Below are 72,089 nucleotides of genomic sequence, written 5' to 3'. Positions count from 1 at the left end.
TACAGCTGTTGCATTTCGTGTAGGGCTACTGACAGAATGCTGTTTCCAGGTGGCACGATGGCCTCGACTGGAATAAACGCACACGACACCAAAGATTGACTACGCTTGAAAATATTTTATTTGTATTTTACAAGTACAACAAAAAGCACACGTCTACGCATCCACACAAACGCGGTTACATAGTCAAGAACATAGTCAAGAAATGGCTCATTAGTAAGGGTAGCACAAACGCACAAGAAAGAAGACCTAAGCTACAAAACGTATGGTTGGCTGCTAAGTATAATAATTTCCCTGTCACCGCGTGTCACTTTTATACAGCATCTTTACAGCACTACCAGGCCGGGTAGTTGGGCGCAAAGAACGCAACAGCTTACGGCCGTCAGCTGCCTCTTCCTTACGGGTGTCATAATTATCCTAATCTCCGCATCAACGTCGTGTAAGTTCGCATACAGGCATCTGTATCTGAACCATATGTCCCAGCTTAATACATGTGTAGTAAAATTATGATAACCACTGCGTCTTATCAAACGTATTGGTTTTGCAAATGCGCATTACAGCTGACGGAACGACATACTGTAAGTGAAGCACAAGGGAACAAGGACAAAAGGAGGATAGAACACTTGAAGAAATGAAGAATTAGTAGGCGTACAGCAAACAAGCGATGACGGAGAACACACAATGATGCATCGGGTGTTCTGTGACATCGGTTTGCGTACTTACGGTGTTATGGAGATCAACGGCATAAAAACGTACCTTCAAGCGTACACCCTCAACCTCCGCCGCATTCATTATGATAATCAACGCCTAAACAAAATGAGGCACTATGTTTTGCCAAGAGTAGACCTCTTTAGAGCAAGTCTATGTAATGACTCGCAGACGAAACCAGCATGCTTTCGAAAATGTTTTACCGCCGTAGTATTCGAACGCCAACGGCCAGGAAACACATCGATACCAATAGGCTGTCGGCGGTTAATCAAGTACAAAAACCTTGACGCTATGATTAAAAAGCAGCTTCAACAATCAAATCAAAAAAGATCAACTGCCTATTTGCCTGAGGTAACAAAACATCCTTAGACACCTCGATTGTTTATGTCAATGGTTTGTGTAAAGTAAAAAATTCAGCATGTTCAGCGCCCCTAGCAGAAAAAGCACAAATTAACGTATTCGACCAAATTACAGTAGCTCCACTTGCGCGCTTACGCTGAAACACGCCTCGATTGATTTTTCGCCCTCTGTGGCCATTTGTTGAACTTGAGAGTGTGCGGGGCCTGGTTGTATGTCCTTGTCTGCAGACTGCAGTGTACCTTGAAGTTCGGGTGGGTAAGTCCTAGAGGTAGCGGCCGTTGGGAACCTGGCACAGTCCCACATGATGGGCCATTGGTCCGCCGCAACCGCTGCACAAACACCGCGCAGCCCATTCTGGTTGAAGCACGTGCAGCATTGCGCGGGTGAGGAGTGACGTGGTCTGTATTTGTCATAGGATTACGGCCTCCTCCCGACTGAGTGCGAGGTAGGGAGGTGGCATTGTACACCGAGCTAAGTGGTAACACTTGGTTACTTAGGCATAACTGGTCAATCTGTCCTTGGTTTCGAACCCCCACACGGAACAGTCAATCTCGGGTGCGCGGAAGGTAAACGCTCGCGCCGCTGTTTTGGTTCGGTAAGGATGCACACTCGCCGACGGCACCGGGAGTACTTGATACGGATGGTGCTGCCGCGGTCTTGAGCTGGGAGCTTGCCGATGATGGCGGCTGCCGGCGCTCATATTCGCCCCTTGGCAAAGTTGCGCACGGCGTTCCTGGAGTCGCTCAGCATTGTGCGACACTCGGCCTCAGTGATCACCAGAGCGATGGCAACCTCCTCAGCGCCTACGGCGTTCGTGCACCGTACGCTCGCTGCCGCTGTCTTGGTGCCGCAACGACCACTGCCGCGAAGCCTTCCCGCTTGTATTCCGCTGCGTCCACGTACCGGGCGTGCTGGTCTTGGGTGTGTTGTTCGGTGAGGGCCTTGGCCCGCGCCTGCTGCCGTTCTTGGTTGTACTCTGGGTGCATGTTCTTCGGGATGGGGTCCACTTAAATGTGGGCCCGCGCCTGCTCTGTGATCTCGCACGGTTGCCGGCTGGGAGCTTGGGTGTACTTATGTTCGCTACAGGGGTACTTACATTTTTTTTTCTACTCGCAAGAACTCCAGAAGTGTTAGCCAGCGCAACCACTCACAAATCCTCATGGCAGATATATAAGTTCCTTTGTGACCACTGCAATTTTCCACATCGCCCACCGAGGTTTGTGAGGGCTGGCACTCGCTAACACTCCTGGGGTTATTGCTAGTAGAAAAACAAACACAAGTACCCCCGTAGCCGAAGGGAAGACGGCAATTGGTAAGAGCATCGCACGCGTTATGCGAAGACCTAGGTTCGTATTTCAATTTCGGCCAGTTGTTTTTTCATCAACGTACATTTCCATTATTTATCATTTCTTTATTTCAGAAAGTAAGTACAAGTAAATCGCATTATGTCGTCCTTGGTGTCTTTGTGGGTTGGCTTCTAATGATATTACTAATAAACATCAGGCCCCTCGGTTACCGTTGTTCTCGCTGAAGAAGTATTTCGAAAATTAGTCATAGAAAAGGCTCAGGGGACAGTAAGTTATTGTCGCAGTTTCAAAGGACTCACCACATACAACGACAGTGGAATCGCTTATATGCAGAAGATGCAGAGTCACCGAAAGAAATGGTCCCAACTGTACGCTGCGAAGGTGGTTAGGGAGCGAAGCCGTAGACGACACCAAGAACGAGTACCCATAGGTACATAGGTGGAAATTATTGACATGACGACATTCAGATGAACATTACCTAATCAATTGGCTAAGACATTGGGACACCCTCACACTTGGCTTGAGCTGCTGCTTCGTGCACCTAGGTAGAGTGGGGCAGAGAGAAGAGAAATTGACCACGCCTCGTGAGCACGCTTCTCTTCACTTGTCCTCACTATGCGTGACCATTCCATACACTGTCACAAGACAAATCAGTTGCTAGGCGTGTACTTCTTTTACGTTCGAAAGTGCGCTCATGTCCCTCCCTGTTTTGTATGCTACACTCAACCTGCCGTCGCCACGAGAGCTTGCGCCACAGCAATCTTTGCAACAAAACGTACACAGGGATCGCTACGTCCTTGACATTCCATGTAGGCGCAGGAGCCGCTTATCATCAATTATATGGTTCAGATACTTGTTTTGAGCTTCTTATTTGCTGAAACGCATGCTATTCTGTAGGTTGTATGTGGGATTTCAAACAGCGTATACGCCCTTGCTTCATTTTGCTGAGTGCATGTGGCCTGTGCCTTATGGGGTATGAGCCGTAGATAATGATAGTTTTTTCTCGGCGTCACGCCACCAAGAAATCCCGGTATCCTAGGCATAGAGAGCTTCGCTGTTAAATAGAGTGTTCACATTGTAATCAAAGATACAAAGAACACCAATTGGCGAGAAATAACAATGGTTTGTGGTCGTGCGTAAGTCACTTTCTGAGTGCGTAGATTCGAGGGCAGTTTTTCGCATTCACTAAAGTCAGGAGTTCGAAAGTTCCTAATTATACTAAGAAATGTCAGAACGAACGTCCTAGATGGCATTGGCTGCAGTTCATTAGATGTGCACTCATAATTAATTTCGCCCAGATCAATAAACTCCCGCAGAGAACGAATAGGACGGCTCACGGATAATAGCGAACTTTTCTTTCACGATCTATTATTAAGGGCATTCGCACCAGCTTATTTCCAAACGCTGTCTGATATAGTTTAGTGAAGCCATCTTTAACGCTCTTCATCAGGCGCAAAGATACTGACACACATGAATGGTTTGTATTGTTTTTTCCGGTGATCGTTTATTACCACCTAACAGCTGTAAAATAGTTATTCCTCAGTGCCAGACAAGCTCAGCCAGTAAAGCGTTAACTTCTCAATTGCCCCCTTAGTCGATGTTTTACTTTTCATCGTCACAACATGTCACTATGCAGCAGATCGGATTGCATTTTCTTCTTTGCAAACCATGCACCCAGCAGAAACAGTTATACCAATAAACACATATAACTGGTAATCCGACAGGAAAGGTCACACCTGTTCACGTATCCAATTCCTAAGACAAGCAAATGCAGCATTGAGGCTGCGCAATAAATGAAGCAGGTGAGGCTGGTTGGTTTACTTCGCACAGGCTGCATACATTCAATGCTTTCACTTTTACGGAAGCGTATTACAATTATCGAAACAAAATATTTTAGCATTGACAAAATTGTAACCCTGGGTAACATTAAATGTAGAATTCAAAAATATCGGTTACTTACTCTCAGGATTTAGGATAAACATGCAAAGTACCAAATTGATGAACGATAATAGAACTCTGCTCGTCCTAGCGTCCTGTCTCGTAGCTTAAGTGCGGTGGCTTTCGACGGCTGCGCCAGTTCATAAATGGCTTTACCGGGTCGGAACATCATCGCATAGGGGCCGACGAAATGTCTTCTGTCGTTTCTCAAATGTTTGCTGGAAAGCACGCAAGGCTGATCTGACACTAATCTAAAGGAGATATGAAACCAGCGGCCAGCAAGTGCGCTACCACAGCCAAGAGTACAGAGCCGCGACCGCACTTCTGGGTTACGTGGCGCGGCTTCGGCTCCAGGAGCGCTGCTTTGCACTCGCTGCAGTCTCAAAGTTTCCGTTGCGGGTGCTCTGACTGGCGAAATTCATCCTGCCACAGTTCGGCGGGCAGTCGCAGTCTTCCCAATCTGAAAGTGGATTTGTCTTTAACGTAGAGGTTGCTTAAGACCCACAATTAGGACGAGTCCGCTAAAGGGAAGGTTTACTAATAATTATTGTACTTTGTTAATTAGAGACTGATTACTACGTATGACCTGTAACCTCATTCTCTCCGCAAATGACGGCATTTGTTCCAATTACCCTTCACATTACGTCAAAAATCCTATAGTTAAACATTGCTTAGCGTCTTCATAAGAACACCCGGTATTATCCTGTGCTTTATGTGACGTCACTTTCACAACCACAGATCAACATTTTTTTTACCCCAAACGCACTAAAATGATGCGCTCCATATAGCTTCTCTTCCGTTAACTGCCGCGACAATGACAGCATGAAAATTGAACACAACTTTCTTTTAAATCTCAGCCCAGGTCTCTGTAGCCGTATGAGCGACACTTTATTATCAGGTGATTTCTCCACTACCTGTCGTGCAAATCGTCCACCCTCGACTGCACCGCTGCATTTTACTTTTGTATGACTTCGGAAGCCACTTGTTGAATATCAGAGTATTACTGCTAGCATAAAAGAGCAGTAACCTTTCTCTGTATATTTGCGGATATCGCTTTGATACAATTAAACTGTTCATCAGTAAATTTTTGGTTGACTGTCGCAACATTAAGAGTTGAGAGTCGCTCTGTGAGACGTGTTTAAATTTTAACACCGTGAGCGGTAATGACAACGATAACCTTGCTGGTAATACAAATTGGATCAAGCATAGCAATGCCATGCTTAAGCTGAACGTGACTGGGCATTATAAGGAATTTTGCAACAAGTCCGCAATCAGTAAATCAACGCTACAGATCATCTGGACAATGCACGAGCAGCCAGCAGCGATTCCTTGAACGCTTGCGCTAAACGAACTGCAAATTACCGACCAAGGTGGAAAAAGAAAAATGCTCTCAGAAAAGACTGCACCACCGCTGCACTCCCATGCCCACTGACAAGTGTCGCGGTCATCGGCATTTTCCTGTAAGCTCCGTTCAATGACACATGGGTTCATGTTGCTTGGAAAGCCGCGCGCCATGACTCTGCTGAAGAACATCGATCACAGAACGTCTAGGCCACGACTGTTAAAGCAAGCAAGACAAACCAACTTTGCAGGCATGACGATTAGATTACACACAGACGAAGAAAGCAAAACGCACCAGATGCATCTGCTCGACGCGAAGGCAATGTATCGAAGGCCAACTGCAACACAATTTAACGTTGGCTAAATTGACTAATCATGCCTAGCGTACACTCCTAAAGTAATCGTGGCAAAGCGGCAGGGTTGCTAATCACCTCATTTTCTTATTAGCAGCCATTAACTAGCGCGTATGCAGACGGCGCATGCACCTGGCGACAAAGCGATAGCGATTCGGATATGGCGCATATTGAAGAACCGTACGCAACTCTTCATTTGCCATTTGCGCCTAGGCAGTCAGGCGCATTGCTCGCCCTCATTTGCGAGTTGATGGGCGTCCCTTTCGGCGTACGTTGGCCCTATGCCACTCGTGATCTCACCTGTTGCAAGAATGTCGATGCGTTGCGTGGTCATCGGGTGGACGAATAAGTACTCGAGTACGAGCAATGGCTATGCTCTACACAAAGCTCAGTACAGGAAGGCCGAACATATCTTTCTTGTCACAGCTTTCCGAGCACAAGCGTGAGCCGCGGCGCGGCAGGCAAGTGCGACGCATACATGCCAACGCGCACAAAGCATGTAAACGGCACTGGACGAAGCTGCACTGCGAACGCTGCAAATTATTTCTCTAGTTGATTATATGCCGCAAATGTGCACACAAACCAAAGATAACGTTCAAATGTGGTTCTAAGCTAAGTTGTAATCAAGTGCGATATTCCCGAGCAATTAATTGCGCTAGTGCATCCTCTTCAAGATGTTTCCTGCGTCTCTACATTGGAAGCGTCGAAGTAGACAAAGGAAATCGTTTTTGACACCACGCCAAGAAACGAGCAGGAATCACTTGCTGCATATCTTATGAAGAAGAATGCGACGCGGCGGCCCTGGTGTAGGTGCAAGGTCAAGGCATGCAGGAATGCAATGCCGCCATAGCAGAATTGGAGAATCTTAATCACATCCACGAGCCTCTGTAGCGCGGCCGTCCCAAGTCTCAGCTACGTATCATCCTTAACTACAGATGGCGGTAGTTTTGTGATTGATCTAAAACCCCTTGTTAATTGAGACTAGCCACACTCTCCTGCCCCCGACGCTTTCCTCCTCGGTTCTGCTCGCCCGTCAGCCGGGCCCACTGCTCACGGCAAGCTTTTTCTCCCGAGCTCTGTCGGACGGGCCACAGCATTCCATGTGGCGCGTAAGTTTGTGCCAGTTACGCGCTCAGTGGTGTTAAATATTCTTAGAAGGGCTGATAACAGCATAGATAATGCTGCAGACGACGTTTATGAGGAGGTTGGTTTTTTTTTTCTTAAAGCCCTATGAACGGGGTATGCACATGTAAAAGGAGCTTTAACCGAGTTCTGTACTCCTGACCACTTTTCTGCCACATGATGAGATGCTTCACTTTGCTCATGTGAGCTTGTATTGCTTGTGGCACATTCCTCTGCGCGTGTCTTAGGTATCTGTTTCAAGGTTCGTTGTGCGGTATATAATAGTCAGGTGAACCAATGAAGGCCGCAAGCGAACCAAAGCATGTCCAGCCATGTATGGGAGATGATTACTGATTAGCAGGGTTATTTATGATTGATTAGTGATTGTAGTACGATGGATTAAGGTGTAGTAAGAATAACATGTAATAAGGGTGATTAGAATGGATTACGATGCATCAAGGAGGATTAGGCTGTACTAGGGTGCAATAAGGTGGATTAAGGAGGAGTAAGGTCGATGACCGAGGATGAATGTGGATTAGGGTGGCCTATATTGAAGTGCTAAACATTATTGCCATCAGAATATTCTCTGCATTACTATATCATGATCACAATTATGATTGATTTCATCAACTCTCCTAATCAAAGCGAATTGACCGAATGATTTTGGTTCGTGGCAATTCAATCGAAAATGTTTCCCAAGGAACAGAACCGCCGAAAAGGAGTTTCAAAATATTCGCTATTAAAGTGAAGATTCGGGACCTTCGCCTAGATATCGATAACAAAAGCAAACAGGCACGATAATGTGAACAGCCGCTGCACATTGCCTGTATCTGTGAAAAATCCAAATAATCCTCATCCATTCATGTGTCCATGGAAATGCATTCAGAGCAAATTCCAAAAATCAAAGGTGTCTTTAAGTACCGCCTGAGACGCGAACGTGAATGCATTCTAATGCCTATTGCAATTCACATTATTTCACCTCTATCAACCCTACTCTACGTTATTGTACCATAATCCACTTTATTCCACCCTAATCAGTCTTAATACTCCTTGATCAACCCCCATTCACCGTAAGCCACTCTAATCGACCTTAATCGTCCTGTATCAACCTTAATCCACCGTAATCCTCCTTAAGACGCCCTAGTCCTTGTTCAAGCACCTCAATCGTCACTTACGCCCTCATGCACGTTAATCACCTTAATCCACCCTAATCTGTCTTAATACCACTTCATTACGGTTAATTCGCCTAATCCATCCTATACATTAATATTCCTTCATGCACCTTAATCCGACCTTATCCTCCTCTATTCACCTTAATCCTTGTTCATGCACCCTAATCGGTTGTAATCCTCCTTCGTAACCCAATCCAATTATTACAACCTAATCAATCTTAATCCTCCCTAACCCACTTTAAATCAATCACAAATGAATTATTAACGTGGCTAATCATTAATCTCTAATACACGGCTGGACATGTTTTGGGTCTCTTCTTGTGTTCCCGGGTCACGTGATATTTTCTGTTCACAAGGCGACCTTTACACAGGGATCTAAAACCTCTTGTCTTAAGCAAAAAAACGCAATGTGGACTAGCTGGCGCTCATCACTTGTAATACGACGGGTATCATCATCATCATCAGCCTCGTTACGCCCACCACTGCAGGGCAAAGGCCTCTCCCATACTTGTCCAACTACCCCAGTCATGTACAAATTGTGATCGTTTATTACCCGCTACCACCTGTATAACAGTTATCCCTCAGTGTCAGACAAACTCAGCCAATAAAGCATTAACTTCTCAATTCACCCCTTGGTCGGTGCCTTACTTTTCATCGTCCCAACATGACACTATGAAGCAGATCGCATTGCATTTTCTCATTTGCAAACCATGCACCAATCAAACAGTTATACCCACAAGCACATATACTTGGTAATCCGAGAGGAAAGGTCGCACATATTCACTCATGCACTTTCTAATAGACGCAAAGGCAACATTGAGGCTGGGCAATAAATGAAGCAGGTGAGGCTAGTTGGCTTACTTTGCACAAGCTGCGTACATTCAATGCTTTCGCTTCTACAGAAGCGTATTACAATTATCGAAACAAAATTTTTTAACATTAAGAAAATCGTAAGTATGGGTGGCATTAACATTAGAAGCCAAAAATTTAGGTTGCTTACACTGAGAGTTTAGGTTAAACATGCACAGCAACAAATTGATGAAAGATCATAGTACTCAGCTTTTCCTAGTCTCCCATCCCGTAAGTTAAGTGTGGTAGCGTACCACAGCTGCGCCAGTTTATAAAATGCATTGAGCGGGTCGCAAGATGGTAGCATAGGCGACAATGAAATGTCTTCTGTCGTTTCTCAAATGTTTGCTGGAATGTACGCAATGCTGACGGCGCATCAATAGACAGGAGTTACTCTTGAAACTAGCGAACAGTAAGCACGCTACGACAGCGTGAAGCCGAGAGCCGCAGTCGCGCTTCTGGGTCACGTAGGCGGAACTTCGGCTCCAGTAGCGCGGCTTTGTACTCGCTACAGCCTCCCAGTGTGCGTTTGGAGTGCTCTGACTGGAGAAATTCGTCCTGCCACAGTTTCGCGGGCAATCGCGTTCTTCCAGATCTGAAAGACTTGTGTTGAACGTACAGGTTGCTTCAGACCCCCCAAAACAACGATTCCGCTATAGTAAAGTTTAGTACTTATAATGTATTATTGTCAATTACCGACTGATTGCTACGTATCACCCATTACGTCATGGTCGCCACTACTGACGGCGCGTCTTCCAATTACCCTTGAATTTACTTCAAAACAGCTATACTTAAATATTGCTGAAGATCTTTATAAAATGACCCCATATCATACTTTGCTTTATGTGACGTCAGTTTCACAACCACGGGTCAGCATTTGTCTACCCAAGCACACCAAAATAATGCACTCCATTGAGCTCCCTTTCAGGTAAATGCCGCGACGACTGCATAGAATTGAACACAACTTTCTTTTCAATCTCAGCCCAAGTTTCTGTACTTACTTCTGTACTTCTGTACTTTCTGTACACTCGATATTCAAATCATCTCTCCGCTACCTGTACTCGATGTCGTCCAACGTGGACTGCACCGGTGCATTTCAATATTTTATGACATGGGTAACCTCTTGTTTAATATTAAAGTAATACTGCTGGCATAAAAGAGCAATAACTTTTTACTCTAGACTTGCGAATCTCGCTTTGATACTATTAAATGTTCATCAACCAGTTTTGGGTTGACTGTGGAATCAATGAGAGTTGAGAGTACCTCTGGGTGAGGTGTTTTCATTTTAACACCATGGGCGGTAATGACAAAGACAACTTTGCTGGTAGTACAAATTGGATCAAGCACAGGAATGCCACACTGAAGCTGAACGTGACTGGGCAACGTGAGGAACTTTGCATGTTGACCATAATCAGTAAATAAATACCATAGAACATCTGGACACTGCACCAGCAGCCAGCAGTGGTTACTGGAGCGCTTACGGTAAACGAAAATCCAATGACAGACCAAGGTGGAAAAGCAAAAAGCTCTCTGAAAAGACTGCACCACTGCTGCACTCCCATGCCCACCGACAAATGTCGCGGTCATCGGCATTTTTTCTGTAAGCTCACTAAGCGACACATGGATTGATGCTGTTCGAAAAGCCACGCACTCTGATTTCTCTGAAGAACATCGATCACAGAACGTCTAGGCCACGTTCGTCAAAGGAATCAAGGTAAACCAACTTTGCAGCCGTGTCGACTACAGTACACGCCGACGAAGAAAACAAAAGGGCCCAGAAGCAGCTGCTTGATGGGAAGGCAGTGTATTGAAGGCCAACTACAACGAAATTTCACTTGGGCTAAATAGGCTAGGGAAAGAAGATTGATGGGTGTAACTTTAAGGGGGATAAGAAGAGAGCAGATTGGCTGAGGGAACAAACGCGAGTAAATGAGATTTTAGTTGAAATCTTCGTTGAATTTCTTATTTCCACTAATACATGCTAATTATACAAAGAAATCTGGACATTTCGCAGCGTTATCTACTTGGAACAGCCTCACACTAGATGTCAAGCGCTCTTCGTCTTTTGGTTTCTTCAAGGAAACATTGTTAACTTTTCTACTATGTAGCCAAAATAATCCACATATCTAAGCTATTCACTTCACTCCTTCTCATTTCCTTTCCGTTTTTCCTTCTTTCCTTACTTTATTTTTTCTCAGTTGTTACCTTTATAAATATTTTTTGTTATGTTCCGAATGCCCTAAACTACTGTTTTAATTCTACGACTAGCTATTGCCTTTGTACTATATTGCACTTTGTACTAGATGTACTTTGTATAATCTTCCACTTGCTGACTACTGTATGGTTGATTTGTGCTGTTTATTTGCTCTAATGTATATATGTGCTGACAGGTCTCCTTCCAGCCACATGCTCGGGGACCTTCTTTTGTATAGTTATGTAAGCCTGTATATCTACTTATAAAAGCAATCAACTGAAACTGAAACTGATATGGCCATGAGCAGGGCATGTAAAAAGGAGGAAAGGTAACTGATAACTAAGGGTTACGGACTGGATTTGATTGCTACGTATCACCCGTTACATCATGCTCGCCACTACTCACGGCGTGTCTTCCAATAACCTTCACTTTACTTCAAGACAACTATGTTTAAAAATAGCTGAAGATATTTATAAAAGGACCCCGTATCATACTTTGCTTTATGTGACGTCAGTATCACAACCACGGCTCAGCATTTCTCTACCCAAAGCCAACCAAAATGATGCACCCCAATCAGATAACTGATAACTAAGGGTTACGGACTGGATTTCAAAAGAAGGAAAGTGTAGCAGGGGCGGCCAGAAGTTAGGTGGGCGGATGAGATTAAGAAGTTTGCAGGGTCAACATGGCCACAGATAGCACACCACTGGCGTAGCAGAAGTATGGGAGATGCCTTTGCCCTGCAGAGGGCGCAGCTAGCCTGATGATACGGAAATTTACTATAAATACCTAGCCTATACTCTCAAAGTAATCTTGTCAAAGCCGCAGGGCTGGTGATTGCCCAATTCTGTATTTGCCGCTATTAAATAGCGTCTATGCAGACGACGCATGTACCTGGCGGCAGAGCGGTAGCGCTGCGGATATGGCGCATATTAAAGAACCGTGCGCCACTGTTAATCTGTCTGTTGCCCCTAGGCAGCCAGGCACATTTCTCGCTCCTCATCGTTCGTCAACGGGCGTCTCTCTCGGCGTGCGTTGTCCATGTGGCGCTCGTGATTTGACCTGTTGCACGAATGTCGATGCGTTGCGTGGCCATTGGGTGCTCGAATACGTAGTCGAGCACGAGCAATGGCTATGCAGTACACAACGCGCAGTAGAGAAAAGCCGAAAATATCTTTCCTGTCCCAGCTTTCCGAGCGCCAGCTTACAGCGTAGCGCAGCAGGTAAGTGCAACGCGGACCAGCCAATGCTCACAAAGCATGTAAACTGCAGTAGAGGAAGCTGCACTTCAACAGAACGGTCACTCACCCATGAAAATCTACTTGGCAAACACTTTCGCGAGTTGATTATATGCAGCGATGGCGCACGAGAACCAAAGGTTACATTCGAAGGTGGTTAAAAGGTAAATTGTATTGAAGGGTGATATTCCCGAGCGATTAATTGCGGTAGTGCATCATCTTCAATATGTTTCGCGCGTCTCTGCATCGGACGCGTCGAAGTAAACGAAGGAAATCATTTCTATGACGGCGCTAAGAAACAAGCAGGAACTGCACGGTGCATTTGTCACGAAGAAGAATTCGACGTGGCGGCCGTGGTGTAGGTGCAGCGTCAAGCCATGGAGGATTGCAATGCCGCCACAGCGAAATGGGCGAATGCTTATCCCGGCCGTGAGTTTATACACACTTCTTACAAAGGCCCTCTAGCCGGGCCATGCCAAGTCTCAGCAACCTATCACCCTTCACTACAGATGGCGGTGTATTGTGGTTGGTTTAAAACCCCTAGCTTTCCTTCCCGATTATCATCGCCAACTGGCAGGGCGCGCTGCGCACGGTACGCTTTTTCTCCGGGGTTCTGCCGGACGGGCCGCAGCATTCTATAGAGGCGCGTTATCTTGTGCCAGTTACGCGCCCCAGTGTGTTGAAAAGTTTGAGAAATGCTGATAAGAGTATCAATAATGCTGCAGGCAACGTTTATGAGGAGGTTGGTTTTTTTTTCTTAAAGCCGTATGAACGGGGCATACCCATGTAATGGGAGCATTGAGGCGAGTTCTGTACTCCAGAAAACTTTTCTGCCACATGATCAGATGCTTCGCTTTTTGCGTGTTATGTAGTATTGCTTGTGGCAAATCCCTCTGCGTGTGGCTTATTAAGTGAAAGCCTTAGATGTCTGTTACAAAGCCACGTTTTAAGGTATATAAAAATCACGTGAACCAAGGAAGGCCGGAAGCGAACCAAATATGTCCAGCCACGTACAACAAATGATTAGCAAGGTAAATAAGGATTGAATTAAGGTCGATGAAGGTGGAATAACGTACACTAAGGAACATTATGGTGGGTGAGGATGGATTAAGGTGGATGAAGGAAGATTATGGTGGATTAAGGAGGATCAACGTGGATGAAGGAGGGAGAAGGTGAATTAGGGTGAAATACATTGAAGTGTTAAGCATCATTGCCTTCAGCATATTCTCTGCATTACTACATCATGACCACAATCATGATTGATTCATTAACCTTCGTAATCCAACGGAATTGATGGAATTATTCTGACTCGTGGTAATCAATGAAAAAAGTGTCGCTACAAAACAAATTGTAAAATTGCACAGCACAAGAAACTCTTTCCATGGCTTTATATATAGAAAAAGGGCATTTGGATTGATTAGGTATACATAGAGTCATAAACGTTGTACATCATAGAGCACAAGCAGCACAATACCCTGTGAAATATCGAGACTATGCAGCTATATCAATTCGCTACTAGCAAAGTGGAATAGCAATCAAGGAAGGGGTCAGGCAAAGAAAGATCACCCAGGTGCTATTCACTGCATAGTTACAAGTATGCGAACTATTACACTTACGCGAACATAGTGTGAGCATTGGAAGGTTGAATAATATGGAAAAGATAAAGGTAACCTTCACTAACTTGGTGAGATAACATTATTTCATGAGTGACAATCAGCCCGCAGAATCTATGTAAGAGTATCTTTATCGAGGTTAAACATCAATAGCAGGTACTGATGTAAAGAAGGTAACTTATAAAAGAACTTCATGGGTTGAACAGCGCATGGAAGGCATTGCCAAATCGTGATCGCCACGTTACTGATAGCCTTGAAAGAAGTTTAGAATCACAGCGTTCTACCGCTTATGCAATATGGGACATAATCCTGGAGGTTAACAAAGAAACTTGAGATGTCGAGGACTGTGCTGAAAGCAAAGTAACAAAAATTGTTGGAGATAGCATTAAGGCAGCAAGACAGTGGCGTTATAAACCGTGACTACTGATCTGCTAGTTGAGATTAAGGAAAATATGGAGTCGGCGGGTAGACCATGCACGTCTTCAATCACTTGTTTCCAATTCATCACAGCTCATTACATAAGCGTGACAGAATTTATGTCAAGGAGAGAGAAATGCAGCCGGGGATGGCAGAAAATTGCGTAATGGAACAAACATATGACGTTTGTAGGCATAGAATGCAATCAGCTCGCATAAGACGGGATTGTTGGGATATGCATTTGTTGTGCAGCTCACAAAAATAGGTTTGTGATACTTACAGTAGAGACTCATGAAGGTACGGGGACACCTCAGCTACTCGCACACTAATCAACGTGACAATTGGTTCTGAAAAATACAACCCCAATTATGAAAAATAAAACAACGTTGTCCCGACACATTATTTTATTATGCATACTGCACTAAAGGCTTCCACAGTTCAGGGCGCTTAGTACCGATAGTGCAACGAGCATTTTTCTTTGTAAATAATGGTTCATATTTGGTTGATTAATTCCAACAATCCACTTTTTTTTTGCAGAAGAACATTCTGCTGCTGCACCCGACCACCTGGTGGCAGTAAGCGAGCGCCAGGCGCGTGTTCTTGAGAATGTGGCAGAGGTCCACAAGGCTGCTCTGCATCAGCAGCATCGGTGCCCTCACTGCGCTCCACTCGAGCACCCCGAAGACACCTTATAAAGGAGCCTTCAGTTTATTATTGTGCTGTGCATATTAGGACAATTGTAACACGCACTTTATGTCTCTTCAAAATGGGCAGAAACTAAGACAACCTGTGCCACTCTTGGACCAAGTAAATGCAAAATGCACTAATGCAGCATACACGTCACTATGTTGTTTACTCTTTCTATGTGCAAGAATACAGTGCATGTTGATTAGCCGCAAGATGAACGGTGTGTGTGTGTAATCCACAATGAAAAGGCAGGAAACACAGAAGGAGCTTAATGATGCTCTTTCCCTTATGGACTGTGCTTGTGAATGCAACACTCCGCGATTCAAACGTGCCATTACATGCATGTTCGATACCACATATTCTTTAACAATTTCATATATTTGCATGTACTAATCGTCACACATCTTAAGCCCTTGAATAGCTCACTTGTGATGTATCCGTTTCATAGGCCAAATAATTGTACATTTTCTCCTTTTGTATTGTACGAAAAGCGGCGTCCTCTATAGTCTGATACAACTTCAGAAGACAGGAGAGGCCCCGCTCAGATGACCACCGCAGCTGATTGCCTCCAGGTCTAAAGAAATAGTCCATTTCCAACGAGCGGGTATGGTAAATCCGGCACCAAGACGTCAGTCTAGAGTGGGTGCCCATTGCTACAGGCTTGTGTTCACCTGCCTTTGAAGTGAAGATTCCGCTGCCTCCTAAAGTTGTATCCGAATATAGAATCACGTAATGACTTCCGCCGGTTGCATATACTTTAGCAACTTGATAGTACACAATGATCTTGAACAGAAATCTATAAAGGCATCCAAGCAAAGCTGGCTGGCCACACTTCTATTATCAGGGGCTGTAAAAAGGTCTCGCCAAATATTCCCATTACTTCCTTGAAGAATAGGTGGTATTTGGCACTTCTTTAGAATAAAAAAAAACAGATTACGGTTACTTGTGTACCACATAAAAACAAACTGAACTTGGTTTCTGCACAGCATGTTGTGGAAGCTTGTGCTTCACATAGGAAACAAAGTGCTCTGTCCAGTACAATTGTTGAGGCCAGTGTGGCGCCTATTATGCTAACAGTGTCAATATACGAATTGCACTTTTCAAAGGCCATTCATTTTACTACTATTTTTGTATGAAGGTTTTTTCCAATCAGTGCTTGTATTACATGAGCAGCGCACAATGGCGTTCATCTTTGAAATCCCCCAACACAAATTAGCTCTCCAAAAAATCACCACAAGCGTAAAATTTTGCAGCACAGGTGTATGCACGTGCCATATTCTTTACTACTAAGCTCACAGGAATCAAAGGGGCAAGAATTAACCAGCCTTACTGATGCCACTACCATCCCCAATGACACGAATGGAAAGACAGGGCCACGTTTTAGTAAATGGGGTGCCGTAGGGAAAGGCCTGACAGCGAGGCTTACCATAAAAATAGTAGTTACAAGACATGGTCAATGCCAGAATACGCTGCATGATGCTCATCCTACATTGGCATTGCGGTAAGCTTTTACACGTTTGAGCATATTATGTCTTGTGTAATGATTGCTCTAAAGCTGTACAAAAGGTCTACGCCCTCTGCAATTTTTATTTTTATCATGGCAGGTTAAATACCCACTCTTCATTGGCATCTGCACCACACTTCTGCCGATATGTAATTTTGCCTTGCTGGTTCATGACACCTTCACGCACACCGAGTTCTGCAGGGCAGCATTGGATCTGCGATGTTCTACTGCTTAAGAATTAGAGTTCCATTATGAGACGAAAATATATTATTTGTCCGTCCAAAATAACGCTGCCCCCCCCAAAAAAAGTACACTGAACCTATGGCACATGCATCAACAGTGAGCAGAGAAAACACCCTGAAGTAATTTCTTCATGCAAGCCAGCACACTAAGATTCTCAATGCATTTTCATTTCGCTACAAATGGATAGGCACAACCGGCTTGGCGCAACATCCGCATCTCGTGCTGCAACGAGTTGTGCAATGCCTCGATGTTTCATAGTGCGGCCGGTAGATGACGCATGACCAAAATTCAGCATTATGCATACTAAGGAACTTTACCAATGAAGAACCACAAGTTCTTTATGTGATTAGCATTCATAGGGTACCTCAGACAACATGTGATATCCATTTATCTATATATACCTAAATAACCTCTTTCCCAAGAAATTGAGCCACTTAGACGGCACCCTGGCAGACAAGTAAAACAATCGGCAAAAATTCAGCAACCAGCGAAAAAGTCAGTTTCATAGGCCACCGCACGTGAGATGTCGGTACCACAAAATTTAATTCGGCTACACAGATGTGCCAAATTGGGCAATACGGCGTGTCTAGACATTGCTTCGATGAGAACCACAGTAATGCTGACATTGAAGGTGCCTTAATTCCTACGTACGTTTAGTCGACCCACCCGACTACGTTCGTAATGTTCCCGCGAAGTAGGAAGCGTTCTTTTATATATGCCCGCTCTACCGCAGCCTTCGGGGAAGCCAGTCAGCGCTTACGAACTGCCGCGTCGATAAGCGCGTCAGGCGCATCTCTGGCACAGCGGCTCGCATTAGTTTGATGTCGTCCAATGTACCGCTCGGCGCCGACGTTTCCCTGAAAATTCCCAGTCCCGTAGAAACGGAGGACGCAGAGGACTTGCTCTTCGACGGTGAGCGAATGAAGCCAGTTACACTTTCTGCCCAGACGAGAGTCTTCGCCTAGCTGTGTCACCCAGCCAGCGCACTGACGTCTTCGACAGGCGAAAATGACGATGAAACTCCACGTTGGTCATGTACGTGAACGGGTCCAGACGATCATAGTGACGCTTGCTGCCGTTGGACGCAATGACACAGGCTGCTGCGGCCGCCACCATGTTCCCGAGTTGAACTCGGAGGAGGTTTCGCGATGTACTAGTTTAGCACGAGTTCGCCTGTCAATCAAAACCAGAGGTCACGCCCCGCGCGAGGCATGTAACTCTTGAGCGCGCACCAACCAAGCTTGGGCCACGCCCAACTTATTTTTCGGCAAGAGCGACGCGGTGCCGAGCTGAGGGATCAACAATCTTGACCGAAGACATAAAACACGCACAACGCACTGTCATCAGTAATGTACTGAACAACACTATCAAAAACAAAGCGTTGACTGTCGCTGGCTAATGCATATATCTTACGGGCTGAGATGGCCCCACAACACTGTTTCATTGCCTGCATTGTGGCGACGTAGCGCACGGTAAATAATTATCGGCACGTCACTCTAGCTGCTTGCAAGGCGTCGACGTGCCAGGGTGGACGACGATGCTGAGGACTGCGTATCGCGGCAGTCGTTTGAGATGGCTGCTCTTTCATCGGTGGTGTGTCGGAACCACAGCGTCGCAAATACGATCAGCGTCCGAGAATCACTCGCTTTTCTAGACCCAATGCAATTCATTTCTTCATCCCAATCACTGCGCACTCTACATTCCCAAAACCTTGCTCCGTTCGAAGTCTCATTTCATAACTACACACAAGAGACCTCCCCTGCCAAAATGCGATTGCTACGGTGTCCTTAGTATATCCATCTGCGATCGCTGCTGGCACCTGCAGAGGTAATCCGCCAGCACATTGGAGTGCACAACACATTCAACACACTGCGTACATTCGCTCAGAGGCACCTTCACTGGTCAAGTCATGACAAGCGATGACTTGTATCACTGGGAAGCTCGCACGTCTTCGCAATGCATAACAGAGCAAAGATAAACTGCTACATTTTCACTGGACTGCGTCACTACGGGCCCTAAAATAACGTACCGCCATTATGCTGCAACAGCCGTTGCTCCCGTATCTATAGCGGCGTTTACATGAATACGACGGAAGCGCGTCGTATCAACTTTCAAGCGTATCGCATCTCATGTAAACGAGGTGATTCGCCAGGAAGGCTTATCGCAGCCAATACGCCAAACAAGGGTAGTTTGAGATGGAGAATGCGCATTTCAGCGGCGCATGGAAACAGAAGCGTATCGCATCAGGAATTATGGGAAAGCATTCCTTGGGAGTTACAATCTGCCAACCGACCAGTGGCGCGGCCGTATGGCAGCGGAAGCATGTTTAGCGGAAGTAGGGTGCTAATTTTAAAATGTGACACCAGATGCCGCTACCTTGCCAGCCAGTGACATTCGCATACATGTAAACGGGGGTGCATCAGCGGAATGCGATACGGCAAGATAATACGATACGCTCCTACCCTACTCATGTAAAGGCGGCTTATGACTAGTGTGTCGTTTTTATTTGGTAAAGCGGGGGCATTAATAGCCTAGTGAAGCGCCTGCGATGAACAGCTGTACCGTGGCGCTGCGTTTTCATTCCCCTATTAGAGAAGGAATGGTCATGACTGACTTTATGGAGAATAGCACTGCAGCGGCCCTAGGTGACTGCTCACCGTATGAACTCCCTCGTGCGTGCGACCCTCTTCAATGTATCCGCTTCTAAGCTTTCACCTCCCTGTCGCCACTCGCGGCAAGAAGTGAAGATTTAATAATTGGCTCGATCTCTGTTTGTCATCAGAAATTTCTAGCATTAAAAACAACAAACAGATACCTAAAGAAATAAAAATGTTTGTTATTTTATTTCTTGTATCTTTACGAATTCGATTGAGCGAAAGTGTAGGTGCAAGAATGCGCCGTATGTATACCCTATTCAGACTGGATGGAGGATAGAAAGATAGTGCTCGAAGGAGGAGGCACGCCCTTGACACGCCCGAGAAAGGCTTGGCAAGCGGCTCACGTCAAGTCTGCAGATAGACAGTGGGACAGTCACGGTATTGCTAAGTTGTGATAATCCGTTGATTAGAATACGCGGCGCTAGCGCGTTTCGTTGTGCAGCCTTCTGCGCTTGAAACGTTGAAGCAGCGTGCCGCGCAGGATGCGCTCATGTTGTCATACGCGGCTTTATGTCTATATTTTTTTCTACCTGTAGCTTTTACGCGTTTCACGCTATCTCGTTCACTGACTGCCGGCGAGCAAACTCGGGTAAAACTCGGGTGAACGAGAAAGTCCGCGCAGCTTGCATAGCACCCCAGGTGTGGAGGAACCCGTACGTTGTTTATTGAAATCATTTAGGTCGAACTCAGGAAGTGCAGGTGTGAGAGGTGATAGAACGTAGACCCTTCAATGAGCGAAGCCAGTTGAATTGATCAGGAAAGTGTGTTCAGATCAGCTGACGTGACAGCGCGCAGACAGTGTTATGATAAAGCAACGTATTCCAAGCTAATGGCGAACACCAATTTTAACCGAGTGAAAAATGCAAGTCCTCCGCGCCGAAATCTTCCATCCAAAGCAGGCAATTACTTTAACCTTTACGTATTCTATTCGATCCCCTACATCGCAAATGCATAGTTCAACCACAACGTGTGAACGAAAGTCAGACCGCAAGTCATATCTGTTTATCCCTAAATTACGTCATCTATCTTATGAACAGTCTTATTCACAAGACAATATAGAGATGAGCCCTCATATTAGAGCTCAAAGCAAACTGGATATACAATACCCTCGTCTTGCGGAAAATCAAAATCCAAAAAGCACCATTCGAGTAAAACTCGTAAAAACAGCGCACTGTAGACGGCAAATGAGAACGCGTTAAGTTCCTTAAAATAGAGACGTTGTGAGTGCTCCAGTGCAACTATCTATCGTTACTCTTTGCTGCAACAAAGTTTGATTGCCGAGCTACTCAACGAAATAGGAAGCTAGTTGAGGCGCGTTCTCGTAATCGTCGTCAGCGTTCGCGCCAGCATGGTCAGGTTCTTTTGATATCGACGGCACTTGTGCGCGCCACTCGTCGACGTTTATGTGGCCCGAGACGCATGGAGTGCGTTTCTAACAAAACACACTAAGAAGGTAAACAAGAGCACTGACACGCTATTTTCAGTCATCTCTTCTACGTCAAGGGCAGCGTTCTGGCTTCCGCTGCTGGTGTGTACGCTGCGCATAAAAAGGTCATCGTTGCTTTGGATAAGCTGTGTGCGTGACTCACCACCATGGATACGCTAGTTTGAGCGGAAGAGGTTTATAATGTCGATACAAATCTATCATAAATTTTCACTTGGTGCGGCGAACGCCCAAGTTTTCCGCATGAACCATATCGTGCGCCATCGCGGTGCAATATCTAAACCACCACCTGGGGCTCTTTAACGTCACGCCACAAATATGACTGTCGCGCCGTTATGGCTACGCGGCAGCAGCTGTCTCACTTGCCGTGTTATGCCATGTCGTCCCTTCTTATTGTTAGAACACGGAGGGGAAGCTCCAGCATACACTAAACACCGTTTTGAATAATTCACATTCTGACGTAACCGCCTTTTATGGGCGTATACACCCCGCCTAGTGCAGGAGCCGGCACAGTACATGGTTAGGCTCATGCAACATTTAATGCAGCACAAGTAAGCGAAGCTTCGCCCTCCACTGGTAACCCAATCACCGTGATACCTCTTTTATTCGGAGCTTGACCTCTAAAGGGCCACATCATACCGTAGTTGGCACGAGGCGATGATATTGTTTGGAATAGCTGGTCGGTCTCTGGCCTGCTATCGTCGGCACCATACAACCAATGCTTCATCCACGAAACAGCACCCCTTTCGTCATAACGTCAGCGTTGCATTATCATCGAGTGACGCTGATTCCTGTGACCACTTCACAGCCTTTGAGACTACCTGCTGCACCGATTCACAGCAGTGGGCACGGCAGCAACGGAAAAGGCAACATGCTCAGTAACCCAATTGGCCTTGCGATACAGATTATTAGGCACTTTCCTGCTTCGTGTTATTGTAATGATTACGGTTTGTTACTGCTGATGCCTCGGCCATTTTATTTTAAACTTCTTGTTGCTTGTATCGCACACATCCCTGCTGATCTCTTGGCTTGCGGTGATGTTGAAGCTAATCCTGATCCTCTTACGGATGAAGAACTGCTATCCGAGTAACTTGCAGGCCAAAAGACAATTAAAACAGATATTAAGGATGTACGGGGCAATCAGAGAGGCATTGTAGAGAAAATCAGCATGGTAACCGAATGTGTTAATGCCATTGAGCATCACATGAATAAATTGAGCCTGCTGCCTAACTGAGCAAAAGAAATAGAGGAGGTGATGACTCAAATGCAATCCTCATTAGCATTCCTGGATGAAAAGGTAGATTAGTTTGAAAATCTTAGCCGCAGAAATAACTTGATCACTTACGGCTTGAAAGAGCCAAACAAGGAAACTCTTCATTAGCTCCCCAAAACTCTCAAAGAAATTCTAGAAAGTAAATTGGGAATTACAACGACCGCTGCTGAAAGATGTCACAGGCTTGGTCGGTTAAATGAAAACAAACACGAACCCTTTATCCTTGAGTTTATTGATTATCGTGAAAAGATGTCTATCTTAAAGGTTTCCTACAAGCTAAATGGCTCTGCATTGTCTATATCTGAGGATTTTTCATTTATTGTCTGTGAAACGCAAAAGAAGGTTTGGAGAAGTTCTAATAAAGATGCAGAGAATGGTGCTAAAGTAAAACTTCTTTACAATCGACTGAGAGTGGAGGCCAACTTGTTTCGTTTGAATGTAAGGAACAATGCATCTGTTAAACTAAAGAAGAATGAAAAATGACGAATCAAGTGCACCCCTCAATTGCTCAAAGTTTTAAGTGTTAACTGTCGGAGTGAGATTAATAAAACTGCTGAATTAGAAGGGACCTTCTTAGCCTATAATCCTCACATTACTGCCCTAAAATAAACTTGTTTGGATGATGAAATACATTACAATGAGTTTGTACCATGGGGCTACCGTGTGTACAGGAATGACCGTGGTAGTCGAGGTGGTGGAGCAGCTATTTTCTTAAGACAATCGCTACAAATAATAGAAATGCTGGACTCACCTTACGTTGAAAGTATATTTTGTAAAGCTTATCCTGCATCTACTCCGCCAAAAACTGCGTGATTTGCACTGCCACGCGCCGTATCTTGAAAGCAATCTACAGACGGCTCGTACCTTTATGCGTGCTGTGCTGCCGCCGCTCAGTATGCGTTACGCAATAGACAGCACGAGGGTTATTTAGCTCGATGCTTATGCCGCGGTCGCTCACGCTAGCGTTTTAAGAGCGAGTGTTCGCGCTCATTGAGTGGGATTTGATTATGCTTGCTTGTGCGCGCTAACATCATGCTTGCTAATTCAGTTAGCGAATGCTTCCAAGTTTATACAGACGATAAATCTATTATCCTTACTTCATATAGCTGTTAACTAATTTGCTATCGCCATCGATGCTTCGCATTTTGGGTAAAGCTGTGACATTTATCTTCAGAAATTGTCTATAGCTGTAGTGAGTTTACATTTGTATTAACGCCGTAAGCACATCTTTATGTAGCACCAATAAAATAAATACGTGTCGTTCCATATTTCGTAGTGCAACACTGCTGGCTCTGTTTTTCTTGGGTAAAATGATTTACTAATGTGAACACGACGATGTTAAACTAAAGAACGTCCTAGATGCCGTTAGACGCAAGCCTGCGCTCAATACGACATGAACACGTCAACCTTATTTTTTTTCTCCATGGCGGCAAATGTCGTTGCTCACACTGAACCGGGGACTAAACAACAACTCTGTTTCAATAATAGTGCAACATACACATTTCACGTATTCGAAATACGTGTTTCAAATAGAACTGACATTTCATTCTATATAAATATTGATAACGTTATCGCGATAGGGCACATTGTGCACGTGCTACTACGAGCACGTGAACCGCTATTATTAAAAATGGTGCATGTAGCGCTTTCCCCCTTAATTTCATCATACTTGTGTTTTCGCGATATCAGAAACAGTAGATAATAACGCACTGAAACCTATTTATTCTAATGTATAGGCAAGATTTCGCACACAGAGCGTTGCCTTTAATACTGGTAAAAAATAAATTCTGTAGTTTTACGTGCCGAAACGACGATATGATGAAGAGGCCCGGCCGCAGTGGAGGGCTCCGGGTTCATCTTCATCACCAGCGCTTATTTAGCATGTACTCAAAGTATGGTGCACACTTTTCGCATTGTGCTCCCATGGAATTGCGGCCACCGTGGCCGGTGTGCGATCCCGTGTCTTCGGGCTTAGCAGCACAACGCCAAAGCCACTACTCCACCGCTCTGTGTAGTGTCCCCCCCAAATGTTGAAATCAAAAGAATAAATGCAGGGCTATAGGGACAATACTGAAATCCGTGCAGTTGCTTTAAATGCAGGCTCCTAGGCGGTGACCATGAAAGAAGCAACCCGAACACTGTAGAGCTACACTGACACGCGAAATATTATTTTTTTAAGTACTAGTCACCGAATCAGAGATTAGCTCTTCCGTTTTTGGTGTCTCGGTGTCGCAGTGCACTCTCAGGGCTCCTTCAACCATGTTTCAGCGAACGTTTAAGGTGACTGTATTACATTTTATTTCGATTTTTCTCGACAGTCCCTTTTTAAAGTACTGTTAAAAAGTTACAAAGTAGTTACAAAGTAGACGCGCATGCATGCATACGAACTTCCCAGAATTGTGCCGCAGATATCATTCCGAAAGAGTAGGCATGTAAGAAAAGTGATTTTTGAGAAAGAATCGCCTATGAACCAAACCATTCCACAAGCGAATCGAGTCCAATCGGTTATATAATACCGTTTGAAATGTTTTTGAATATGAACAGACAGTGATACAATTACTCTAAAACGAGGTTCACATTCCAGTGTTCTTAATGTTAGCAAGTTTCTGAAATTAGATAAAACTTGATGAAATCTTTACTATAAGCACAAATGCAGCATTCGGAGCAAACCAGTAGTTTCATCGCATGCACAAAATTTTTCAGAGAGCGTGAATGATCACTGTACAGACCGTAAAGTATAGCTGCTTAAGTGACGTAGCCTCCTTCACTACCCAAGCTCTTATCTTTTATGTCTATACTGTGCCCATGGGGATGAAAATTTACCATAATTTCGCTTCGAATTAATGTTTACTTGTAGGCAGTCCACTTTTAGAACCATTCGAGAAGTATTAGAAAAATGCTGACATTTGACAATGAATAATTGCATTCTTGGGTTTTACATGCCGAAACCACGATTTGATTATAAGGCGCACCGTACTGGGAGACTACGGATTAATTCTGACCGCCTTGGGATCTGTAATGTGTCTCCAATGTACAGGACATGAACGTTTTGCATTTGTCCGGCATCGGAATGCCGCTGCGGCGGGCTGGTTTTGATCCCGCGACCTCATTCCTAGCGAAGTAACAAATTCTTTTGTCATATCTGCCAGCACACACGAAACAAAATCCTGGTCAATTTTCAAGTTTTGTCTGAACGAAAATGCAGCACGTTTATACTGTCACGTTGAATTGACAGTATAAACAGGACAGTGCAGCGTGACAGTATTCCCACGTTGTAGTGACCTGTGCAGCGGTAGCGTAGAGGTAGAGCATCCGCCTCGCATGCAAGAGAACCGTGGTCCGAATTCCGGTGCCGCGCAATTTTCCACCGGATTAAAAATAAAATAAGCGTGTTGATAAAATTGCATAAATAGCCCTGGAGTGCGGCCTGATCCGGGTGACCAGAACCGGTAACGCACTCCCTCACCAGAGCAGGATTGGCCACCCTAGTGAAGTACTTGGCCACAACTTTCTATATGATTACAACAATCAACCCTCGGCCCTCAGTCCCTAGCAGCTGCGAAGAAACTGTCCACGGCGGGGGTCAGACCTGTGACCCAGCAGAGGGTGCTAAGAATACCTGGGTCCGGACAGTCCATTGGAATCTGAACATGGCAAGGTTTAACGCTAGAACGTTATCTAGTGAGACGAGTGTAGCAGTGCTATTGTCAGACCTAAAGGGTAGTAAATGGGATATAATAGGGCTCAGTGAAGTTAGGAGGAAAAAAGAAGCATATACAGTGCTAAAAAGCGGGCATGTCCTGCGCTACCGGGGCTGAGACGAGAACTAGGAGTCGGATTCTTGATTAATAAGGATGTAGCTGGCAACATGCAGGAATTCCATAGCAGTACCGAGAGGGTGGCAGGTCTTGTTGTGAAGCTTAATAAGAGCTATAAATTGAAGGTCGTACAGGTCTATGCCCCTATATCCAGTCATGACGACTAGGAAGTCGAAAGCTTATAAGAAGACGTGGAATCGGCGATGGGTAAAGCCAAAACAAAACACACTATACTGATGGGCGACTTCAATGCCAGGGTAGGCAAGAAGCAGGCTGCAGAGAAGACAGTGCGGTAATATGGCATAGGCTCTAGGAATAGCAGGAGAGAGTTATTAGTAGAGTGTACAGAACAGAATAATATGCGGATAATGAATACCTTCTTCCGCAAGCTGGATAGCTGAACGTGGACGCGGAGGAGCCCGAATGGCGTGACTGCCAATGAAATACACCTCATACTCTGCGCTAACCCTGGCATCATACAAGATGCGCACGTGCTCGGCACGGTGCGCTGCAGTGGTCACGGGATGGCAAGAACTAGAATTCGCCTAGATTTGAGGAGTGAACGGAACAAACTGGTATATAAGAAGCAATCAATGAGTTAGCAGTAAGACCGAAAATAGAGGAATTCCGGATAAAGCTTTTGAACAGGCATTCGGCCTTAACTCAGTGAGATGACCTTAGCGTTGAAGCAATAAACGACAATCTTATGGGCACCATTAAGGAGCGCGCAATAGAAGTCGGTGGTACCTTCGTTAGACAGGTTACCGGTGAGCTATCACAGGAGACAAAATATCGGATCTAGAAATGCCAATGTACGAAAGCCTGTCACCCTACAACTAGAATAGAACTGGCACAACTTTCGAAGTTATTCAACGAGCGCAAGAAAGCTGACGTAAGGAAGTATAGTATTGGTAGAATAGAAGATGTTCTCAGGAACAGAGGAAGCCAAAAAGCAGTGAAGAAGAAACTAGGAATAGGCAAAAATTAGATGTGTGCGTTGAGAAAAAAAGCCGGCGATATCCTTTCTCATATGGATGAGATAGTTCAAGTGGCTGAGGAGTTCTATAGAGATTTATACAGTACCATTGGCACCCACGCCAATAATGGAAGAGAGAACAGTCTAGAGGAATTTCAAATCCCTTAAGTAACGCCGGGAGAAGCAAGGAAAGCCTTCGGAGCTATGCAAAGGGGGAAAGCACTGGGGAGGATCAGGTAACAGCAGGTTTGTTGAAGGGTGGCGGGCAGATTGTTGCAGAAAAACTGGCCACCCTGAATACGGAATGCCTCATAACCTCGCGCGTACCATAATCTTGAAAGAACGCTAACATGATCCTAATTCATAAGGATGGGGACGCCAAAGACTTGCAAAATTATGGAGCGATCAGCTTACTGTCCATTGCCTACAAAGCATCTACTAAGGTAATCGCAAATAGAATCCGGAAGACCTTAGAATTCTGTCAACCAAAGGGCGAGGCAGGATTCCGTAAAGGCTACTCAACAATAGACCATATTCACACTATCAATCAGGTGATAGAGAAATATGTGGAGTACAACCAACCCTTATATATAGCTTTCATTGATTACGAGAAAGCGTTTGATTCAGTTGAAGCCTCAGCCGTCATGGAGGCATTGCGGAATCAGGGTGTAGACGAACCGCGTGTAAAATTAGTGAAAGATATCTATTGCGGCTCCACAATCACCGTAGTTCTCCATAAAGAAAGCAACAAAATCCCAAGAAAGAGAGGCGTCAGGCAGGGAGATACGATCTCTCCGATGCTATTCACAGCGTGTTTGCAGGAGGCATTAAGACATCTGGATTGGGAATAATTGGTCATAAGGGTTAACGCAGAATACCTCAGTAACTTGCGATTCGCTGACGATATTGCCTTGCTTATTAACTCAGGGGACCAATTCCAGTGCATGTTCACAGACCTGGAGAGGTAAAGAAGAAGAGTGGGTCTAAAAATAAATCTACAGAAAAATAATGTAATGTTTCACAGTCTCAGAAGAGAGGAGCAGTTTACGATAGGTATCTTGGCGCTGGAAGTGGTAAGGGATTACGTATACTTAGGAGAGGTAGTTACCGTGGATCCTGATCATGAGACTGAAATAATCAGTAGAATAAGAATGTGCTCCGGTGCGTTTGGCAGGCATTCTCAGATCATGAACACCAGGTTGCCATTATCCCTCAAGAGAAAAATGTATAACAGCTTGTCTTAACAGCACTCCCGTACAGGGCAGAAACCTGAAGGCTTACGGAAAGGCTTCTACTTAAATTGGGGAAGACGCAACGGGTTGTGGAAAGAAGAATGATGGGTGTAACGTTAGGGGATAAGAAAAGAGCAGATTGGGTGAGGGAACAAACGCGAGTTACCGACACCTTAGTTGAAATCAAGAGAAAGAAATGAGCATGTGCAGGACATGTCATCAGGAGGGAAGATAACCGATGGTCATTAAGGGTTACGGACTGGATTCTAAGGGAAGGAAAGCGTACCAGGGGGCGGCCGAAAGTTAGGTGGGCGGATGAGATTACGAAGTTTGCAGGGACAACATGGCCGCAATTGATACATGGCTGTGGTAGTTGGAGAAGTATGGGAGAGGCCTTTGCCCTGTAGTTGGCGTAACCAGGCTGCTGCTGCTGCTCATGATGATGATGATGATGATGATGTAGTGATGTGAAGAACAAGGAAAGTTCATTCGCCGGTGATTGCGCGTGATCAATAATGTAACATTGGACGGCCACTTTGCCACACGCTTTCTGTTGTAACTCATACTTAGCGCGACAGTGTGCTAGTGTTCTCTTCACGCGTGCAATCGGTTTAGATAATGCTATTTTGATATTCAATCAGTGACAACATTCTGGAAGGTTGAAATTTATGCAGGCGGGTCTTGACGCAAGCGATAGCTATGCAACTGCGCTTAGATGTTAAAGAAAGCTCTCCCATAAAAACAAAACATAAATTTACAGTCGGAGCATTAAATGTGATCTGAAATCTGGTGCGCATGATACACATGCCCCCAGAGACTGCACAGCGGCGCCTACATAATAAAAATTCAAACACTAAACACTTCGGGATTAGTGGTGTTTGAATTAGCCAGTATTTCGTGTGTCCATGTCGTCGTGATGTCTAGGGGCCGCTTTCACCATGGGTACTGTGTCGGAGCAGAAATCTCATGTGACTGTACGTGTGTCAACATCAGTCTTAACAAAATGACAGTATTTTCTTCTTGGGGTCTTAACATTATCTCGATTGAAAATGGCAGCATTGCCCATCATTAATTTTATGCTGGGCATGATGGAAAATGTGCTGGGCATGGTGGAAGGCAAACGGGTATGACGGAACTCATCGTGGCAATACTGGCAGGTGTAGATGGTGGATCGTATTGGTCGGATATATACTGGTTGGTTTGTCTCAATGCTGGGAGTGCCGAGTTAATGGTGAGTGTCATGGGCTACATATTGGGCGACCTGGGTAAAGGTTGGGTGAACGAAGGTGGGGTGCATTCTAGGTGACTTATGTAAATGGTGGGTGAATAGTGTGCCCGCTCGGTGAATGGTAGTTCTGCTGGGTGGATGGTGGAATACATAGTGGGATGACAATGGGTAAATGTATGCGAGAACGAGAAAGTAATAGGTTTCTTAAGCAAGGGTAACGACACAGTGATGATAGTTGGTTCATGATGTGATGTGATTCATTCATTGCTCAAATTGTATCAGTGTCGTCCTATTTTTACGTATGTAAACGTATGTGCACATCTAATTTTGAATTGCATCTTTTTAGATTACGCTAAAGGCTTGGACGCTGTAACACACGAACTCCGCCTCTTAAAAATGAGCAAGCTCAATATTCATCCTAATATCCCAGACTGGATTCAGTGCTTTTGACTAAACGCTTACAGTGCGTTCACCGCAATGATAATGACCCTACTTTTCTTGTTAAATCAGGTGTACCACAAGAATCGGTTTTGGGCCTCTCACTTTTCCTCAGTTATGTTAATGACTTACCTGTTGGTAAGACATCGTTGGCTAATGAAGCACAGGCTGTCCTTTAGTGTTTTATGGTCATACCCAGTTTAATTTTGATGCACACATATTCGCAATATTTGGCGAATATATTTTTTCGATATCGGCGTTCAACAAAATGTGTATTCATAATGTGCCTTCATTTACCATTTCCACTGATCTTAACCTGATCCATCTTGATACAAAATTTATTTATCTTAATTCTTCGTTGCTTTGTGCCTAATATGCAGACACTTTATAATAATTCCTATTTTGACTTCCAAGAAGACTAGGTCTACTAGATTAATGATTGCTCACATGTGTACATCATCTTCTGTTTTGGTCACCCCTACTCTTTCCAAGAACTGATAGCTGTGCGCCCACCCCGCTCAATCACGATCACCACAGCTAAGCACACACTTCCTATTTTATCTTAACACTTCGGCATCTTTCAACCTTCTTTATGAACCAGCTTCTCCTCCCCCAAAGAGGGTAGGGGCCAGTGAGGTATGCACAAAAAGACGCTGCCAAGGAAAAAAAATTTGCTTCACTGATGACAAGCACCTTTGTTGAAATATTGGCTACAGCAACTTCCCTTTTTCCAACAATGTTGGTCTATGTACACGTTTTACTAACACAAAAGTTACCGCTTTGGTGAGTTCTGTGATTATCCTTTTTAGCCGCTTTTTTAGGATGGAAATTCAAGAAAACCATTTCTTTCTCCTAACAGCAACAAGTTTGTCCTTAAAAGGAGTTTGGGGTCAAGAACTTTCACCAGGAAAGAGTGCAAGACCAGTGATTGTAGAAAATAAAGCTGCTTATGTGATCCAAAGAACTTGTGGAGTGAACTTTTGCACCCTTTGTACTATGCAATGCATTCATAACACAAAGTACAAAGCTTTTTATCGTTTCCGCAATGTGAATGGGTTCGCAAGACATTTTTTGTACGGTGACCTTCTGTTCCAGCTATGCGCTGCCTTCATGACATTTGCATTAAGGGATATGTACTATCCTGGACAAAAGTACTCTTGAAGTGCGAGCTTCGATCGAATTGCATCTCTGCGTTCAAGACCGCTGGAAACGTGGGTCAAGTATGCACGTCCCGAACGCAAATGTTAGCGCAGCTAATCCCAGCAGGTGGCGTACCAATAAAATTCGATGGACGTTCGCACTTCCTCGCCAATTTTGTCCCCGATAGTACATTCTCCAAAGAGTGGATATGCTCTGTAAGGCAAAATGCGGGAAGCGCCTGTACTTTGAGGGATATAGTACAGATTCAGCATACAGTCTTTCGTTTTCTGGATACGGGAAGCATAAGTACTTTAACCGTTATAGTACAGATACAGCATAGAGTGTGTTCAGTTCTCTTAATACCAGAAACACCTGTAATTTATTAGTTACAAAACAGATTCAGCATACAGAGTCTTCCGTTTTCTAGATACGGAAGCACTGGTATTTTGTATTACAGTCTCTCTTTCAGAGCTGTCCGTTTTACGAAATGACCGTTATTTATTTGTGGAAAATCATTCGGTCACACATTGCCAGCAGATTTGCCATTAAACCAGCGAAATTTTCTTACAGTATACCGCGGCACCAAATTCCCATCCACTTTCTTAGGTGTTTATGTCTTACTACGAGAACTAACCATGGAAGTCTTGGCCAGTACAACAACCTCACAAACCTTGGCGACGGATGTGGAACATCCTTTCTGCAGCAGGCGTCACTAGCACGTGATCTTTCTGGGTGAAGGCAACTGGTCAATAATCCCCACGTGCTACCTGAAGGCATCAATGTTGCCGTACTCGAGACCGTCGTTATTTAATGAACGAGAAGAAAACAGGTTAACTGCTGAACCCAATTTTTATTATACATATTAAGAAAAGTGAAGAAACAGACTCCAAGTACAACATATGGGAAAACATGCACAGACTTACTGACTTAAAGAAATGATAAAGGGGTTAGAGCATCGCACGCGTAATGCAATGACGTGGGATCGTTCCCCACCTACTGCAAGTGGTCTTTTTTCATCCGTTTTCATTAGCATTTGTTTATCATTTCTTTAGTTCAAAAAGTCAGTACATTTAATTTCTCGTTTGTTGCCTTTGATGTCTTTGCTTATTGGCTACTCATGTTATTTCTTCAAATGTACCATTTATCGAAGTGCCCTCTAGACATTTATAAACAGTCGATGCATTTTAGCTAATAAATATAGTGAAGCTCACGTTATATGCGGCAACGTATGTCCAACTCGCCTAGCAATTCACTGGCAAAAACGCCATGTTCACAGCTCTCGTTACCTATTGATCAGAAATCTAGTGTTTAGAAAGAAAAACACCCTATATATACCCTTCCATTGAATCCCGGTTCATTCATTATAGTAAGTTCTGTGATTTGCCTACATCACATGTATAACTTTCCACGCGCGTTTTCATTGACCATTCATTCCTTTTTTTGGACCTGTTATAGGTCTAATCTTAAGTGCTCCTAGATGCGGCACTGGAGGTCTGGTTCATTACTTGGTCTTTTCATGGAAAGCTGCTAGTGGATTTAAATAAATTATGGGGTTGGACGGGCCAGAACCACGATCTAACTAAGAGGCACGCCGTAATGGGGGACTCCGGAAGTTTGGTCTACCCGGGGTTCGGTAACATCCACCTAAATCTCAGTAGACGGATGTTTCCGCATTTCGCCACCATCGAAATACGGCACCTGTGGCCAAGATCTGATCCCACGACCTTGTGCCTAGCAGCCCAACATCATAGCCACTAAGCAACCGCCGCGGGTTGCTTGTACATTTCATGGTAAAACTAATATTGCTATCTCATTTTCTAGCAAGTAATTAAAGTTGCAAGCGAAACGACATACTTTGGTCACCAAAAATATAACGCAGGAGCACTACTGCGCATTCACTATATCACGTTTATTTCGAGTATTGCAGTTATTGACATTCTTTAATGTCGATTAGGACAGAGACAGGCCTATCACAATAATTCTCAAAAATGAAATCACATTCCGTGTTTGCAGCTCCGACCCGGCTTTGTTTTACCAAATACACACATTCTGTACGCTCTGAAAAATAAAGGTGGTTACTGCATCAAACATATTGAAAGAACTCTTCTAGTTCAGATTTATGTGTTTCTTCAGTAGAGTAATAAAAATGAATTGTTTAGTAGAGGTAATCTAAACAATTGATTTCTAATTTTCAATCTGCAATAAAGATGGAAACTTGATGAACTAAATGGAAACGAAGGCTATTACTTGATCACGGAAATGCAAAAGAACAGTTTCCTTATATTTAATTTCTTTTCAAGATTCTGTCAGTCCCTGTTGAGATTGTAACAGAGGTGGGTATACTAGCATGCTAGTACAGAGTTTGGACCAATGAAATATACCATGAGACAGAGTGGCATAATCAACTGCTAAAAATAACTACAGTGCAAGTCCAAGGATAGGTACACAAAAGTATGCAAGCAGTGGAATTCTTATCGTGTATCAATGTACGTACATAGCACAAGTGGTACAACAAGCTGCCTAATATACATCCGCAACAAAATGTAACAGTAAATATTGGACAAAAAGGCATCAATACAAGAATGACCTCATATCAGGAAAAATATTCGTTGTGAGTTGGGCCAGAGAAGTGCTTCTTTTACTAGCTGCGCAAATATTTCAGGCGAGCTCTGTGGAGTAATTACCGGATAGAGTTTGTTGCACTCGCGTATTGCGAGTGAAAAAAACGAATACAAAAAACGTATTGTTGCATGAAAAGTCCCGAAGTGTGAAAGCATGTTTGTTACGTTTATGTCTGGAACGGTTGATACTAATAAAGGCTGAGAGATCAACCTCAAGTCAATTTGTTGAGCTGTAAGAATAAAACATTGAAGCGATGCACCTTTGCTCGTTTGTTCAGCGTTGGTAGGCATGCGCGATGCAGTAGTACCGTTGGTGAATCGGTTCGACGGTGCGTTTTGAAGGTAAACCGGACGGCCTTGCGCTGTAAGCTTTCTAAATGGCTGCTTCCTTTTTGACGAGCGGAAACCAGGCTGTATGGGCGTATTCAAGAACTGTACGAATGACGGTTACGTATACGACCTGCTTTGTGCTTGAGGTAGACTAACGGGGTGCCCGTTAAAGAAAAAACACTTATTTTAGCTTTTCTGGTGATATTTCGAACGGGCGTCGACCAGCTATGATCTGAAGTTATTGATAGGCTCAAGTACCGATTCTGACGCACGTTACGCAGGGTTACGTTATCAATACGATATTCACAATTTAGTAGCGGCTTTTTTTTTAGGAATTGTCAAGCAAACAGTGTTGTCTGTGTTCATAACAATCTGCCATTTATCGTTCAAATACGCGACGCAGTTGAGGGCACTGTTGAGGTTTAGTTGATCACTGGGGCTTTTGTTTCACAATAAATGACCGACACATATGAGAATAGACCAACATTAGCATTTATATCATTCGTGATGTCATTAATGTACACTAGAAATAATAGCGGAGCTAGTACGGGGACCTACGCAACACCGGATAAAACACGAACTGTGTCCGAATTACAGTCACCAAGCTATGCAAATTGATAATGCTCTTTGAGGTAATCTCTAATCCAATAAAGTATCGTACCGTACTGGTAACTTAGCAGTATTCCATTTTAAGAAGTTCGAAATGTTCCTCTTTTATGGTTCCCTTTGGCACTTCTGGCAATTAAATGCTTCTGGGGCATATCCGGCGATACCTTTTTGCTTTGTGCTTTACCTTTTTTAGTACTGGGGTAGCCGCCATATTTTTTGCCTACGCACACAAACAGCAAGAGCCTAGCGTATAAAATCTCCGTTGTAAAATATTAGAAAATGCCAACCAAATGTCTACGTGTCTTTGCTTCCTATAGTAGCAAGGGGATTTACTTGTGTTTCGCTTGCTTGTTGCTATGTTGCGCAGGCATGCGCGCATAGATAGAAACTCCAACGCGCGATAACGCTCTGTGATCTGCTTGAGTCTGCTTTCGTGTTCGTGCATTAATGACTTATAGCTAGTCAGGTGTTCCAGTGCAGAGCGCGCCTAAACGTGCTCTGTGCGAAACAAGACAAACGCAAACCATGCGCGCGAGACCATCAGCGGAAGTTCGGCGTGCAGAAGAAAGCAAGAGAAGAGAAAAAAAATCAATACCCAAACATTTCGTACAGGTACTTAACCAGCGAAGCTGAAACGTGGGGTTCTGGTGTTTATCACTGAGTTAGTTCCGATGGTTCATTAAATGACTGCTTGGTAGCCTATCAGATCCTCGGTAGGTAGTTGCTGCTTGCGTTTGGCTGAATGAGCCTGTTCTTGTGGCCGGGCTGCAGAATCAGTACGGTGGGCACGCGCTCATTCCCGGTTCCACTCGCGGCGCTGTTCACCGAAAGCTGCCTGATGCTCGGAAGCATGTATGACGGCTGGCCAACCAATTTCGGAACCGGAGAGAAACGATTGCGACGGAGAGCAACTACGCCACTGCTGGGGTAGCCAATTGCGCGCCTCTGTCTCTTCTTTTTTGCGCATAGCATGGGGTAGTGCCTGAGAAGTTTTCAGTGTACAGGTGACCGACAGACTGACGTATCGGCTAACCATACATACCTTCAAAGCAAAAATATAATTGATTCGTCTTTCATACGAATCTGTAGAACACGAAAATGAAACGTTTGTTCACAGAAGCTGTTTGTTTGCTTCGTGTACACACAGTCTGCTGCAGGGACAGGCGCACGATTTGCGGACCGCCAACCACATTTCAGGCTGTCTTTGCGCGCTGCGGCCTCTTGGGGAGCAGCGTCATATTGCCGAGTCCCTTGGGCAAAGCTACCAGCATTTTGGCCCTGTTCTGTAGTGCTTTGGCCAGCCATTCGATTTACGACGCGCTCAGCTTTAGGAATGCGAGTGCCAGAGTGTGGAATGCGCGATGGCGTTCTGCTCCACACTGGCGTGTCTCTCGCCATAGCAAAGCGAGATTCGCCTATTGACATCGTTACCTTTCTGCACCGTTTAGTGAAGCAGTAGGCGGCGTGTAAGCATTGCTGATTTCATGTTGAAGGTGACTCCGTAGAAGACGAGGCGTCACAGGCTAATCGGATGCGAAAGACAAACCATGTGCCTCAACTGCGCCTTTACGTCAGCAGAAAGCCTACACCCAACCACACCACGTTGGAGCTTCCGGTGCGCTGATATTGCCAAAGCGCTTACTCTCGGCGCTCGTTAATGCTTTGACGCAGTACTTAGCTTGACCATTCGTAGATGGCAGTGCCATCTCTGTCTAAGGAGCCTAGTTTATGCGCTCAAATGACGCCAGGTTCGTTAGAGTGAGCTGATGGTGGTTTTCGGGATAAAACACTATCATGTTAAAAGAAGGCGAGCCCTGTAACGTATGTGTCACGCAGTCCTTGAGCGCCGGCATGGGAGAATGCCGGGAAGAAATTTACCTTGGGGAGGGTAGATGGGGGGCAAGTGGAAAGAGTGTATATGCTTGCCTCGTCAAATTATGGGTAGATGGCACTGAACTGTTTCTATGTGGGATATTATTGAACAAATTTAAGAAAAATTGTTAGGGTAAAACATGCTTTCCAGGCCGGCGACCTTGTAACAGGCTTGGTTGGTGCGCTGCGTCTTGTTAGCGAGTGGCGTTATATTGCCGAGTCCCTTTGGCGAAGAGACGAGCATTATGGTCCGATTACGCAGTGCCTTGGCCAGCCAAGTTGCTAAAGCGTTTCGCTGCAGTTGCAAACTGTAAGCAGTCGCAAGAAAGTTGCTAAAGGGCACGTAATAACTTGCAACGTATATCCCAAATTCTCTATGTGCCTGGTGAGGGGCCCTCTAAACGCCATAAAAGCACTTCTTTTAGTTTTGTATTCTTTTTACTGCACAAATTGACAAAGATTCAACGTCGCGTGGTAGAATAGGATGAAGATGTTGTCTTGGTTTTTCGGTTCAACTCACGATAATAAATATGCAGATGACGTGATGTTTTTGTCATCTGTGACAATACAATATAAACAAAGTGGTTCATAACTGTTTTAATTTTCGCAGAACCTGGCGGCAAGAATGAGCCGCAGCCACTATCATACAGTTTCGTGTAGATTTGACTATACATCCGGCATCTACATATTGCGTAGTTACTCAAAAATTATAACTTCAAAAGGTTCAAAAGCAATTTATCTGATAGGCCTCAAGGGCCTGAGGAGGGACTACGCATTTAATAGAGTTTTCACCAGCGCAAGTCGCAAATAATCTTGAATAGTGCATTGTTTCTGACTGGCATTTTTGTTACGTTGGCCAATGTATGGCGTTGTCACACATCTACACTAAATCGTAGCAGTCCGCATGTACGTCTTTTACATAACATTGAATTGAATTCTTTCTAATTTTACCCCTATATGCGCAACGTACCATCTTGCGTCAATCACTTCCGCTTGACATCGTTCTGACTATGAGTACAATTTACCTACTACGATAATGAAATAATTGTGGCCTCGAGTAATCTATTGCGTTTAACGAATTGGTTGGCAAGCATTTCAATCACTTGTGCACTGCAGCACGGTATTTCCACAAGTAGATATACTTGTTACGTACTTCATATTTTATTTCACACAAATGATATAATAAACGCGGGTGTGTTACTATATTCACCAAGATTTACAATTTTCCAACTCGACATGAATTTTAGCATAAAGCGTGTAGAGATACCTAGCCCGAAGACAGTTGTGGGCCTTCAATTGTTGTGGACAGTTGTGGGATTTCAATAAAATTTTATCAAATTTTATTTACACTTGAAAGATTGCGACCCATTTCAATATATTAGGTGCTTACCTGCGCTGGATTGAGACGTGATAATTATAACGCATTGGGCATCCACGTGCAAAATAGTATACTCGTGTTTAATATCCAGATTACTGCTTGAAACATCTGCAACGTTTTAGTGCATATTTCAAAATACTGTCTCGGCAAACTGACCGCAATGAAAATACTGTGGCCGAAAAATCTTCAAATTCCTTCAGTGCAACTAGAGCATCCTTCACGCCCAACATATTTATACAATGTGCTTGATACGCTATATTTGGCCTTATTGACGCCGGCTTTACGTTAACTTCTGTTCTGTCGGTGTTCCCTAAAATTGTATATAAAATGACCGAAATGTACTGCGCACGCAAACCATCATTCGTAATATAAACGCTGGACTACAATCAGAAAGATTACCTCCCCCCCCCCACCACCCGACATCCTTGCTTACTAATAGTGTTGGCCTCTACAATGGGTTGTGGTCTAGCCGTCTCCAATTGCATAAAGTAACAGAAAATTCACACATACCGTGGAGAAAGATCTATCACCTTTGTAAATATGCATGCAACTCAGAATTACGCTCTAAGAGAAACTTACCTTTGAACTAGCGCCAGTATTGTGAAAGTTGTCATTATGGAGTTTCAGAAAACTTTCACGCTTACGAGGAGCGTTAAAGAAATAGACGATTATGACGGTCATAGATGAATCTTTCGTAATTAAAGAGTACAACATTAGGTTGCTGTCACCACAATACAAAATCAAGAAAGGAGCTGACAGATGGAGTAGCACATTGTGGTATAAAGCATGTCAACAGGGATAAGCTGCCTCAAAAAGGCTGGCCAACGTTTCGATAGGAGGACCTATCTTCGTCAAAGGCGGCCTCATCATCCTCGGCATGTTAGTTTTAAAGGGTGAGTGCAGTGACGTCACGTGCGGTTGTTCTCGGTGGCGCTTGGTTATAATGAGAGAGACTTCAAAGATAAGGAGCACTGCCACCTGTTGTCTGTGAGCGTGGTTCCCAAGGCTAGGTAACAAGAGCGGGAGAGTGACGGGAAGGCGGGGGAAAAGGTAAGAAAGAAAAGGAGAGAATAAAATGGGAGGAGACACCAAGAGGGAAACAAAAGAACAAGCAAAAAAAGAAAGGGTGCATGGGAGGGCGTCGGGGAAGCGAGACGTTAGGCAGCATTCAGGAATGTCATTGGCGGCATGCTTTTGTGGCTTTAGAAGAGCCGGTCAGGCGGCCATTGCTCGAGTAACAAAAAACCCCCAAAAACATGACTTGAAAGAGTGACTTTAGTAGCATGACAGCAATGCGTCGAATAATTTTGAAGGGTTTAAGATGGCGACAAAGAGTCTGGGGTGCAATGCATGGGGTAAGTGGAAGGCAGCGGCATGGTCTTTCAAGGGACGTTAGCGCCAGTAGCTCAACGTAGGTGTCGTTATGGCGGTATACAGAAATGGCGGTACCCTGTTTGGCTGAGGCGCCGAAAAAGGTATACTGACGTCTGGGACTTCGGAATGTGTTCGTGATGGTGTTTCAAAAAATATATTAGAAAAACAGACAGAAAAAAGAAAAGCGAAGGGGGAACCGAAACCATAATAACAAATAGGAGGATGACGTGCGCAGAAGTGGGTGGGGGCAGGTGTACGTGGGAAACGGGGGTCGTATAGTTAATAAAGCTTAAGAACGTGTAAGGGTATAATAAATGGAGAAGTAGGCTAGAAAAAAATTTTCGAAATGAAGGAAGAGGTGAGGTTAAGAATTAAGGTAAGCTTATGGCATAATATGTTTTGTGCCTTAGTTCATGATATGGCAATTTTAGATTTAAGTTAGCGCTTTTAAGGATTCCAAGTTACCGCGTGCGAAATTAATTCCCGTTGGGTGTAGGCAATTAAACTTGTGTATGAGGTATCATTCCGTATACTTCATTTCGCGAGGTGAACGGAAATATGTTGTTTGCCAGTCTGCAGACTGGCAAACAGCATTTTACAATGCCTCACTTGCACTTTTGAATATCCTCAAGGAACACTTCGAACAACAATTGAAATTTTCAGCCACAGACTTCTGAACATAGCTCTCACACCGGATGAGAAGCAATATTTAGAGCATTACGACGAAAAACAGTCTAGAAATATGGTCAAAAAAAGAAAAAAAGCAAACTTTAATCGAAACACAACCTTCCAAGAAAACAGCCACCTCACGTCAAGAAGAGGCACTTCGAGTCTAGAAATGCCGTACCTGACGGAAACTTTCGCAAGATTTACCCACACCAATGTTGCAGACATTTCAAACACATTAAGTAAAAAAAGAAACAGGCGTACTCAGCAAGGTCCTTAACTTCTGTCCCCTGAACAACACAATAAATGAATACGAGCTTGACAAGGACCTCTCAGAATTTTCCCTACGAATGCGTATCAGACACTTTTTTGCAGACAGCAACACACCAGACACCGAGACGATACCACTTAGAGCCCAATCAACATGCACTCCCGAAGCAGAAAAAGCCATATAACTTAACATATACATCAATAAGATTTTTAATATCTTAAATATTTTTTTCGACCCGCCAAGAGTAGCCTGCAGACACCACACTAATTTTAAAAATATTCTTGTGCATGCCAAACAACGGACAAAGATGAAGTTGGGAACCGTTCCCTGTGGCCGCCTCAAGTGCTCTACATGCAAGTTCAATCAACTACTACAGTAAAAAAGTAAAGCGTCAAATTACTCACACAAAGTAACTTCGGGTTTCACCTGCACGTCCAGCAAAGTAGTCTACTGTCTAGAATGTGCCCCTTGTAGCAAACAATACATAGGTGAGACTGCACAACAAATTCATACAAGACTCAAAGGTCACTGCTCGGACAGAAAGCACTGTGGCCATGTCACGCTGTCATTCTGATAGCACCCAGACTGTTAAGAAGTGACGTCTACGTCACCCATTTTCAAGTGTACATATAGCGCTCCCTCCCATGAATAAAGGCTTTCGTTACCGAACCGCCGGCTTGCCTACATGGTGGCAGCGGAGCCCAGTTGAGATGTCGACGACACCGCCCCCGCCTACGACGCTGCCAGTTACATCGACTCTACTACCGACGCCGAAACACCTGGATACGTCAGACGACGCCTGGCTTGGTTGGAGAACATGGAAGAGTGAGTTCGAACTGTTTTCCACTGCTACTCAATTGACTAAACAGCCATCCGATGTGCAGGCAGCAACATTTCTTGTGAACATAGGCGAAGAAGGCAGGAAAGCATTCAGCACTTTGAAGTTTGACGCGGACGAGGACAGAAATGACGTCAAAGTTTTGATCAAGAAATTCGAGGACTACTACAAGCAAGCAAACAACTTAACCCTCCACGAATTCCGCTTTGGTTCAAGGGACCAGAAAGGAGGCGAACCATTTAATGACTGGTTGACCGAATTGAAAATTTTAGCCAAGAACTGTGAATTTGGACTTCCACAAGACCGCATGCTACGCAGCCGTATCGTTCTAGGCGTCCGAGACAAGCGTTTGCAGCAGAAACTGTTAGCGGAAAACCCTTCTTACCAAAAAAGGGTAGAAATTCGCCCCATTGAAGAGCAAGGAAAGCAGCACTTCCAAGAGATAAGCGCAGCAACGGGCGGAGCGCACACTACGATAGTGAACTCGGTTGCAACAGAAAGGAAGCTGTGCAATAGGTGTGGCTACCAGATGCATCGTAGTGGAAATTGTGCAGCGAGAGGACAGAATTGCAGGAAGTGCGGCGCACAGAGCCACTTTGCCCAGGTTTTCAAATCAGTCGGTGCCACGCCTAACGCCAGCCGTCAAGGAAAAGAGCTGCGGGAGGTATGGGCCGAGACAGACGATTTCTTTTTCTTGCGCGGCTAGGGATAAACTCGCTTGAAGTTGATAAATGGACAGCAGCAGTTTACATCGAAGGCCAACCTTTCACGTGCAAACTGGACACAGGAGCAAACTTTTGCGTTATCTCCAAAAACGAGCTGGGAAGATTACCTGCTAAGCCAAAGGAAGCGTGCAAGGTGACTCTAACAACGTTCTTTTGTCACAGGACTACGGCACAACCAAAAATCAAACTTCTGCTTTGCGCTAAGAACAAAAAATGCGAAGAACAATTTTTCGTCGTCGAGCACGATGTTCCAGTCACGCTCAGTGGGGCAGTCGCAGAACGCCTGGGGTTTGCATACCGCATACAGAAAGTAGCCAGTGAAGAACTATATCCCCCTGCCCAACCTTTCGTAGATGTTTTCAGTGGGCTAGGACAACTGAAAGGCGTGGAGTACTCGATGAAGCTGAAACCCGCCAGCGCGGGAACCGTCGTGCCTGCTAGGAGGGCCCCCTCGTCTTGCAAGACAAAGTTCTGGTAGAACTGCAGCGCATGGAGCAGCAGGGCGTCATTACAAAGGTAAATGAGCCAACCGAATGGTCTAGTCACATGGTGACCGTGGTGAAAAAAGAAAGTGCGTGTTTGCCTCTATCCAACCGCCCTCAACAAACAGTTGCTTCGAGAAAATTACCCCATGCCATCTTTAGAAGACATTGTTCCGCGGCTGTCCGGGGCAAGATTTTTTTCTACACTTGATGCCGCATCGGGATTTTGGCAGATTAAGCTAACGGAAGAAAGTACAAAAATCTTCACTATGAGTACGCCATACGGGCGCTATCGCTTCCTCCGAATGCCCTTTGGAATATCGTCAGCCCCAGAAATTTTTCAAGCTGCAATGCATCGTTTGTTAGATGGTTTACCCGGTGTCGCAGTTGTAATGGCTGATATACTAGTCTGGGGCAAGACAAAAGATGAGCGTGACTGCAACCTGACACTCGTACTGACGCGCTGCCGGCAGCACAATCTGCGGCCTAACCTCAAAAAGTGCACCTTCCTGCAGGCGGAGGTTCGCTACTCGGGACACATCCTCACTACACAAGGCCTGCGCATCGACCCGGAGCGTGTTCAGGACATTCTGGAAATACCCGAGCCTAAGACCAGTAAGCAACTGCAAATTTTTCTCGGCACAATGAACTATGTACATCGTTTCATTCCCAACATGTCTGTCTTGACGGAACCGTTAAGACAACTACTGCGAAAAGATAACACTTAGGTCTGGACAGAAAAACAACAGGCCAGTATTGAAGCATTGCGCCAGGCACTGATAACGGCGCCGATTCTTTCCTACTTCGACCCGAAGAAGGCAGTCACGCTTTCCGTCGATGCTAGCCAGTTGGGCGTAGTGGCTGTTTAGATGCAAGACGACCATCCCGTAGCCTTCTCGTCCAGATATCTAACAGAAGCACAACAGCGTTATGCGCAGATTGTAAAAGAAACGCTTGCGATAGTGCATGGGTGCACGAAGTTCCATGATTATATTTTCGGCCACACAGACGCGAAACGGATCACCGGCCTTTGATACCGATCTTCACCAAGCCCCTGCATCAGTGCCCGCTTCGTTTGCAGGGAATGCGTCTCAGCTTGCAGCTTTACGCAATAACATTGCAATACAAACCAGGTAAAGAGCTATTCTAGCGGACGCGTTATCGCGGTTTCCTAATAAGATGGCACTGCAAGAAGAAACCGTGCAGTTTCAAGTGAATGTGCTTGACTAAGTTTCAGCGTCGGAACACCGCTTGAAAACCTTGCGGGATGCTACAAACGAGGATCCGGCACTTATCATCATCCGTGAATACACAGAGACGGCGTGGCGGAACCACAAGCATGGCGTCCCAGAGCCGGGAAGGCCATACTGGACCTACAGGGAAGTTCACGCACGAGATGGGCTAGTCTTCCGAAGCAACAAGGCAATTATACCGAAATGGAAACGGGCAGAGATCATGCAGCTCCTTCACACAGCGCATGCTGGAGCAGATAAGACGAAATCGAGGGCCAGCAGTGTTATGTTTTGGCCAAATATGTCCGCAGATATTAAACAGCTTTGCAAGACCTGCCAGGTATGCCAAATGCACCAGCCACGAAACCAGAAAATGCTCCTTTTGAGCCATGATGTTCAGACCCTGCACTGGGAGTCCGTAGGCGGGGATCTGTTTCACTATGGCGGTCGGGAGTTCGCAGTCATGGTTGACTTCAAATCAAATGAAATCAGTTTTATTTCATCTCTCAAACAAAGAGAGAAAGGGGGTGGCGGGAAAAAGCTGCATAACTGCAGCTTGACTAAGCCCGGCCCCTATAGTACAATTCGACAGTGTGCAGCAGTAGTATAGGTACATAACATAAGTGAAGGCACTGAACAGGAAATGTGAAGGAGAAAAAAATGGTAACATGGACGTACAGGCAGTAATGTTGTTTGTGCAGTACAACAACAACAAAATTGTCGAAAATAGAATTACATACGAAATGATTTCAGAAAATAAGCTGTGAATGCAGCTCAAAGATGAACAAAAATTTAAATACATCAGATGTATCAAACTCGACATAAATAGACGACATAAGCATATGTGCATACATACACATATACATACACTAATAATAATGTATACCAATGTATGTACTAATATGTATGCAATAATCCAATACAAGTACAGGAATCACACAGCAGGATTTTGGGAGAGAAAATAAGTGAACAAAGAACGAGGAGACATAGTATCCGGGTTTAATCCACTTGTAGTTAGGGTGTTTAGTAGATCAGCTATGCGGTAGGACACCGATTGCTGTCCATAATTAGTACGACAAAAGCTTGTTAACCAAATATCGGTATGTCTCGTGTTATAGGGAATTTCGCGACGATTCACGTTAAACAACTTTACATAATCAACATTTCCCCTTCTGAACGTTGTTCTGTACAGGCATGCTAGACGAAATGAATAAACGAATTCAACCGGCATTATTTTGTATTCGTAAAAATATTTAGGCGTGTGTTCTTTGGAGGAAAGATTAGCTACAGCACGAATTGCTCGTTTTTGACATAATTTTACTTTAGCGATGTTTTGTTATGATGTCGTTGCCCAGACTAGGTGACAGTAATTTAGTGTAGAAAGAAAAAGTGAGTTATATACAGTTCGTTTCACAGTGGTAGGCAAGACATGTCGGTGTCTATGTAACAGTCCCGTTATTCTGTTTAGCTTTCCGCAAAGAGATTCCACATGTTTGTTCCAAATCAGATTTTCCGAAAATATAACTCCTAGTGTTTTAACGTCATTTAAAATTTTATTTTCCTCACTTTTTAAATACAACCTGTCTTCAAGATTTAGGGCCTTATGCTTTGGGCGAAACATGATCGCTTGCGTTTTTTTTAGCATAAATTCTTAAATAGTTTCTATCACACCAATTTGCGATATCCTGGAGCACTATGTTTGCATAATTGACCAGAGTGTCCGGATTTATGCCCTTGAAAAAAATGGTGGTATCGTCTGCATAGCATATCCATTTGATGCTTTCAGCGGTCGAAAAAAGATCATTCATGTAAACAATGAAAAGAAGTGGTCCGAGAATGCTCCCTTGTGGCACACCATGTGAGATAGCTTTTATTTTTGAGTTTGAATGATTATGGCAAACGTACTGACACCGATGTTGCAGATACAAAGACAAAAGCTCGTTTGCGTGACCACATACTCCGTGTTGTTCAAGCTTAGCTGAAAGTGTAATATGATCAACAGTATCGAATGCTTTGGTGAAATCTAAATATATACCTAAGACTAGTTCTTTTGCATCAAACGCTGTAGCTATGAATACTTTTTGTGTTAGTAAAGCCAATTCCGTTGATTTGCCTTTGAGAAAACCATACTGTGATGTCGAGATGAGCGAGTGTTTGTCTAAGAAACCATACAATTGCTTGTGTAGGATTTTTTCTAAGCCCTTCGAAAAGACAGGCAAAATGGAAGTGGGCCTGAAATTATTTGGGTCGTTTTTATTTCCACCTTTGTGGATTGCTACCACTTTTGCAATCTGCATCTCCTTCGGAAAGCAGCTCTTTTCTAGCATAAGTTGTAGATTTCAACTAAAATGGGTGCAATTATGTCTATAACAAATTTGACTGGTCTAACTTGCACATCATTTACATCACGTGATTTGGAATTTTTTAGGCTATAAAACACATTTCTAACTTCATTTTCACTTGTGGGAAAAACACCATAATACCAGAAAATTGTGCTGTTCTATGAATCGAGGGTATTCCTTTTTCTTCAAAGTCCGGGAACTTCGCAACACCACGTCTAACGCGCTCAAGACTTGGTGTGCACAAGTTTTTTTCGGTGCATGGGCTGCCACAAAAGCTGTATAGTGACAATGGGCCCCCCTTCAGTAGCTCATATTTCAAAGATTTTTTAAGAAAACTAGATATTGTACGTGTCACGTCAAGTCCATATCCCCCGGGTCCTAATGGCATGACGGAAAGAGCTGTTCACGAGGCCAAGAAGCTGCTCAAAAAGTGCTCTTTTCGCACACCAGATTTTGAAACTGATCTGCTTGAGTGGCGTAATACCCCCAGGGACCCTGTTCTGAAGTGTCCTACGCAGAAGCTCATGGGGCGGCAGACCCGGACCATCCTGCCGGTACCAACAACTACCTGGAGCCAGAGGCCATACCCAGCAAGGGTGTCCACGACCGTCTCCAGGCGATCCGGCGCCGGCAAAAGATCCACTATGACCGCAGCGCCAGGAACCTTTCCCCACTGACGCCGGGACAACGCGTAATGACGTACGACATTCTCCAGAGAACCCGGTCTCCAGCTATTGTTCTAAGGCCAGCCGCAGCGCCAAGATCTACGATTGTGAAGACCGAAGACGGCCGTGAAATCTGTCGCACAAGAGAGCACCTGCGGGAGGCAGCACCTGAACCGGAGCCAGAATCAACCTCGCAGGGGCCTTCAGAAGACGACCTCCAGCCTGGACAACAGCAGTTACGCAGGAGCACAAGATTGTGTCGGGAACCCTGTCGATACCCGTTGCCAGATGAAACTTCTAGACCTTCTCATCATTAAAGTGGAGATGTGGCCGTGTCACGCTGTCATTCTGATAGCGCCCTGACTGTTAACACGCGACGTCTACGTCACCCGTTTCCAAGTGTACATATATCGCTCCCTCCCATGAATAAAGGCTTTCGTTACCGGGCCGCCGGCTTGCCTACAAGCACAATTTACCTAAAGCAGTAGCCAGCCACTTTATTGAACATGGTCATATATTCGACAAAGCAAGGCTCTATATGCTACAAACAAATTTCCGTTTACATCGCGCAAGGAAGTCTCTGGCACCATACCTCATACACAAGTTTCATTGCCTACACCGGACGGGAATTCATTTAGCACATGGCAACTTAGAATCTTTAAAAGTGCCAATTTAAATCTGAAATTCTCATACACCAATCAAGGCATAGAAGACATGCCCACAGCTAACATTCATTCTTAACCTCACCTATTTCTCATCATTGAAACTTTTTTTCCTGCCTACTACCCAATTTAATATAGCCTTGCATGTTTTTACGTTTGTATAAACTGTACGACTCCCTTTTCTCATGTACACGTGCCCCCGCTTGCCGCTGTGGACGTCACCCTCCTATTTGTTATTCCGGTTTTGTTACCCCCTTTACTTTCATTTTTTTTGTTTTTTCTTATGTATATTTTGAAGCACCCTCAACAGCACATTCAGAAGTCCCATACGTCAATGTACCTTTTTCGGTGCCTCAGCTACACAGGGTAACGTCATTTCTGTATACCGCCTTACGAACACCTACGTTGAGCTACTGGGGCTAACGTCTCGTTGAAACCATGCCGCTGCCTTCCAGTTACCACATACATTGCATCCCAGACTCCTTATCGCCATCTTAAATCCTTCAAGATTACTCGACGCGTTACTGCCACGCTACTGAAGTCACTCTTTCAACTCATGTTTGCTTGTTCTTTTTTTTACTCGCTTACTGACCGCCCGCCAGGCGGGTGGTCAGTAAGCGAGTAGAGCCACAAAAACAGGTCTAAAGCCACAAAAACACGTCGCCAACGACACTCCTGAATGTTCCCTGACCTCTCGCTTCCACAACGCCCTCAAATGCCCCCTTCCTTTCCGTTTGGTGTCTCCCCAATTTTTTTCTCACCTTTTCATTTTTTCTTTTCTCCTTGCCTTCCCACCACTCTCCCGCTCTTGTCCCCTCGTCTTGGGAACCACGCTCACAGACGTCGTGTGACAGCGCTCATTATCTTTGAAGTGTCTCCCTTTATAACCTACCGCCACCTACAACAACCGTACGTGGCGTCACTGCACCAGGCTTTTAAAACTAACATGCCGAGGATGACGAGGCAGCCTTTGACGAAGATAAGTCCTCCTATCGAAACGTTGGCCACACTTTCTGAGGCACCTTATCCCTATTTGCAAACGTTATACCAAAGTTCTACCACACGTGTCACCACGGGTATTCGCAAGCCTTAAATCTTGTTTCTCTTCCTCAAGTTTATATACGGTTGAAATGAAAGCATTATCTAGCTGTCCTTCAAGCCTCTAGAGAAATCGAGGGAGATTTCACTGTTTTTTTAACGAAAGAACGACGTAAATGCAATGCGTATATCAGCATATTTGATAAAGCTTTCTATATAGCGGAACTTCTGAAAGGTTAAACAAATGGTTAGAAACAGCACGCTGAGTGCCGCACTGACAGCACCTTGTCTTAAGCTCCTTGTAGTGCTTCTCCACCATTTATGTTAACTTGAATTACCCCGAGAACCAACAGGTTGTCGTTCCTTGACCAGAGCTCGCAATCTCTAGCGTTTGATGGTAGGTAACGATGCACTACATTTGAACAATGTGGCGATAATGACATCGCAGAATAGAAACCGTCGTCGCCGATTCCATCACATCATTCACGAGAGACGTGCGTGCGCTAACGAATCGCGTAAATCCTTTCTTAGTAGGCGAGGAGCTTTTATTATAGGCATCGCGTGTTGGAACAACTTGATCATTGTACTTAGAAACAGAGGACGGCGTTCTTTATCGCTAAATCCGTGATTAGCGATGGGAAGACCCTACAAATTAAACAGTTTTGTCTGAGTGAGGTTTAAAATTTGGCAAAAAAATAAAAATAATGAATTTGAAGTAGTGGACGTTTCAGGTAAGAATATTTCTGCCCCGCCCCTGCAGTTTAAACAGTATTTCCCTAGATGTATCTTTGACGAGTACTTAGGAGTCTCAACAACAATTACTTTGACTTTGAAGTAGCCTAATACTTCGATAATATGTAATACTCACTACAATTTAGCACACCTTATATAAAGCCCCCGTCTCTCAAAAAAGACTTACTTATTCGGTAATTGTTCGATCCGAGTATTCAGTTTCATTCTGGACCTCAAGCACTTAAGCATGTACAGAACAACGGAGCTCGGAATATCATTTCTTATTAACACCGCATAAGTAACGAAAATATTATAGCTTATCGTAGATTTCGCTGTCGCTACGCCGAAAGCTATTCCATCTTAGATTTTCCATAAAACTTAGTCATACGTTTATACGCGACCAGCCTGTTTGAACACCCACCTATTGTTCGTCTCGTGCTACCCATAAAATTACAGCGGAATGGGTTCACTGCAATAGGAAGACCTTTTAAACTTTCATACTGCGAGCCTAACGACAGCAACCACCAAACTGCTTCTGTGGGATCGATCAACGGTAGTTCACTTATCCTAAAATGTGTTTTTGGTTTATTTTGTTGTGATAATGGCGTTGTAATTTTTCTTTTTGCAATCTTATAAGCATCATGTGCATCTGTTGTCGCGGTGCACGTTCTCGGCGCATAAACATGCAGGGTGTCCCTACTACCACGTACCAAGACCCAGAAATATGCAAATATGACGTAGCTAGACAGAAGCAAGGTAATGTTGTTTGTCGCCTCTGGGAGATACCCAAAGTAATTTTGAATTCCGCCTAATTACATAATTAGCCTATTCTGTAGAGCGTTTGGTGTAATAAGCACATTTTCATATTTCCTTTTGTTTTGCAGAAGGATCCTGTGTCCAACGTAAAAATAAAATTATTTTCACTATCAATACGATAAAAGAACTGAGTAAATCATGCAGACGCATCACACTGGGAGAAAACAGAGCACGCGGCTACGAGGAAAGTCTTAGATTAGACATTGCGAAGGTTTTTGGCGCATTTCTATGTAAACCGTTAACCTGCACTCAAGTTGGCATAACTTACAAGTCGACAGAAAATTTGACGCTTTCACGGTAAGTCCGTCGCGTTGATTCGGTGGAGCAGGCGTGGCGCTGGTGATGCTGCGGGATCCGGATCTGGCTGGTGCTGGCTTCAGGTGGCTCGAGGTTATTGATAGCGGCGGCGGCAATGAGGGTGCAAAGAATGCGTACTGGGACCGTGGGTCAGGAACGCATAGTGGTTGGCCGAGGCACCCAGGCATGCCTGGACCTGGCACACAGCAGTCGTTACTCGCGTAGCCACCCTCGGTCTCTGTACTGTGTCCCTGGTAATACCAGAAAGCTACGCGGCGTCGAACGTCGCTAGTGCTCAGTGCTCCCCGAATGCCTGCCGTGATCATTGTGTCCTGGCCTATTGGCTCTCCACAGATGTCCGCCGTTCTCGATGACCTTGGTTAGTGGGTACTGTTTTCTCGTGCGGCCTGCATCTTCTCCGAAAAGGCTCCGCATACGTGGCCCAATTGCCATCAAAGTATCAGGGAACTCAGTCCTATTGTACCCCACAAGTCACGAGCACACGTGGCTCATTCATAATGGCGCCCATTGGCATGCTTCCTGGCCAGCGCTTTTCACTGTACCACGTATATGCGCACATGTGGCCCTAGTCGCAATGGTAACCGCGAATGCAGTCGTCGTTCTCTTTTTCGCCCCACATCTCTGCAGGCTATCGTTTTTGCACATCACATGTTGAGCCCAATTAATTTCTATATGGTCGCTCGAATCTGGTAATATGTGATAGTTTTGTACGTTTTTTATAAGCTCCAGGGAATGAGAGCCATCCCAGCACTTGCTTTCAACAAATAAAAAAGCGCTTGATATCATCACCCACACGACCGTTTCAGGCTTCAGCATTTGCCGTAAATGAGATGGTTGAATGCAAAAACGGCGAGTCGCCCACAACGAACAAAACAAGGTGTAATGGAAAAAAGGGAAAAGCTCTCACCTTTTGTATTCACTAGAAGAACGTACACATCATTTCTTTTTACAATGTTCAACCGAACTTCATAGGACCTGAATTAGAAAATACGTTCACAATGTCATAATAGATGCCGCAAATTCTTATCCGACGAACAGAACACTGTACATATTATATGTTGATACACGCTATGTTACCATATACGAAACATTATACTATAGGCAGTTCTTAAACAGGACTAGTGGTGTTGATGTAAACAATGACTACGCCTAATTATTTGCTCTTCAATTCATGAGTGCTGGAAGGCAGCACAACTATGCATGTCAACTCTGCAACACATTGCTGCTGAGGGAATACCGTGCTACATTTTGCTACAGATTACATTTGACTTACTGCAGGTGTGGTGTGTCCCAAATATTCAGTAAACATTAATATCATGTGGTAATTCTGACAAATGTAGAGCATTGCGCCCGACAGGCGATTTTTCCCTGTCAAGGCAACAATCACAGCCACCACCACTGCACATAAGTCATCGATGGCGTGTTACGTGTTTCCTAAAAAGAGTGGCAACTTGCTAATAGAGTCAGAAATAAACTACAACACTAGGTAGTCGTTATTGGAAAACACAGCACTGAAACGCTTTAATGTGAGACATGACAGGAAGGCAGAAAGAATATTGAAGGGAACTGTTCCTAGCTGTCAAAATAAAGCCGTGCCCAGTTGTTGAAAAATGATACGTACTACCCAACATTTTATTAGTGCTTTAAAAAGTGAGCACCAGATTAGAGACTTTAATGTGAGCCAGAAGCTCTCTGCATCCGTGAGTCAGATAATTTTTTGCCTCCTTAGTTGCATTGCGTGCATTAAACTTTTGGAAACCACTTCGAGGTAAGATATCGCCTGGGGGCGCCTTTATTTAGCCAGGAAAAAGGTGGTGGGAAATACAGCCTGGTGTAACTTATGGAAGTAAGGCCTTGATGAATAAGAAACGTTACACTTCTGTTTGCTCCTGCTTGCCTACGTCAACGACGACAAAGTGCGGCAAGGGAAAATGAGTTTATCAAGGATGCACGCCCAAGAGTGAAAGAAATTTTATTCATTACTGTTTTTTGACGTGGCAAAATCTCTTTCCATTGCAGTTCTGGTACCGGACCATGGAACAGCGTTTCAAATAGTTTCTGCCGGACCTAGAGTGCGCGATTCTCGTGTTTTGCGCTTCCCAAACGGTGCATATATGCGATAGCATAGCGTTAATATAATAAATACTAACCTTGCTCGCAAGGGATATGCCACATTCTCCTGGCCTGCGCGCTCATGCTTGATTTGATAACAAAAATGCTGGAACTGCGTCACGGTACTAGGGACTTGGACGCGACTTCTGCCTGTTGTCCTTAGCGGGGCTGCACTAAGGGACGGCGGATACATTTGCAGTACAAGTTCTGCCTCTGTTCGTCTTTCGTAGCGTAGGTGCTGCAGCACCGTGCTCGCAATTCGTATATTCGTAAATAATATGCATATTTGCATAACTTCTCGCACTTTCTTTGCTATCTTTGTTAATTTATATGTGACCCTTTCACTCCTGCACTAGTTGCTAATTAGCTATGTTTGACCACTAGGCATGACATGGTATTTCCTACCAAAGGGGCCGAATCGAACTGACCATATTATGGACTATTATGGACCATAGTATGTATCGCGCACATTGATCCTGCTTGAATACAATTGAACCGCCGGTTCTCGCGTAGTGTTCATTGTCATCGGCTGGGCATGTACAACTCTGATGTGCCTAGGCGCCGTCAGCGAATTTGTTTTTCTTAACTCACCCATGCGCACCATCATCACGCAAAGGAAGGGAAACTCTCGGATGCGTGTATGGTTGACAAAACGGAAATACGCGCGATAGCGGCGTACGCCACGAATTCACATGCACGACGTTCGGTGGGTCACACTATTTTGTTGTATGCTTCGCTTTGGCATAAATAGCTGAACTTTATCATGTCCTCAATAGACTGAACCTGTAGCATGATGGGCCGCCTCTGCTATTTATATGGAGGATGATGCTGTGCACATTATTGAGTACGACTCTACCGGAAATGCCTGGATTCACAAGGCACAAGTGCCATGCGGCTATACTGGCTCATCCCTTGAAAGGCTTGTCATTTCAGCGGTATACTTGCTCGCCAATCGAAACGTACACTCGTCGCAATTTCCGAATATAGTTTGCACCTTTAAAATTCGCACACTGAATCGTGGAGCTTCAGTAATATTTGCTTGTAACCGAATGGTCGGCCAAGTTGTTTCTAACCTAAGATAGCCTAACTTTACACCAACCCTTATCTCCACGCTAACAAGCGCAAAGAAAAGACAATGGCTTTCACAAATACGAGAACTAGCACTCCTTAGATGGCGCTGCATTATTCTGCACCCAGTGGTGCAGGAAAAGCATTGCACAGCGAAGACATTAATTCAAAGTGGAGGAAAAGAACCAGGAAGCATTTCAGCAAGTATGTGACCTTTGTGGTGGGCAACATGGCAACAAAGATCATCAAGCTGAAAGACAGAGAGGTCCGATAGCCAACCATGATATCCATGAAATCAGAGATCTCATGGGTGGCGGCAATGAAAAATAAACCTACCACACCGCCGTTTTTGTGATGAAAGTTAGCGCATCGTGCACGCTAATATTATTTTGAACGCGAGTAGTGGTATGCGCTCTGTGTCGCAGAGAACCCGGTAGGGTAGTCCCGATTCGTTCGGGAGCGAAGGTTACTGCGTGTATATACGTATGGGTATATGACAGTGCAGCTTATCTACTTTCGACCACTCAGCCTTTCGACGCAGCACAAGATGGTAGTAACCTGTGTCTCGTCGCCTTTCAGGTGAGAGAAGCGACCACTTTCACCATTATTTTGCCCCTTCTTGTTTTAAGGCAGCAGTGGTTCCGGCTTGCGAACCGCTTCTAACCATTCTCTGCATATTTGTGCAGGTTAGAGCTTCTGAAATTTTCCTCGTAGCCCATTAGTATCCGCCACCACCACTGCTGCTGCTCTTTGCTTTTTGTGCTGATCTGTGTAATTCTACGAGATGCCCTCTAATTCCGAGTTAGCGAAAAAACTTGAGACTCTCCGTTCTGAAGTCGCAGAAATGCGTCAAAGTCTTAGTGTGTTTATTCAATTGTACGAATCTGTGAAGGCAAGAAATGACAACCTTCTCCAAGAAAACAAATCCTTGAGGGGCGATAATAAATCTTTGATTGATAGTAACAAAAGCCTCTCACAACGAGTAGCTGACCTTGAGCAGTATTCCAGGCAAAATAACGTAGAAATTAAGGGTATTCCCAAGACTGAAGGAGAAAGATGCCTAGCAACTATCCAGGCTTTGGGTGACAAGATCGGGTGCCCTGTCACTGCTGGTGACATAGAAATTGTTCACTGCGTGCCTGCCAAACAAGGAAGCAACATTATCGCAAGGTTATGCTCGCGGACAAAGAAGGGTGACTTTGCTTCCAAAGCGCGTAAAGCAAGACTCACAACAACTGCAGTAGGGCTATCACATAGACCATCCACTTCTATTTTTGTTAATGATCACCTCACACCAGATAATAAGCGGCTTCTTGCGCAGGCGCTAGAGCTCAAGAAGTCTAAAGGACGGAAATTTCTATGCACCGATAACTGTGCCATTAAGGCTAGAAAGTCGGAAAAATAGTCGTGTTCATCGCATATGTAATGTGAATGATCTGTCAGTCTTCAAATAATTTCTGCCTTGCTTGCATTAACGTCTAATTCATCATGGCTGACTCAGTTTCTACTCTTTACGAAGCGAAAGCTCTAACTGAGGAAAAACAACCCACTTTATCCTTAATACATTGGAACATCCGCAGTATTCGTAGGCATCATGACGATCTCATCGCTCTTCTTTGCAGTCTTGATCATGCGTTTTCTTTCGTGTGCTTATCTGAAACATGGTTATCATCTCATGGCGGGAATCGATACGGTCTTTCAGGCTACCCTCCTGAATATTGTCATCGTGAAGGTTATCGTACGGTGGTCCGGCCAGTTTAGTAAAATCTTCATTGTCATATAAATGTCGCCATGATCTTTTTTTTCGTCATAGCCTCTGTGAATCAGTATGGCTAGAAGTAGAGAGTAATAACCTGCAGCTACCTACCAAGCTTAACATCATAATTGCATGCATTTATCGTTCACCTTCTTCCTCTTACATCGATTTTTATAAAGAATTTGAGCAGTTACTAAACACAGTCGCTGACGAAAACAAGTATATTGTGATATCTGGCGACATTAACATCAACACTATCAGCCCTGACAGTCAATGTTGCTCTGAGTACTGACGTACTTATCTTAGCTGCGGTCTCTCCTAACAAATTACATTTCCAACGAGGTGTGAAATAGGCGGACCTTATACCTTAATTGATCATGTACTGTGTAGCATACCTACTAATCTTAGCACCGCTGGAATAGTGGAATATGCCGTAACAGACCATTACCCTATATTTTTTGCATAGGTTCCGTAACGCCTTCTCAAGCAGCAAAATATATCACGACTTTCTTTGATTCTAATAAATTCACTAGTATGATTCGTGCAATTGACTGGGCTGACACGCTTGAAGAGCAATGTAACGAAAGGGCTTTTTAATCTTTTTTTTTTTGCAAAAAATATCTGAATGCTCTAAATTATGTACAACTAACACTACTGGGACGCGGTGGTTTAGCTCGCCAAGAAAGCCTTGGATTAGTGATGCTTTATTGCGGTCCATTAAAAAAGAGATAATCTTCGTAAGCAACCTAAAGTCCAGCCTTTCAATAATGCGTTGCGATTGCGCTTCCACACATATTCAAATATTCTAACAGCCACTTTGAAAAATGCCAAGCGTAATTACTACGAAAATAAAATAAGAAGAAATGGAAGTGATACAAGACCAAACTGGCAGCTTATTAATGAAATCTTAAACATCAGTACAACTAAAAAACACATATCGTGTGTAAACAACGATTCTGCTAATATTACTGACCCTCAAGACATAGCTAATGTTTTCAGTGACCATTTTAGTATTCCAGACGGTAGTCAGCCTGATTCAACGTTGCTTAGTTTTCCGTGCTGTTCTATTTCATTTTACCTGTTCCCCACCACATCGCTAGAAGTATGTAACATTATAAATTCTCTTAAAACAACCAGTCCGGGCCTCGACTCGATACGCCCCTCTATCATTAAGCTTGTGTCTAACAAAATCTCACCTGCGTTAGCACATATAGCAAATAGACTATTTATAGATGGCATCTTTCGTAATCGCCTCAGGACAGGTAAGATAATCCCAGTATTTAAAAAAGGTAACCATAGGTGCACGAGTAATTATCGTCCTGCTGCATTTTGTCTTTCTTTAATGAGGTCATCGAAAAACGTATACATAATCGCTTAACTAAATATTTATCCAAATTCAATCTTTTAACCCCTGATCAATTTGCTTTTCGTAACAATTTTTCAACTGATTAGCGCTTATTACTTTTTCTGAGAGGGTCAAATTAGCCATCGATCAAGGCCCCTTAATTGGTGCTCTCTCTGTTGATTTCACCAAGGCGTTCGATACAATTTACCATCGTATTCTTTTAAGCAAACTTGAATCAGATGGCATTTCTGGGCCGCCTTTACAAATCCGTCGCAACAACCTAATTGACGAACAATATATAGTCGAAGTTTATGGTGTCTTCTCCTCATCAAAAGCTGTAAATACAGGTGTCCCTCAGGGATAAATACTTCGGCAACTTTTATTTCTCATATTCATTAATGACTTTCGAGAAATGTTAACACAACACAAAGATAACATTATGGTATTCGATGCTTCAAAAACTCTGCACATTGACTCTATTATAGTGTCTCTAAATAATAATGTATTTGCAAGATCCGCGTCTACTAAATTTCTTGGTGTAGTACTTGATGAGAACCTGAAGTTTCAGTGCCATATTCAATCACTTATTCAAAAAATCTCATTTGGTATTCACATAATAACTCGCTCTTTATTCAGCCAATTATTCTCATGTCTTTATGTCACGCGTATATACACAGTCATCTCTCATACTGCCTGTCCTCTAGGGGTAATACATATACCACACATCTTCATCAGTTAGAAGTTTTGCAAAAGCAGGCATTACGATTAATTGCATTCCAATCGCATACATCTCCCTCCGCTCCCATATTCCGTTCCCTAAATGTTTTACCTTTACGCATGTTATTCAATCATAAGCTGTCGCTACTTATGTTTCGTCTTATAAATACCGAGTTTAATATTCCAGCTTTTAGTCGCTCTAGCCTCATCAATTATAACAACACAATATTTTCAGCACCCAACTCAACCTTCTCCTTCCAAAAGCAAGAACTACCTATGGGAAATTTACCGTCGCGTTTTCAAGCATTTCTGTTTGGAATTCAATGCCATCTGATATGAAGAATTCTACATTATTATCATTCAAGCGTAGAGCGAAGGAGCATTTCATGAACACTTTATTTAACGCGTAGCATAATTTAACGAACCTAGAATTAATTAGATTTTGTTCACTTTACAATTACGCAATGTAATTTTCAATTACCGAGTTACTGAATTTCGCCTTAAATGATACTTATCCTCGTTGTTAGCTTTACGTGCCATTTCTCCTCGTTTGAACTGTTGCATGTTATCTTTAGCATTTCTTCAATTATTTTTCTTCGTTTTAACTGTGTGAATATACTTGTGATATTTTAAATATATTTTTTTCTCTCTTACCGTTCATTTCCGAAGATGATGTAGAAATTGTATAATATACGACTCACTGTTTGCCATGATCCTACTATCCCCTTTTCATGTCTTGTTAGGAGGTCCCCCGACAGTTGTTACTTCGGGACCTCCGAATGTGTACTTATACTCCCATCTTCTATTTGATTTTGTAAAAAATAAATAAATATTGATTGATTGATTGATTGATTGATTGAAAGTGCTGTCCAAGGCCGTCGGAGCACCTGTATAGTTTGCGCAGCAGAGTTTACGGCAGTCTGCGCACGTGAGATTGCAAAACTACACAGCCAGAACCGTTAAGAAACCGTTCTATGTTGAGTTACCCATCACGATCACCAGAACCCACCTATCGTGGATAAACGAAAGAAGTTTTTTAGGCATGGCGGGCCCCTGTGGGCTGTATTTATCGGCGATAAGGTAGCCTCGGCGCCAGCGGGCTTATCTGACTGGGCTATGTCTAATGCTTGGATGCCATAGTTAGAAGTTGGAATCCTTCTATCACTTCTTTCTTCTTCTTTTTCAGTCTCACAATGGTGAGCTTGAATTTCACCCCTACAGTTCATTACATCTGCAGTCATGGAGTGATGCCTGACACCGGCAAAAGACGCCGAAGGCGAGTGGGGCTGTACTAATTCACTAATCCAGGTACAACCAAATTAGGAAAGCCTACTGAGCTACATCAAAAACACCCCCTCACCAGAACAGGAATTGGCCTCCCTGGTGCAGTATTCGGCCACTACCTCCCTCCTATTTCCTACAAATCACCCATGAACATCAGTCTCCAGCACTGAGGAAACCTGACAAAGGTGGTGGTCTGACCTGTAACGCAGCAGAAGGTGCTAAGAATCTCTGGGTCCGGACAGGTCACGAATGGAAACTGACCCTGCGAACATGTGTCAACTCTCTCGAGTGAAGCTAGCTTAGAACTCTTGGAGGAACTGTCAGACATTGTTTGGGATATCATTGCCCTTAGTGAGATTAGAAGAACTGGTGAGGCTTATACAGTGCTGAATAACGGCCATGAGCTCTGCTTTAGAGGTCTCCCAGATAAGTAGCATTATGTGATAGGATTCCTAATCCATAAGGACATAGCGGGCGAGATTGACGAATTTTACAGCCTTAATGAGAGGGTAGCAGTAGTCGAATTCAAACTAAGAGGTACAGATTAAAGGTATTACAAGCCTACGCTCCAACATCCCGTCACGATGATGATGTAGAACCGTTTCATGAAGATTTTGAATTAGCGATGACAAAAGTACAAACTAAGTTTATTGTAGTAATGCGCGACTTCACTACACAAGTGGGGGAGAAGCAGGCTGGTGAACAAGCAAATGGCAACTCCTGCGTCAAATCTAGGAACGCTGGAGGAGAGATGCTGGCAGAATTCTAAGAAAGGAATAAACTTCGAATAATGAACACCTTTTTCAAGAAGCGTAGCAATGTAAACGGGCCTGGAACAACCGTAATGGTGAAAACAAAAATGAAATCGATCTGATGCTTTCTGCCCATCCCAGCATAGTGCGGCATGTAGAAGTGATAGGTAAGGTAACATGTAGTAATCATAGTTTAGTGAGTGTTAGGATTGACCATAATTTCAAGAGAGAAAGAGTAAAACTGGTCAAGAAAGAATAAGTCAACCTTGAGGCAGTAAGGGTAAAAGCAGACAAATTCAGGCTGGTGCTTGCAAGGAAATATGCAGCCTTAGAGCCGAGAGATGAAGATCACATAAAGGTAATAAATGAAACCGTAACTAGGTTGCCGTATGAGGCAGCAATAGAAGCGTGCTCATCTTTAATACATCAATCCATTCTTATTTTAACCGAGGGTCCCGTTGCAGTCTTTCTCTTTGGGATCCTCATTTGTGTATTTTCTGTTACACATTCATTGTATTTAAAGAATGAAACTAAAACTAAAAGGCAAGGCACCAATGCAACCTGTAGGCAAGCTCTCCCAAGTAACAAATGACCTCATAAAGAAAGGACACAGAATGAAAATGTCTGACTCAAGAGAACTGTCTAGAACTGACAATGAGAAAATAGGTGACATTGGAAACCCTAATGCGAGGAAGACCGAAGAACCTGTAAGAAATGGACGCGGCTTCAAATCAATGGGAAGAAATCTTGGCACAGCAAGAACGAAGATGTATGCACTGAAACATAAGCAGGGTAATATCATCAGCAATCTCGAAGGTATAGTGAAAGCAGCGGAAGAATTCTGTATTAAACTGTGCAGTACCCAGAGGAGTCCGTATACCTCCATTAGAGACAGTAATGAAAAGGATGCAGAAACTCCTCCTATAACTAGCGATGAGGTCAGAAGGACCTTGCAAGACATGAAACGAGAAAACGTGGCAGGAAAAGATACAACAGTCGATTTAATCAATGGTGGAGGAGATATAATGCTTGGAAAACTGGCAGCTGTCTGATTAGATATTGAGTGCAAGGGTCCAAGAAAACAGAAAGGTTGCCAACAATACACAAATGCACAAAAAGAGAGGCGGCGAAGAATTGAAAAATAAAGTCCCGTTAGTTTTCTCCCAGTATTATATAAAATACTCACCGAAATAATCGTCAATAGAAGAAGGGCAGCAGTGGACTTTCAACCAAGGACACAAGCTGCCTTCAGAAAGGGATACTCAAGAATGGATCACATCCATGTCATTATTCATGTAATAGAGGAACCCTCAGAGTACAATACGCCTCTGTATATGTATTTCATAGAGTAGGAAAACGGCATTTCATTCAATATAGATACCAGCATCATGGAGGCATTAGGTAAACAAGGACTACAGACCGCTTTCACAAATACCTTAGAAAATATCTACAGTGATCCCACAGATATCCTAATTCGACAGAAAAAAGTAGGAAGATACCTGTAAAGAAAAGGGTAGAAGTATTCAAGCTAGCAAGCTCTGAAGCCTCAGGTGTAAGGATCGATGGCGAATATCTAGGCAACCTTCGGTTTCCCGATCACATTGTTCTATTCAGCCACACTGCGGACGAGTTACAACAAATGATTGAGGACCTTAACAGAGAGAGTGTAAGAGTGGTGTTAAAGAATAATATGCAGGAAACAAAGATGATGATGAATAGCCCGACAAGGGAACAAGAGTTCAGGATCGCCTGTCAGCCTCTAGAGTCTGAAGGAGTGCATTTATCTAGGTCAACTAATCATAGGGAACTCTGATTATCAGAAAGAAATTCATAGAAGAATAAAAGTGGGTTGGATCGCATACGGCTGACATTTTCAGCTCCTGAGTGGAAGCTTAGCATTTTCTTTGGAAAGGAAGGTGTACAATCAGTCCATTTTACAGGTGCTGACATATGGGGCAGAGACTTGGAGATTGACAAAGAAGTTTGAGGAGAAGTTAAGGACCGCACAAAGAGCGATGGAACGAAGAATGCTAGGCATAACGTTAAGAAACAAAAGGATAGTGGTTTGCATCAGACAGCAATCATGTATAGCCGTTATACCAATTGACAGTAAGAGCAAAAGAATGAAGCTGGACAGGTCATGTAATGCGAAGGTTGGACCATTAGAGTTACAGAATGGGTACCAAGAGAAGGGACATTCAGTCGAGGATGGCCGAGGACTAAGTGGATCGGTTAAATTAGGAAATACTCGGGCGCTAGTTGGAATCGATTGGCGCTGGACACGGGCAACTGGAGATCGCAAGGAGAGACCTTTGTCCAGCCGTGGACATAAAATAGGCTGAAGATGGGGATGATGAGGATGAAGATATCTACCCAGCGGTCGATTCAGGCATCTCTGGCCTCCTCGAAACCCTTGCGGTCAGCTAGAGCAGGGGAAAATTAACTACGTACGCAGTGGAGATTAGTCAGCGCCAATTGGAAGATTGGTGGACGAAAATTAAGGAAACGACAACCAACGGAGGCGTGTGAAATCAATGTTCACAAAAGATATTCAGAAAGTTTGGTAATAGGAATCAATGGTGGGTATTTTTTTCATTTTCTTTCTTTTTCTTTAATATAGGTGGGGCACCAGGCAATATACTCGTAATAAGAAGAGCATGGTGGCGCAACCTACTACCCTATTCGAAAGAGGACGCTCAGACCAACCCTCCATCCATGCCAGCCATTTTTGAAAGCGTCGAACTCCATTTTGCGCGCAGCATCTTTCTCATATAGATGCGAATAGGATTTTTTGCCACTTCTTCCGTTTCCAGCTAATCTTTCTATCCATCAAACAAGCCTTTTACGCCAAATGAGCGGCCGAAGTTGCCTACTTGTTCAGCCCGCTACGTAAGTGTACCTGGCCGTGATGCCATGGTCTTTGTTCGATCGTCGTCATTTCAGCTTCTTCACCTTACTCTCGTATTTCCGTCGTCATCACTCCTTCAAAGCTACACATAGTGGCCCAAGATGTGCAACACTTTAGGCCACGATGTAGGCGCTCATGTTCGTGAGGCTGTCGTGGTAATTGCATCGGCGTCATTAGAGCTTTGTTATACGAATATAGCCTTGCCGTCATCGTCCCATCGTCATCATCATACAGTCGCCATGCATTCCTCGGCAAACTGCCACTGTAATGTCATCGTGGTCGTTCGATCGTCCGCATTCCTGCTTCGTGCTTTCACTCTTGTGATGCTTTCGCCGTCGTGCCTTCTACTCCACTGCAATGGTCTAAATGGACTTATTGTTTGGGCTACTAGACATGTATTTATGGTCGTGATGCCGTCATTATCGTTGCATCATCATCATTCGAGCTTGATCATCCTACTCTCACCGTGCCGTCATCATTGTAGTCCTACCATCGTTTTTTATGCTCTCCTCATCATACCACCTTCGCCGTTCCATCGATGTCAATCATTCTTCGTCATTCTATTGTAAACATAAAGTCGTCATTCTATCTTGATTATGCCGCCCTTGTCATGCCGTTGAGATCAGACGGACGCTATCGTGCATACGTTGGCAGACTGTCGTCATCATGCCGTCGTGGTCATGCTATCGTTGTCACACTAGCTTCATCTCACTCTTGTCATGCCGCCGTCATAAACGATTTATTGTATAGGCATCGTAACGCCAATGCCATACACTGGTCGTCATTACATGTTCCGCATACAATCTTAACCCCATCGTCATCGTTGTGTAGCCGTCACGCAGTCGTCGTCTCGCATTAATGGTCATACTGTCGTCGGGATGCCGTTCGGATCATTACATTGACGTCATTGTGCATTTTACGTTCAGCCCTAGGTACGCCGTCTTCATGAGCCATCGTCGTCAGCCAATACCCATAGCGTTGCGATCTTGCCATTACAGGGATGCTGTTGTTCGACCATCGTCATCCCTTTGGTGATGACGATGGTCACATTGTCATCACATTGTCGTAACCACGTCGCCGTTATATCGCTTTTATGGATCCGCTGGCGTCATTCTTTTTACCTGGTTCGTGAATCATGATGTCATCGTTCAATGTTCATTATGGCATAGTTGTCATGCCATCTTCTTCATTGGAGTTTGAACTTTATTTGTCCTGCCTACTTGCAGGAACGGCAGCGGGAGCTAAATGCTACATAGCCAGACAGATTGATTGTGCTCCTTTTACAGTTCAGCACGCATGCCGATGTACATGAGAAAATGTTGTACCTCTAACCATTTCGAGTAAATACATCTTTCTCAATAGAGCAAAATATCATAAAAACAAGAACAAATATGGCCCAAGTTTTATAAATTGTCAGCATTCACACAACTAGGTTAACACCAAATCAGTTCTATCACACAATGCGAAATAACAACGTACCACGAGATCATTGTCAAGCTGTTGGGACTGCGTCATCGTCTTGCCACCGTGGTTGTGTGGTCGTCGTCATGCAGCTATATCCGGTTGTCAGCATACAATCGACCTCATGTCGTCGTCGTCATGCACTCGTCGTCATCTCATTACTCTCAGGTCGTCGTTGTCACGATGATGTGATTGTGCTATCACTATAATTTAGTTATCGTCGTCCCATTATCGTCATGCTATTGCTGTTATACCACCTTTGTCGTCCCAACAATATCACTAATTCTTGGTAAATGCGTCGTAATTGCGCCGCCATCATGCCGGCATTCTCATAGATGTCCTTTGCAAGAGACTGCGGAAGCAGATGGGACGAAACCATATGTGGCACATAGGCGAAGAAACCTGAGTCTCACGATTACCACTACACGCGCAAACAAATGTCACGGAGGAATGCAGTCTGTCATTGCTGTGATGGAATGGTGTTCGCATTACCGTCAACAGTCATCGTGAGATAAATTATGCCGTAGTCTTTTGGTCATATCATAAGTATTCTTAAATGCCTGTTTCTTCCTTTGCCTATTATTATTATTTGTTTTGAACACATATATAGAATTACCAGGAATGGGAAAGCGGGGAGCAGGCTGGCAACTGCCACCAGAAGTTACACGACACCTACATACTCTTCAGAAGGGAGGTGACAGCGACATAGACATGGAAGATAAGAAGGAGGGGCAGAAAGAGGAACGGAAGAGTAAAAGGACAAATCTAAAGAATCAAGTAGAACACAGTACAGATCACACATAGTAGGGCTGCTCACTCATGGTCACGCTACTACAGAATGTTGAATAGAATAGTTTCGATGCTACAAACTTGAACCTAAGTTAACTCTACATAGGTAAGTACGACATGATGAGCCTGATCACGTTTAGACGCACAACCACTGGGGTACAAACATTCGTCGAGTGTCGTACACCGCAGGCCAAGGAGATGATGGTCTCTCACTTGCAACATGCGCTGCGTATTGAGAGCGGGACACTCAAATATAAGGTACTGAAGTGTGTCGCAGCAGCCACAAGACGTACATGGTGGACTTTCCACACCTACTTGTCTGTATAAACGTTCGTGCAAGGTCACGCAGCCAATCCTCAGCTTGAGCAGTTGTGCTCTAGCGCGACGAGGCAAGCCTCGACCGCGAACACGGAGCGGTAACATTCTATTTGCGACGGGCTGGTCTGGATGCTGCTTGAGTAGGTGGCGACGAATCAGTAGACGAGCGTCATCAAGCTTGCACAAAATTTTCGGACAGTCACAGTTTTTATGAGCGCAAGTTGAAGCGAGCCGTTCAGCCTCTTCATTTTCTTGGATTCCTACGTGGGAAGGTATCCACTGAGCAACGGGGGATACCCTACCTGACGAAAATTTGCTCGCAGAGACAGTAATGCTGCGCAAAAGTGTACAATCAATCTGACTGTGGTTAACCTGCTAAGGGCAGTGCGGGAGTCCGTAAAGATGGCAATATTCGATGTAGTTAAGTCCACCTGCGCATATTTCAGTGCAACATTATTGGCTGCTAGCTCAGCAGTTGTTGAAGACGCTGGATGAGGGATTTGAAAGATACGCCTTATTTGAGTCGAAGGGCATAAAAAAGCTGCAGAGGCGCCTTGACGGTCGCTGTGTACGGATGCATCTGTGAATACTTAAATCTGGTAACTTTTCGAACATGTGAGACCGAGCCAATTAGAATATTGCCGAAACAGGCATATCAAACTTTTTGTGCATGTCAGAGATTGTGAGGTTAGTGGGGAATACGTATTTCGTGTCATCTTTTGGAGGCGGTGGCGTAACAGAAGCATGTTCAGAAATGTCAGTGATATTCATAAATATTGCCGCCATTTTTCCCTTGCGAGATAACTTCAACCGCGTTTCATGCATATCTATCTATCTATCTATCTATCTATCTATCTATCTATCTATCTATCTATCTATCTATCTATCTATCTATCTATCTATCTATCTATCTATCTATCTATCTATCTGTCTGTCTGTCTGTCTGTCTGTCTGTCTGTCTGTCTGTCTGTCTGTCTGTCTGTCTGTCTGTCTGTCTGTCTGTCTGTCTGTCTGTCTGTCTCTGTCTGTCTGTCTGTCTGTCTGTCTGTTTGTTTACTTGCTCCGATGCAGTGGCTCAAGCTGTCTACCAGCTTGGGGCAATTAGTAGGTTCTCATGGCCGTGGTGCCTTCGGGTCGCTCCATCGTCGAGATTTCAGCTTCGTGATCTGACTGTTTCCATGTCGTTGGCATGACGCCTACTTGGTTGGCTTACTGGCCCGATTCCTCCAATAGCATGGCTCAACAGGTACGCGCTAATGACCGTGATGCAGCCGTAGTCATCGCACTGTCCTCTTTCATTCTTTATCACCGTATCTTGTTATGTTTTCATCCTCAGACATAACTCGAAGGACCGTTTAGCGGAATTAATGTTTTCGCTTTGAAACACAAAAAAGTGCTTAAAACGGTACGCAATGATGTAAAGATTAAGCAGTAGCATTTCCGACAGCTGATCACAGAAGAAGCGTTAATGGCTTTACATTGGTCAGCTTTACGCCTCAGCGTACGAGTTCAGCGCCTCCAAAGGTTCCATTTGTTCCTCTTGAGCAAACTACGCTGCGAAAGAGAGTCGATATAGTTGGGATGCGAAATGCATGCATAATATAAAAAAATTGAAAATGCTGTCGTGCAGTTGGCCTGTTGGGATGTCCAATCACGAAGGGTCTCTTCACGCAAGAGGTAGACTTAGCAAGACTGTACATTGCGCCTATTTAATTCAAGTCTAAGCGCATCGCGGATATAGTTTCATTTTGGTCTGTCTACGTAGAGCTTTGTTCTTGGGCATGTCCCACAATGTTTTTCTGCAGCTTCCTAAATACTGAATTTCTGCAATACATCTGTCTTGTTGGGTGTAGCTCAGCGAGTTTGTCAATTGAATATGCGGGCTCAAAAATTCATTATATTGAAGGCCTGCGAACATTTAAGTTTTTCAATACAAAATTTTTGATGATACCTTGATGATTATTTTTGATGCAAAAAGAGAGACTGGGTCATAATGTTCTAATAAACATTGCAGAAGTTACACTCGTTCGCGTTATAATATAACCAAAAAGTTCAGCAGGAACTTCATTTTTGTGACACACTTACTTTTTCTGCCAGTTGGTGTACTGAAAGAAGAAAATTGTATTGATTAGGTGACTATACCATGACTGACCTTTACAAGGGCAATTTTAGAAGCATGGTAGGAGTCGCCAGTTCAGAAAATATTTACAACCATAAAATTACTTCAGAAACATACTTAGCATAAACCAACCGAAACATCAACGAAAAGGAACAAAAATGCAACCCTCTCTAAACAAATAATGAAATTATAGCCCATGCGCAGTATATGTTTACAAGTAAGCGAAGAAACATAATATACAGTAGGCACGGGCAACATTTGAAGCCTATATATGAAATCTAAACCACAACTGTCCTGCAAGTGTTACCGCTCAAAGAAAATGAAGAAAGGCACTTTGTTACGGGTTACAGGCACTGCGCAGAAGGGTACATAAAGATCACGGCCCTGTTTTAAAAGCAGTCACCACGACTATGAGATTTCGAATAAACCTATAGTAAACGGAAGTGCTATTTAGCTCTGTGATAGTTTACAATTCATGACAATACCACGAAATACACTCTTCCCGGAGAACAGGTTCGTTAGGCCGAAAAAGGCGCTAGAACAAAGGAAAAAATTGGTGGTGATGCCCCCTTAAATTTTCTGCATATCTTGGTGTGGCGCCATAGATTGCAGCCTCAGTTCACTACTAATTATCCTTTATTGGTAAAAATCATTTGCCCTAGATTATAGAAGAGAATAACCGAACTTAGACAAGCTTTGACAACGTTTACAGCGCCACATTAGTTCAAATAGGAAAAAAAATGTATTGAAATCCTTAATGTCGTGCCGAATTCCGGGTGCTATGGTATCAGGGATGAATGGATAACATGAACCTTTGAAAGTGATTCTTTGTTTTGTATTAAATTTAATACTCCAGCAGAAAAAAATTCTATACTTGAGATAAATATTTGATCGTTACAAAGTGATTGAGTGTTTCTTTTTCGTGCTTCTTTAAGGTATGAAACAGCAATAGGTGACTTGTGTGAGGTTTGACATGTCCTTCAATTTTACGCGTCATTTTTAATGCTGATAGACTTTCGTAATTTTAGCAGTCGGAAAAGACAATTCCAGTAGTACGCTTTAGCACGGCTCGATTCTCATTAGTTACTATGCGTCTTGAGGGTCCCAAATGGCGCAAATGTGTTCGATAGTGAGTGGAAATACATAATGATGTTGGGGCTGGGGAGAACCGGCATGTTTCATATTGCCGCCCAATTGCAGACATTGTAGGTTTCTAGGCGGCGACCGGACTATTCAGTGTCGGAACGTCCAACGACACTGAATATACGAAAGTATACGGGATAAGCAAGACGAAGTGTCAAACCATGAAAAAAAAAACATGTTCAACGAATAGCAATACACATTGGGAAGAAAATTTACAACACAAACAGTATGTCAACTGAAATCTCGGGTCTCAGTGGACAGAATATCTGATCAGACGGAATAATCCAACGTCAATGTGGATATTTTAATCTTGGAGAACATTTAATCGTAGGGCCGAACCTGGCAGTGTCCATACTTTGGTAATAGTCGTCTGCACGATGATCGAGCTGTCAGGGCTATCCACACCATCCCTCTGCTAGCCGGCGAGGAAATTATGGAAGCGCTCATGCATAAGGTATCAATACACAAAATTATTTAGAATTCTTTGCCGGCCCTTGAAGGACACCACAGGAACCGCAAGGACACATAAAGTGGCACTGGTATTTGGGTCACTTGATGGTCGCCAAGCCTCGGCGTGCCAATTGTTCAAAGACCATGGCCTGTGCACTAGCTTCACTACCTCCTATAAACCACATACACTGTACAAAGCATTTCCTCTACACCTGGCATGCAGAACTCTCAGCGACCGCCCAACTCACGTACCATTCTGGGGTCTAGCTTTGGCGTCCTCGTTGCTCCTATAGTGCCCTGAAGATCCTTAGTTAAAATATTTTGCGGTGCTATGCTGATGCTTACGCTTTGAAATTACATGTGCTTTCGTGGAGCATTGGGTCATATGATAAACCCGTAATGCCTGCCCCACGGGCAGTTGTGAACGCGGTTGCCCACACGGCGGCGTGCACATGCCACCCATGCTTCTTATGCTCGAGAAGAACAGCTGCAGTTGCCAGGTCGGAGGGCAATCATCCTAGGGAGAACTGAGAAGGCAGGTTGCTTCATACACACTGCCTTACTGCATTCTTAGGACTATATGGGACCTAATCTGCGATCCAGATGCGCGACACAATTTAAATAGTGAATCAAGTAGCAGCACATATCATTCGCTTTGTGAAAGGCGGATCCGCTTTGCGCTGTTGATGCTAATTAACATGAGAGCATTGTGGTAGAGACTGTGCGCGGTGATCGAGCGAAACATGATGTTAGTATTTGGGCATTACGCTTCTTTACTATGATGTGAATTTCTACACAAATATAAACGCCCTGTATATATAATTCTATTTTATATAATTCTCGTTTAGGCGTGCTTCGCATTAGCATTACTTGCAAACTTCCGACATTTTGAGAACACTTGAGGATTTAACCTCTCACGGCGGCCTACTGTACCAAGTTGACAAGCATCTTCGGCCACTAGGTTTGTACTCGTGGTTGTTACGCCGCTGTGGTCTTTCAATCGCCGTAATTCCAGCTTCATGATCCAACTCTCGTTAAGCTGCCAATGTCACTACATTGTCCTATTACACTCGTCACGCATTCAGAACGATGCAGTTGTCGTTTTAATTTCCGTATCGTGCTTTCGTCCTACCGTCGTCCTCACGTCTTTCGCGCAGACCCTGTCGACCAAGTTTTCTCGTAGCTTGTGCCACAAGGCATGCACTCCTGTTTGTCACCCTGTCAATCTCGTTTGATGTTCTAGCTTCGTCATTCGAGCCCCATCCCGTTGTCGTAGTCGGTCCATTGTCGTCATGCGTTAGAGTTATACTGTAGTCGTGATGCCGTCATCGTCTTTCCTTCGTTGTGACTCCAACATCATCATCTGATCCTCATTGTCATCAACCTAATTGTCATCACACACTCGTCGCGATTCCACTTTCCACAGGTCATCGCTGTCCCACTGCCTTCATCGCTCCGTCGCTTGAGAGTCATTTAGTCTCAGTGTTTCTACCGTAGCGACGTAGTCGCAGTCCTGCAGCCATCGTCACGTTCGACCTTGCGATACGATTACCATAGCAACGTAGGCGATACCTGACAAGAGTGCGCTCTTTTGCCGGAAGCAACGCGAGACTCGGAATGACGACAGTAGATTCTAAGTAAACGTTTGTTCAGCAATACCTTGCGTGCCACATCACTTGAATGCTAATTGCATGACCTTCTACAGTCATTGTGAGAGAGGTTCTGCAAGAAATTTTACTCCTACAATAAAAAACTTCCGGCCTAGTGCAACTATTACCTACTCAATATAATGTCCCGACTTGTCGATTCATGGCATCGCTTCGATACCAGTCAGTTGGTCTAGAATAAGCTGTTAAGAGTGATGGCTTGCATAGGGCAACAGTCGAAGTCGTAAAACACGAGAGAACCGACACGGTGCTGAACTGCAAACTGAATTTACTGTGAAAATAATATACGCATCCATTTAGCAAATTGCGCGATACTCAATAATTCCAGTGGCATGATAAGAAACGCGTAAGAATGTCGCAGGCATTCGAATAATGAGCCTAAAGAAGTCATTGATGCCTTCAAAATAAATAAGAAGGGCGCAAATTCTGTTTGCGAGCCACCTTTATAATGCGCAAGCGTTCTTAGACGACTCAACCACAAAATATGTCAATTGTTTCATAACACATACCATGATGAGCTCTATAGGGAAATAATAAATACGGTAAGGAAAGAAATGCAGCAGATCAAACAAGTTAGAATTGTGTACATGGAAGCCTTGTATCGGAGCTAAACATTCGAAGCACGAGACTTTCAGTATTGAATCTCCACGCAAAGTGAAACCGAAAGCTATAATCAGGCATTGAAAAGAGGCTAACGCAATGCCCCCGGCGTTGTGGTGACGATGATGATGACGATTATAAATTATTTACAGCCCCTCTGAAACGGGGGCGGTGACAAGTAGTCACCTGCCCGGCTTCATTTATTCATGTAAGCCGTACTTCTTTTTCATTCCAGTACTTTTTTCATACTTCTCTATCTGTATTTTTCCTGAAAACTTCTTTACCTTGTATCGCGTGATATGCCTGTAACGGATCTCGTCATATCAATTATTTCCTTACTTTTTTCATGCATACTCTAAACTTTTCTTGTTTATCTGGAGGGCTGTCCGGTTGATTGTTCTTTCTACTTTAAATCCAGCTGCCCCTGGTAGGCGCATGTTACCTTTGTGACACATTTGGTTAATACCTCGGCATTAGATTACGATGTACTGAGTGATCCCTGGATTTTTGCTGCAGCACACTTGCCCGACCTTGCTGCGAATATTTGCTCTGGCATGTTTTTGTCCTAAAGCTACAAGCTGGAGCCTCAAATAGCAAGGCACTGCCCTTTGTTTTCTCGTACAAATTCTTTTTTCTACTTTCTGGCTTCTCATTCTTGTAAATTTGCGTGGTCTTTGTTTCCATTATTTTCATCCAGTTCGCTGTCTCTGTTTCTCTCATTTTCTTTTCTATGACGCCTGGTTGTGTTTTAGACTATCATTTTTCATCTACTTTGGACTAAATTTATCGACTTATTACTCCATTCTGTGCCCACGCTTCTGAAATGCAGATACTTCTGCAGTTTAGCCGCCCATTCATTTCGATGCATGTTCAAGAATCTCTCTTCAACTCTAATTTCGCTGTGCACTTCTCTGATTTCAAGAGAAGGCCAACCAATGGCACCCTGCAGTACCTGATTTGTGGTTCTACCGGTGCCTCCCAAAGCCCCCCCCCCCCCTCCTACCTATCTTTTGGAAGCTTCCAACCGCGACGACATATTGGATTTGAAGCACAAAATTGTCCTCGCAAACCTTAGCGCTTGCATTATTACCCCTTTCCACACTACAAGTACTACTTCATATAGTGGCCGCACACTGCTTTTTTGTTATTGCTACACTCTGCTTCTTCATTTTCACAATTATTTTGGTAGGTGCTTAATGAAGTCTTTCCTTCGTTTATGCATACGCCGAGCTGCGTATATTTCTTGAATATGGATATAACTTGCTCTTGAAACATCACGTCATTACTCCTCTCTTCATTAATGATCATAAGTACTGACTTAACTGTGCTAAACGTAAGGCAAAGATTTGTCGCTGCGTTGCAACAGATAGTCGCAAGCGT

At 44.1% G+C, this 72,089-nt stretch overlaps 1 long non-coding RNA gene across 1 annotated transcript; it reads right to left on the bottom strand.

Moving 5' to 3' along the window:
• Positions 1-33,146: 33,146 nt before the first annotated feature.
• LOC142563673 (uncharacterized) lies at positions 33,147-51,197 on the bottom strand. The gene is made up of 3 exons (XR_012824375.1): positions 51,128-51,197; positions 38,072-38,167; positions 33,147-33,307 (listed from the first exon to the last, which is right to left on the bottom strand). It is a non-coding gene; the product is annotated as an uncharacterized LOC142563673 (long non-coding RNA).
• Between the last annotated feature and the right edge of the window lie 20,892 nt (positions 51,198-72,089).

This window comes from Dermacentor variabilis, chromosome 11 (assembly GCF_050947875.1).
Source record: "Dermacentor variabilis isolate Ectoservices chromosome 11, ASM5094787v1, whole genome shotgun sequence".
NCBI classification, from domain to species: Eukaryota; Metazoa; Arthropoda; class Arachnida; order Ixodida; family Ixodidae; genus Dermacentor; species Dermacentor variabilis.
Note: the sequence above shows the minus strand (reverse complement) of the source record. Positions and strands in the feature narration are given on the sequence as shown.